Genomic DNA, 56,111 nt, shown 5'->3' on the forward strand with positions numbered 1-56,111 from the left:
ATGGCGTGTGAAGCTCGAACGCCAGCATTTTTCTTCCTGATGAGGCCTTAATTCTCAACATAATAATGATTAATGCCATGCCAACGCGGTCTTTTATTTATTAAAATATATGGCCAGGTTTATTGCATAATTTTTTGTGAATTCTTTAAACGTGAGAGTGCCCAAAAAACTACGAAAAAACTAATTTATTTGGAGATGTTTATATGCACGTAAATATTGGATTTATTCAGTTAGATAGATGCTAAAATTCAGTTAAATGTGTGGTTTAGACGATCAAAGTTTTGTACATCTTAACTAAGCTGTAAAATGCCTAATTAGACTGTATCATACATCCAAATTAAGCTGACATCGAAATTAAGATGTACAGCTTAATTAAGAGGATTTCCCTGACTGTGTATATTTATACAGACAATACTTTCTCCACAGATGAATTCTGTTGTTTACATTTTCAGCGGTAAGCTCTTTCAGCTTTGGCATTTGTGTGGCAGGAAAAAAGATGGGGGCGTTAGGCGAAGCAAAGTTATATCAGTCCCATTTCTTCACGCAAGACATTCTTAGGACTTGGATTCAAATAAATCAAAAGGCATCAATCTTTGATAATAGTTTGTAACTTCAATGATGTTTCTGTGAGAAAAAAGCCACAGGGAAACACCACTCTTTCACCAAATCCTAGCATTATTTTTCTTGCCACGCAAATGACATAGCCAACAAAAAGAGCTTACCACTAAAAAGCAAACAAATGAAGTCACGCTGGAATTCATCTAGCTATAAGAGAGAGGAGCAGCTATAACTGCTTGAACAAAGGACCATGTCTGAGCTACATTTTACATTTAAAATGCAGCTCAGACATTGTTTATATCAGTCATCCATTGGCCCACCACTATTCGTAGTCGACGTTGAGTTGTTTTGTTTTCTTTTGGAGCCAAATTTTTCCGCCATTTTTATCAGATTTCATGACCCAACTACTCCAACCCTAAAAAGTTTTGTACCCGATTTTTTATTGTAACCTACTCGCGGTTCCAATCTTGAAAAATAAACGGAGGGGGGTGATAAAAATTTCTGGCGAAATGTCCATTATCTAAACTAATTAAAGATAATCAAGATCAATCCTCCTGCAACCGATCACCATTATTTCTCTTATCTAACGTAGATAAAAATATAAATGTTTTCAACAAAGTCCCGCTAAAAATTAGAGGCAATAAGTTAATGGTGTCGCTCTTGATCTGAAAATGCCTACCATTATTGACCCCAGAGCTCTTTGAGATGAACCTCAGAGCTACTTTTGAGGTTTTAAGTTTATAAAGGGGTACGAGAATAACATACTACTTAATTAGAAAATTATTCATTGAATGCGTATTTAACGAAAAGAGCATTGTAGAATGTCTTTTGCAAGCAATACAATGGCGTTTACTGACCTTGATTTGCTGTAAAATATATTTAGAAAAATAATCACAATTGCGCTAAATTTGTGTTCATAATTAGAGACAATAAATTAATTTAATTTTGAAAAACATAGTTTTTCACGTTAATCGATTAAAAAATAACGGTATGCACCAGGTTTGAAGCAAAATAAGAGAGTATGAAGGTGTATTAACGCCAACTTCTAAATTATTTTATTGTATTCAGACGTTTGTAGACAATCGCGTTCTTGGACATTTTCTTTTTTAGATTAATAATTTCCTCACTACTCTGATGACGCGGATCATTTTCTTCGAAAGGAATCTTTTTAAAGACACATCACTTATCAGAGTATCAATGACACAAACAAATAACGTAATCTCGTTCTCAGTGCCTGTTTTCTCTTTTTTCATCGGGACGGCGAGACGAACATGGCCCTGGAGGAGGCTGGTTCTATACAAAACTTGATTGGTGGAGATGTATCACATACTTATTGCGTCACCTAAAAACATTTTGAAAAGAAAGGACCAATTAGGAACCTAAAAAATGACATGCAGTTCGCAGCCTCGTCCCCAGGACCTCTTTTCGCTTTTTTGATATCTTTGCGCCGTCCCAGATAGCTATCATCTTAGATCATGTTTTTCTTTATGGACTTACTGGGTATGAATGAAAATTAAAAGAGGTGACTTTAAGAGAGTATTAGTCCAATACATCTACTGAAAATTTTAACGTTGGCTTACATTTATGTTCAACCTTATCTCCAGAATTTATGTACGTAAGCGATGCAAGCTTTTACATTAGCCAATGTTTAAGACTGCTGTTTATTTTGTTTCAATTGTTTTGTACATCAAACGTAGATAAATCATAATTTTTGGCTAGGAAAGGAATCAATCTGTTTCGCATATTGATCAGACAGGTGAGAAAGTCAATCTCTATCCGCATTGTTTGAGTATATTTCTAACTGCATGCTCATCTTGAGGTCCCAGGGGTGGCACCAGTAGGGGGGCTGGGGGGGGGGCTTCAGCCTCCCACTTTTTTCCGAAATAATATTTTTTTATTTTCTGCAAATAAGTGTCTCTATCACTGCATGAAAACTGATGTTACCCAGCCATAGAACATGCAGGCTATCTCACTAAATAATGCGATTTTTTATGTAGTGCCGCCCCTGCGCCCCGATTATAAAAAGGTAACAGGCGCTGGGGAGAAATTCAAATGTTGCATCCTTTAATTTTGGGTTACTCAAACTGCTGAGGTACTCTGGTTATAAATTCACTACAAAAATCTAGAACTTTTGTGGATTGCTACTAATTATCGCGAAATTGGCGAAAGTAACTTGCCGTTAGGAATCTTATTTTGAGCATTTATGCAACTTTATGTCTTAGATACATTTTTACGTCTTATAACATACACAATTCTATGTCTTATATACCAATTTACCGTTTCTATACAATTACAATAATTTAATATTATATAGCATTCCCTACATTTTATACAGTTGTTCTACTTATCCTTTCAACAAATCTATTAAATGAAATTCAACAACTTGCACTTGACATTTCATTTTTTCATCATGTGTTTATATAATCCACAATCTTCTCCAAGTTTCTTCTGGGAAGTTAGCCAAAAGCATTATATCTTCATCGTCAATATCCAATATAAATTGTCGACAACTTTAGCAATGTTTCCGTTATCAAACTGGCTTCTGTAACATCTGTAAACTCCTAAACGAAGGTTTCTCCTATCCTTGATGAGTACATTTCGAGCATTCCACAAAGAAGTTTATTTAAGAATTGACCTCTATGTAAAGGCAATGCAAACGCCCCCCCGGGTTTCAATAATGTGGTTATTTGAAACCATAGTAAATGTCTTGTACATCAAACAAAGACACGCCACTAAATCACCATCTTTAAAGGCACCGCCCCAAGCACGGTTTCCTTCCTTTCCTTTTATTTCTTGTGTTATAACAGTTTGCCTGTCTGTGGTCAAATTTACTTTGAAACCTGAAAGAGTAAATAAACTTATGAATAAAGGAGACTATAAATAGAGGCAAAAAAGCCATTTTGATAAATTATCTACTTAAATATCCTGCTAACACATGGAAATGAAATGTTAGATCAAAATGTATGATAAATTTTAAATTTTTTGGCCCACTAAGCTTATTTCAGCAATACGTTAGGTAATGCGGTCTTATTTGGTTAAAAGACGAAGTGTATTTTAACACCAAAATCTACCAGATCACTAGAATCCCACTTCCAATTGTGTTCATCAACCATCATGAAAACCATTTTCTGAGTCATTTTTGGATTTGGAACAGCTGAAGTTCATAATCACCATAGCTGATTGGTTGCCTGTTCTGTTTCACAAGTTGCTAAAAATTCTAATGGTTTTCGTGTGCATTATATGTATATTTTCTCACAACAAGCCAGCGTGCTGTTAGCTGACTCGTTTGTCGTAAGCTGGATTTTACAGCAAACATGTTATGGAGTATAATGAAGATTCTTTGCAGAGAATAAACGTTTCTTGCCAGCTGGTCTTCTATTTGCTGTGAATGCAACTTTCCAGATCTGAAACGCCGCCCCTTTTTTATACCTGTTACTTTTATGTTTTTTGCGCATGCGCACTTGTTGTGCGTAATCGAAATTCATCCAGAAGAATCCTTGGATTAATAAAGCCACATTTAAAAAGTATTGTGTATGTCAGCCTAACGTTAATTCTTGTATCTCAATACAATTGTTCCTGTTTAGAATTGCATACGAGAATGTTGGTTAGTAATACTCACATCCCCATTTTTTTGCCTTTTTGATTTGAGAGAAGACGTGAACTCTCAATTTTAAACTGTGCTAAATCTTTTATATTTTACAGAAAGCAGTCTCGAATGTGCTCTATGCACTTTGAAAATGGCCAACCAACATCTGATAATTCCTATCCAACCTTAAATTGGGGATACGATGCCAGTAGAAAAATAAAATCAATTGTGCCTTCTCGTCGTAAATTGAGTTACAGAGAAACACAAAGAGAAATGAGCAGTACATCAGAAAGAACTCTCTAATTTATATAAAATATTTTGAATATTTAAAACCACTAATGATCTTAACGGATAAGAGTTAAAACTATAGTCTAACAGGTTATGACTAACCACGCAGTACCGAACCTAAATTTTCTACGACGACTACAGGCCACATATTGTTGGACTACGCATGGAGTGTGAAACTTACGTCAAGATTTTGACGCCATATGCCCCTAAAGTGAGATGAGAAGGGTTGCGGGCCATAACTATTTGATTTTTTACCTGACTGAGTGACTGATTAGTTAAAATGAATCAGTCAAAATCTGTAAGCTATAATTTGTAACCATCTCAGTCTATATGGTAGCGACGTTACAGCTTTGACGTCAACATTGCCATAGGCAAAATGGAGAGGGCTGTGAACCGTGCGTTTTCGCCGTAAAAAAAATAGAATCCGAACGGGGTTTTTAACGCGCTCCGTTTGTCTGCAACACCGGTATCGTCTTATTCCGCGGATCATTGAAATCATTTGCTTGGCTTACATTTTTCGTCAAATTTACACTCAGTCACACGATTTATCTGACTTACCCTGGATCAGCGCCTGGCTTTTTGTTCATTACCTAAAGGTATTTACGTACAAGAAAGCGGTTAAAACAGCCTGTGGTATACTTGCAAGAAGTATTGTCCCTAGTCACCCATGCAGGAGAACTCTATTGTTAAGAGCTTTGTTAAAATGTGGGGGAATATCTCGTCTTCTGTCACTTCCAACTCTGACAAAGCACGGTTTTCAGTTGCTGGTTAATCTTTTTATCAGGTTCAACTTCAGCATGCACTCGTATGCACCAGCAATAGGAATATCTCTGTTCATCACATCCTAAACAGTTTGACACGTCTTTTCTGTCGTTTTGGGACGCACATTATGTTGGTTTGTTTTACAGTTGAATCCATATTTTTTGCATGCCTTTGTCTAAGCTAAAACAACATCATCATTATATAATGCACGCATGATAACGTTCATCTGGCCTTCTTAAAGTCATTTACCAGTCCTTACAATAATGAAAATATCGCCTCTGATATTTACTATCGCTTGCAAAGTAACAATGAGAAGGATAGGGCAAGTCGAAAACGATCGATATGTATTGCTCCCATTAAACGACCAGATCGCGAACTTCACACTAAATATTCACGGATGTAAGACGGAACTCAACATTTACGTTACACATTTTTATAAAATTGCTTACATTATTATTTACATTACGTACCTTGTCGGAGAAAACAACCGGGGTTAGCTTACTCGGGGAAAATTACTAGTTGAGCCACTTCAGTCACCAGCCCTCAAATTTACTCATTTTTCCCGTTTTCCCTTATATTCATGTTTATCGTACACGATCGAAAGTTCACGACAACTCAAATTTGCCTCCTTAAATAGCCTCCTTAAAACCAACGTAACTATCATAAAGAGATGGGAACTCTGATCTAATTCTTGAAACAATGCAAGATGGGATAACACGCCGTGTTTTTCTCCCTATGTTAACATGTACCCATAAGGTGAACTGGCGGTAAGCAGCATACCGAATGTTCTACAATAAAAAAAACAAGTGTTTAGGTGTAATAATATTCGTGTTATGAAATATGAAAATAACGTACTAGCAATTTACAAATTGGATACATGCCCTTTGTTTGTTAGAAGGGTACTCTCTCTGTCGTGCATGCGAACCAAGCTGTCCAAAGTGCGTCTTTTAAAAGGACGATGTATTTGAAGTTTTTATGTTCAGTACTAAATGATAACTTATAGTCCTTTTTTACATCACGATGAATTGGGTAATAATATCATCCTCGTTGTTCCCTGGGTGCTAATGATATTATAATTACCTTCCAACTCTTTCATCTGAGAAATTTCCAACTTCTTGCAACATTTACACTCACATTCTAGCAGCATCCTCTCACAATTCTCGCAAGAACACCACTGATCAATCGGCTGTTCGATCCGATTATGCTGGGATTCTTCATCAAAATAATCGTCGCCACTGTCATAAAAAATGCTTGATTCGTTTTCTCATCTTATTCTTATTCTTATTTTGATTCCTCGGCATATTTTTCCGTCTGAAAAATCAGAACTTGCATTATGTAATTCGCCATTATAAATGCAGCATTTTCAAAGCAGCGTAGCCATGTGATTAAAAGAGTTGAATTTTAGTAAAATGTTTTGTCTTATTTTAGAGATAACAGAGAAGAACGGAATTAAAGGTGGGAGGTCCTCTTTAAGTCTCAGTTCTATAGCTTAGCTAGCTAGTTACTTTAGGGTAATTGTTTGTTTTTAATCCGTCATGTTTAAAAGTGACTTCCAAAATAATTATGCAAGTATTTAAAAACAATACAGTAAAATTTAAGTGGCTAATATTTTTACACTAGCTCGCAGATGCTAGGGTATTCAAATACAGCTGTTCGTCCCAAAATGGAAATTTTTGCCTCTCTGAGCACCGACACGGGATTAGTCGTGTGTTTGAATCTCATCTTAGTAACTATTCTTACTTTTTTTCTTTTTACTGTCTCGCCTGCGAGGATGTGTTTCCAACTCGTAACTAACTAACTAACCAAGTCAATTGCAAAAAATTCATACCTAAACTCTCTAAGTACTTAAAAGTCATCGGCCAAAATTGGTATTTGTTTTCGACAAAATTTGGCAAAGTTAACAAAAAAAATATGCTGAACATGATAGTGACATCAAAATGTTAACTTTCAACCATGAATGATAGGCTGTATTTTTTCTTTTTTTTAGTAATATGGTTTTTTTTTAACTAAAGCTATTTCCTTTTTCGAACAATTAAGATGGTATACTATTTTTCTTTATTTTTCTTTTTCTCACTGAGTGACTTTCTTATACCCCGTTTTTTTGGTTTTTTTTGTTGTTGTTTTTTTTTGCTTTTGTTTGGGGGAGTTTACTGAATTACTGAATTTCAAAAATTATACTGGTTCAGATTATTCTAGGATGTGTGGTGGGTGCCTACTTAAGCTAGATAGCATCCTCACCATAAATTTATAGTTTTTTTTCTCAACTAACTAGCTATGTACTATAGTATCCTTCTTTTCTTTCTTAGGCAAATACAATTAATTTCCTATTGTCTGGTATTAAGTTACCACAAGGTATCACAGGTAGCAATCGTTTGTGTAGCTTTAGGTTCTTTAGTAATGACGGTCGGTTTGTTTTAAAAACTCCTGAGGATAGTAATGGTTAATAGGTACCATTTCTTAACCAGATGCATCAGATGTCCGGTGTACTGCCACGTCATTAAAATAATCAAAGCTTAGTGAATGCTATTGCCAATATTCCTTAACAGTTTAAATGACTTTAAAAACAGCTGATTGGACGCCTGATATCATCTTTTCTTGTTCGTAAAAAATACTTTTCGGCAAATAACGAATTTTTAATGAACGAAACACTTCTAAGTAGGTTTTAAAAATATTTTCGTTTTATTTAACGATGTCTTTTATTAGTCTTTTATCGTCGGTATTCAGAAAGAAATTCTGTTCTCCATGGTCTGGTTCAGAATTAAAACCTCAGCTCCGATGTCGCCATCGCAGCCATAATAACCTAATGTACTTCGCATGAAAAATAAAACAAAAAAGGAAAAAGCACACAAAAATATGTACACAGAAATTTCACATGCTTTCACTATCTTTTCTTGTAACTTCTGAACGACGCTAACTCATTTTCTATGTTCAGGTTTGTGTACAAAGATTGTTGGAACAGCCATTAAGACCAGCTTAGGGGGGTGTTTTCTGAAACCTGCATTACAAACGACTAATTCATACATTTGCAATATACACTGTGGTCAGTATCACAACCTTCTTACCAGTCCTTAAAATAATGAAAATAACTGGACTAACACAAAGAAAAAACGTTGTATGCTATGCTTACCTTTCATTAGTTGATTTCTTAAATCGATTGACTTATCAAAGCAGTTGGTTTGGAAGTGCTCCTCGTATAAATAAGAGTTTTTGGAAAATCAGTTCTTTTCATGTTTGCTATCGAAATAGCAGCGGTAGATTTATCACGCGGGATTTGGAAATATGATAACGGATTCCTTTTTCTGTGGTTTTGACAGCCTATGCCAGCACAAGACGTATCCATTCTTAAAATTTTACCTTTCTAGGAAACTCTTCGTTATATTGCAATAAAATTTTGTAAATTTTTTACTTTCGAATTAATTTTTTATTCGACGAAAATAGGAACCTGCTTGCGCGCATAAACACATTTTCTTTATAAAATTGATTGTTTAATCCTGCAAAAGCGGTCTGCTTCATAGCCGGCTCTACGTCAGTTGTTTACATTTTTCTCGCATTCGCTGAGCTAGACCGTTATGCAGAAGAAGGCCACTATTACTGTCAAAGGCAGCACGTTTGGTAAAAATGGAAAAAAGAATACAATATTTCTACGTTATACTAATAAATTGCAAAAGAATTATTGGATTCTTTAATAAGTCAGCATTATCTACGATATGAGAAAAAGTTTTTTTTAAGGTGGGAGGTAACCTTTAAAAGACAAAAAATTCTAGCTTTAGTCAAATAAAATTGCGAGAAATCGCTTAAACATTTAGAAAGAACAATGCAGTTACCGCATAACAATTTTTAATAAGTTTGAACATTTAAAAATATCCCAACAAACTCAAATTTGTTGAAAACATCAGTCAAATGCTGCTGCCAGTTTGATTCATCGCCATTTAACCGATGAAATTTAGTTAAAACGTTGTTTACAGTTGCCTGGTTGTATTTTCTGAACAAGAAAGAATGGTATCTTATTCGTGTTGAGCATGGAAAACGCCATCCACGCCTTAAAATCTTGATAGATTATTTCCGCCCCTAGCACTTTCCTTCTGTTACAAAAACATTAAAAATAGTATACAATTGTATACTGTAACATGGTTTTAAGCACTCGAGTGAGTAGCCTAATGCCCTTAAAGTTCAAACGCGAACTTTCAGGATACACATGAAGCGCACATGTACACTCCAAACACACAGTAGGTAGAAGTTAGTAGATTAAACATTTACTATAAGAATACACAAGGTATCAGCTACATTTTAATTTTTTTTAACTACAACTTTTAATTCTTTAGGTTTAATCGAAAATAACGTTGAACTACAATGTTCGAGATGACTTTCGAAATCGAAATAGTAAATGAAATAAATTAAATCCTTAATTTTAATCATCAGCCTCACTATAATATAATTAAAAGGGTGTAGCTTTCTTTATTAGTTTAGTTGATACAACCACGGATCAACAAAATTGTTGCGCAATTGCCCTGAAAGAATTAGCCAATCAGAAAGTTGCAGTTGCATTCCTACGGTTGGTCATTCCTGTCTCTCTTTTCAGCGATAGCGCACAAAAAAAAGAAGGGTTAAAAAAGCAGGACAGACATCGAAGCGCGAGAGCAGAAAAGAGTGACGTGTATCCTGTCTAGTGCTCGTTCGCTTTGATGAAATCGATTGAAAACAAAATACACACTTCAATGATATAATGACTGGCTTTGACTTTTCATCATCATCATCATCATTCTCGGCTTAACGTCCGTTTTCCATGCTAGTATTGGTTGGACGGGGTATATTAATGACACTCTTCCATTCTGATCTAGACTGTGTTAGATCTAAACTTAACTTCCTCTGTATCAAGTCTGTCCTTATAACCTCCTGCCAAGTCTTTCTCGGTCTGCCTCTGGGCTTTGCCCCAGGATATATATAGCATATAATAGCATGTTACACTGTATTACTGTGTTCTTATATTTGGCAAAATGCAAGAATAAATTTAGGCAAGGTCCACTTTTACAATTCTGTGATAGCTAATTTTGGTACAAGAAAAATTTTTGCACATATTTTGCACAATTCTGCAAAATTGGCAACCGAAAATATTTGACGAAAACAGTTAAAGTCACTAAATTTGTTTAAAAAGTTAGTTTCTATTAAATTTGTTTATTTTAACCACTATATTATTTTATTTAATATTTCGCAGCGGTCGAAACTTTACCGATTAAAATTATTCCAATGCAAATTTGAGGCGTAGCAATTTTTAAGGCTAAGTTGGCGTTTGATGCACTGTTTTATGTTTTTTGAAGTTGAGTGATATTAGAAATGAGTTTTTATGATCCTATTTTTAGCATCTTGGCACTTGCCCACCTTCCTATATATCTGATTACTGCATGAATAAGGCTACGATATATATGAAATTTTGGAATTGTTTTTTAATATTATAGCTAGCTAGGTATCTGTTTAATGAGCATGAAACTATTAGTTTAGAAAAAAACCCATTGTTTTCTTTACTTGTGTTTAATGAGCTACATTATTTTGGCTGTACTAGTAGCTATATAAATCTTGAATGACATAACTAGCAATTCCTCTTTCATCAGCACTGTGATATTTTTAAGACAATATTAAAACTTGTGATGTAACTAGCTTCCAAAATAAGGTTTCTTTCTCTTGTGTACGCCACAACTTGAACCTGATGAGTATACCCCACGATCTTATGTCAATACTGAGTATCCTTCCTTTAAATAATTGTAAAATCAATATATTGATCTAGTATAAAAAGTAAAAATACAAAGAAACAAGTGACTAATTCTCTGCGTACTGCATGTTTTTCTTAGGGAATATAAAAATTTGTCCCTAGAAGCACTTTGCTAGTGCCCAGACCTGCGCGGTATGAAGCTCCGTAATACCTTCTCTTAAACAAAAACACAAAGCCAGCTATATCATAGTCAATAGAAGAAAAACTTTTTTTCTTCTATAGACTATACACGGTCGTTTAAAACCGCAATTTTAAGGAAAAAAAGTGTGCGCATGCGCCAAAAATTTTTTTAAAAAAAGCGCCTACGGCATAAGATTATGACGTCATCGATATTGACCTCACTCTCTATTATCTTGTTTTAGTTTTTAAGGGAAATTAGAAGCACGTGCGATGGTGGCCATTATGAATCACTTTTTTTCCTGCCGTAAATGACCGTGTATAGCTATATTTTGTAAATATAATATAAATAGCCCATTGAATAATTATCCGACAAAAAAAATTAATCTTGTTTCCATGTGAACCGACACTTTCGTTGTTTTATGAAAATAATAAATGCAACGACAATTTTGGTTTGCGTAAGTTAAAATTGTCGTTGCATTTTCGGAGGAACGACAAATTGAAGACGAGCACGAGTTATCGTTTCATTATTCCCTGACTCACGTGCATAGAACAGCACAAATAATATAAAGTTGATAGTATAAAAAGAAAGAAATGTAAGAAATCGTGTACCATAATACATTTAAATACGAAAAAACTTACATGAGTAGTGATGGAAATCTTAACGTTGAAGAAATACAAGAACGAAGAAGAGTTGTGCGACAGCAACTTTTATCTCCCAAAATATTTACTTATGCGTTACGAAAACGCAAAATATTGGAATATTCAAAAAATGATGAAGTTTTTCAAGACATTATTGTCACCAACAATTTTTCGAGAAGAGTGGTGGTGCCTCCAGCGGATAAGTTAACCTTCAAGGACCCGATTTTGGAAGAGAACATTACGATGAACTAAAATTATGATTACCAGCTTGTATTTAAGATTTTATGGGAAGGTTAGGGGAAATAGCAAAGCACGTTTTTTTTTTGTTATGTGGTGTCATTCGTAAAGAGTGAGCCAATGACACAAATTATTAGGATTTACGTACAGGGCACTTGGGTTACACTCATAAGCGCAAGAAATGCACACATAAATTTTGGTACTTATTACAAAAATACCACTGGGTTTATTTACAAAAGAGAACAGCCTCGACGTTGTTTGATGTTGTTCTTACAGGTAGCATAGCTACCCTATATAGCTACATTAAGGATTAAACTAGCATTTATTAGTTAATACTCAGTAAAATAGGTCAAGTTTAAATAAAACTCATTGTTCATCAAGTTACCCGACATGGGTAATATGAAAGATTTCTTCATAAAAAAATTTTAAGATAAACTTTTGCGATTTTGTCATTTATTAGTTTTCAAATTTCTCGCTGGAAATTTTTAAGGTTTAAAACCCATGTCACACAGTAACTTTTTCGTCCTTATCATAATGTGATGTACACAAGCTATGAAACAACTTTTGCAGGAAAATAAAAACACATATAGAGAAAAAGGTTGTTATAAAAATAATAAATTAATTTCAAACCGATTAGTCCCTGCAGCCATTTTGGTGTCAGCAGTATGAAAAACTATGCTAAAACCATAATAAGTAAAAGTCCTATTACTTCAGTAAAAATTGAAATAATGACTTGAAACTTAGTATTGTTGAGTCAGCTCTATGTTAAAATTTGTCTTTATGTTTTGTCTGCCATGTTTGTTCTGTAATTTATTTAACTATTGTGTTGTCAAGTGTAGTTACCCAAGTGTATTTAGTGTAAACATTTAATCACCTGTTTGTGTCCTTGTGTTAATTAAATGTCAATTTGTGCAATGTTATAAAATTTAATTGTAAAGTATACTCTATAGGGAATTTATATTTATTTATTTAAAAGCAGATTTTTCAGTTCACTTGTTCACTTGAAGTCACTGAGGTGATCACATCTTTTTCAATGTCAAGAAAAGTTTAAATAATCTTTCACAAATTCAATTTTTTTTCAGCAAGTCTATTTAAATTCTAATCAAGTTTATTTTTCAAAGCTCTTACACTTGGCAAGCTGGTAAGCATTATATAGTTTATAATATTTGTTATATTTCCTTAGTCATTTTTTTGAATATTCACTACATACATTTTTCTTATATATTGTAGTTTGAACACGTCGTTACAAGCATCAAGAGTGTGAGCGAAACTTGTCTTTTTTTTTGGTTAACCCTACATTCAAACAGCAGGCGATTGTTTGTTAATGAGGCGTAGTGAAAGGATCGCCGATAAAGTTCGTATTGACTACAAATCATTACATGCTACTGGAGCTATAAATCAAATTTCTTCTGAAGTTCAAGATACTCCAGTAGATGGAAAAATTGTAGTAATGGCATCCGAAGACACTAGTATCAGCAAAAACTCAGACCCAGTTATTCAACTATCAATCGATGAATCAATACTAGCTGATGACATTGACGATTTTGTGGATGAAAACCAGTCAGGATATTATGGCGAATCAATTGAAGATATAGATTCGAATATCAAGCAAATGGAAAATTTACGCACCCAGTATAGGCGAAAACACAGGGAGCTATCAGCAAACTTAAAGGAACTTTACGAAGGAACGTATGGTAAATCATATACTCTCAAAATCGAAAGCATGAAGAGTTTCGTTATGATGAAGAGAGAGCGTCGACAGAGATTACGAGAAAGACAAAATCTTGGCGACATAGAATCATCAGAAAGAAAAATGAAATTCCTTGTCAATGAAATCATTCAGTTAATTTCGTATTTACAGGAATCTTTCACATCATCCCTGTCCACCTTGGATGATAAGGAAATCAAAAAGAGAAAAGAGGATTTGCCGGAGCAGTTAAGTCAGATGGAAACATTAAGAAAATCCTTTAAAGAAATGATCGAAACCGCGAAAGGGAAGGATGAAGGTAATTTAGATGATCTAAATAAAAGGTATGACAAACTTGTTGATCTCAAAAACTGTTACATCAAAACCCTTGATCAGGAATATCAGGATAGGGAACTTTCAAAAGTGGAGAAGTTTAACTCATCAACTTTGAATATAAAATTACCTATATTTAAAGGTTATGGCAGTGTTTGTGATATATATACATTTCAAACTGACTTCGTAAGTAAGTACAAGTATTATATGTTTTTAGACCAGTTTGATGAAATGAACCCAAAAATTTTTTTGCTACTATTATAGTTCTTGAGTTCCTGAATTTAGCCATTTTTGGAGACGCCGATAAACTGTTTTTGACAGCATATCATTTTGACAAGCCATGTGTACAGATAACATTCAAAGTGATTCTCAGGATTTAAAATAATTCAAACAGATAAAATGTGTCCCAGGTTTAGGACTAAATACCTTATCCAGCTCGTATAAATACAAAGTTGTTAGAAGTTATTTTTTTGTCCACCTAGATCTGCAACACGTTTACTTGCACTAATCGCTCAGCCTGGTGCCACTCACAATTAATTTTTGAATCTCTACAGGAACTTATTATGCAAAATGAAAAATGCTAAACAACTGTTTGCTTTGCAGAAGTAACAATAGGCTTCATCATAAGTCCTGTGAATGTTGGTTTATGAAAAATGTATTATTCCTTTAATGCTAAGCACTCCACTGGCTTTGTAACACATTACAGTAAGTGTCCTCAGTGTGACACAGTTTACCCTTTACTAAGTCTTAACCTGGACAGAGACTTTACGTCTTCCGGCTCCAAGCAAATATTACTTCTGGCTATACTTTCCAAAATTTTGTTATTTCATTAAAAGAAACCTGAAAATACACAAAAATTTATTTATGAAAAATAGGTTTCTGTTCGATAAAAGAAACCTGAAGATTTGCAGAAATTTACTTATGAAATATAGGTTTCTGTTTGTCGTGACAACATATTTAACCAACATGCAATGCCTTGCACATCTAACTGTTCACTGTTATGGGAGGTCCAAATTGCTAGCAGGTAGCTTTATTCAAAAATGACAGAATGCCTTGAAAAATCTTTTGTGTAGCTAGCTGCATAAAATAATATATTTAGCTCTTGTACTTTATCACTTAATTATTTAATAACAAATGTGCCCCTGGAGTGCTGGCATGGTACTAGGTAGGTAGCTTAAAATCACAAAATAAATATTATCCACATGTTACCATCCCTCATCATCAGACATCAGAAAGGCGTTTCTATTCTTTACTTCTCATTGTGGGGTACCTCAAATTCTTGTAAATCCAATGAAAAAAAATTACTTAAGACTTCCCCTTCTTTCCCTTGCACCACTCATGGCATTTCTCAGCATGTCTTCAGTTCGAAGCCACGATTCCTTAGCTTCCAACTGCGTCTCGTTCACAAGTTTCAGCGCTAGCCAATGAGATAGACAACGTCGAAAAACCCTGGGTAATTTTGAAAAAATGTGGTTCTTCCTTATGATTTTCAGATTTTTGCTGCTGGTATCAGCATATTTTAGCCCTCGAGTGCCACACCTCCGTATATATAGGAGTTAATTATCTTTAAATAGAACTTTTCTGTCATTTTATTTTTGTAATTTTAGCGTTTAGAGGGAAAATTACTGCTTCTTTAAATATGATGTTTTTTTTTTATCAAGATTCCAACATCGTTCCCAGAAGGCTTTTTGCTCGCCGTCATATATGCAAAAAGATACAACATGTCCTGGGATCGAGGTTGCCCAGAATCAAGACTACACACAAATAACTGCGCCTGCGCGATTCTTGTGCGTTATCAATATTTTGTCAAGGCTTGGTCACAATGCTAAACTGCGTTATTTTGGCTGTGAGCTTTTCAGAACGAAGGTGAATTTTGGCGACCTGGTAAAGCTCTCACAAGATAGACCATTTCGAGGATTATGCGCCATTATGGATTTGGGAACTCGGTGGTGCAAGTTGATAAATAAAAAGATAAAATAAAAAGGACGTGAGAACCCGTGTAGTTTTCCACGGGCTAACGACTAGTAATTTAAAAAAAGCATCACGCTTGTGTTGATCTTTCGTGATAAACGTACTAGAACGCTATTAGAATCAAATTACAGATAAAAATTAATGTTTAGAATAAGAATAACATAATAACATGATAACATGATAAGGATGCAAATAAAACATGTTGACTAGCTAAGCGTGACGCGTGCAAAAGTTAGAATTCAAGCTTATAAACAAAAATAGGGGACGTTGGCGTTCCGTTAACTGCTTGAATAATGCAAATAAATACGTGGGTTTATAAATTATATTTTTATAAGTTTTTTACCATTCTCGACCCCAGAGCTCTTTGAGATAAACTCAAAATTCGAGGTTTTAATCTCAAAGAGCTCTGGGGAGGAGAATGGTTTTTTACCTGTGTTTCCTGTTTATCAAAAGACTGAGCAGAGAATAAAAAGACGGAGACCCACTAGAAAAGACCAAGTGACGTAACAGTGGTTTTAAGTCTTATTCGTTTTCTTTGGGATATAAACTATTTATGACTAGACAATTTGGCAATGTGTAGCTAGATCAATTGACGGATTTTTAATATCATCACAAAAGAAATACGTTAGTTTGATGCGACAAGGAAGCATGCATTGATAACATACTGTCTAGGCTTTTATGCAATTTTATGTGCCCTATGAACTTCATAGCCGAAATAACTTTGACTATGCCATATTATTGTATTCGATAAAGATCACTAATCACTCGATTTATGTACGATAACTTCTGTGTTATATTTTGTAGTTGGTAAAACATCACTAATCACTCGATTTATGTACGATAACTTCGACAACACCTATCAGTAAGTCAAAGTATTTATGCTTATCCTAAGACGAACTCAATATTAGACTGTATTCTTCTTTTGAAAAAATGTTGTTAAACTTGGTAAAGATGACAATTTACAGTTCGCCTACACTGTGATTTTAACATGTTAGAAGTGACTCACAAATGGAACTGTGTGTCAAACGATGATAGGGTGGAGATTGAAAAGTAGGGGGAGGGGGTGATTTGGTGTGTGTATCGTTAAGTGGAAATATATCCTTATTTGCAAATTCATACAAACAAAAAGAAAAAACAGTGATCAATGATGCACGTGTGTACGCAGCCTTGTTTTCACAGTGATCAGATGCTTAAAAAAGGTTTAACATGGTTTCTATACTCGTGTTGATTTGTTTTACAAACATTGTAAAGAGGATTGAAGAGAGTTTCGTTTTCTCAGATAGAAAATATGAAAATATTTACGTAAAAAAGTTTATCTACTAAAGGGGGATTTTCACGAAGCGAATTGAACGGCGGATTCGACGGCGAATTCGATGGTGAATTCGCTTTTTAATTTTCACGACAAAATAAATTAGGCGCCAAATTCATTGTTTACATTAGTTAACCGCGTTCTGATTGGTCAAAAACTAGCAGCGAAAACTTTAGCTGGGGAAAAGTAGGAACTGTTTCTACTTTTCAGCGAAGCGAATATTTCGATGCAAAATCAAAATAAACACAACTGCGCATGCTCAGATACAATTCGCCGTCGAATTCGCCGTTCAATTCGCTTCGTGAAAATCCCCCTTAAGTGAAACTACTAAAAGATTTCTATGCTTTGCAATATTAACATACAAGATTTCAGTTGAAGAGCAAGGAGAATGAATAAGAAGAGCTTCGAGTTGTAAAAATTGGGGCGTATGGACAAATTAACAAACAAATGGTCATATCATTCGTCTAAAAATTTCTCTGACCCTCAAAACCACATGTTCTTGGTGTTATGACCTTGGGAAAGTTGTTGATAAATTCAGGTATACAAAGATTCTCAAAACTGTCGTCGTTGCATTGTTGATAGCGGGGATTCATCAAGCTGGCCTTATTCTACAAATTGGTTAAATAATGTTGAATTGCTCACGACTTGCTCACCTGCTCTGATATCACCATAGAGAATTCAGAAGTTCGCAAACACTCCAAAAAAAAAACAGTCACTTTTCTTCTTCTAAGCGTCAACCACTGTCATTGCATTCTGTTTTCACTATTGAACTTGTTGTGGAAATGTTTAGTGATCACAGGAAACTCCGATTGTTCAGTTTCAGAGAGTGGTGCTGTAAAAATACCCAGAGGGGACAAACATTTCTAATTCTTATTTTAAATTAGCGACATGAAATTTCCAAGTGATCGAACAGCACTGTTACTAGGCAACAGAGATTTTGCAAGGTTGAGATGTTAAATCACTTGACTCTAATATTTCATACTTTGAAATATTATTTTGAGAATAGGAAGTACTTTGAAGTGATTTCACGTTTGCGCGTTTCGCAGGAGCGCATGTGTGACTGTGCGAGTTTTCCCTATTTGGGTTTTGGGGGAGACGGATTTCATAAGCCATTTTAAAACAGCTAATTCGCACGACATCCGTATATTCTTTGCCAGTCCAAACCTCTATAAAAGGTATAGGAGTTTGTTAGTAAGGCTACTACAATCTTTTTCTTGGTTCTATCATTTTCAACAACTCTAGCTAAACCTGAGCATATCATATATCTCTAGATTCTACATTATAAACATGGAGGAAGACAATTTTTTGAGAGATATTTTGCTGAACAATTTAACAGCAAAAACGTCGAAGAATAATTACATTTTAAAAACGTTAGAAAGAAAGTTCCTGAAACTCACTCTTCTCATAAAAACACAGACAAAAAAAAGTAATATTATCAATTTGACAAATGAAGTTTTTAAGATGAAAAGCAAGCATGAAGAAGGAACTTAGAAACATAAATGATTTGCCAGCTGTATTCGAAATCAGATTTGTGTTTGGATGATTTACTGTACGACAACTAAAAAGCCCATGGAATGTGTTATACATTTCGCTCAAGAGTTTTGTTCTAATACTGCTAGAATTCTTTAGTAGTAGCTCGCTGGTAAACTTTGTGGTGTTTGTGAATAACGAAAGATGCCTCACTTTGTAATTATCTTGCCTCACTTTGTAATTTCAGAGCTGCACCACTTTGTAATACCGCCCCACTTTGTAATTTATCGTTGCCCCACTTTGTAATAATTGCCCACTCTGTAATTTTTGGTTTATTTTGCTCTAGGCTGTGCATATCTTTGTATCTCTTTATCTTTTATCCAGGCGATTTAAAGATTCCGCCTTTTATAATGGGTAGTATTAAATTTAGTTTTTGATGGAAGTAGCTATACATCTTGGGACTATTTGACGACGAGGTTGACGGCGCATATACGACCATGCTTGAACATAATTTGCACATATCTCTCGGAGTTGTTCACAATTTATTAACTTCGTGTGATTCCGCTCGTGAGGATAATTTTTTATTTTAAACAAGTGGAAACAGTGTTATTTATTTTTATTAATTCGTTTAATTCATTATTTATTTATTTAACGCCCAGTTCTCAGTTGAAAAATAATAAGGACGAGTAGTGAGTTGTGAAGCGACAAGTTCTTGCTCTTGTCTAATTGTCGTTAGATGGTATGTACAATTTCTCATTTTACGTATATGCGTACTGGAAAAGAAAGAAAGCTAGTTTGTGTAGAGTTTATATTTAGTTTTAGCAGTGACGTTTTAGCTGAAGTTTTACACAGGTAGCCCTAAAAGATTTGCTATAAAAAAATAATAGATTTCAGAACACGCTCCTTGTTAACATCTAGAAAAATCAGTAACGTAAAAAAAACAACAATTTTTCCGGCTTTTACTCCATGAAGATAATTATTGGCTGCTGTTAGAATTACAGGTTGCCCATAGAATAAAGTTGGCTATTACTATAGCCTGCATCATGGCTAAATATAGGATCACATTAAAAGTCAGATATATTTTAATGGACTGCGATAGCGACGTTTTTAATAATTAATGTGGGATGACCAAAACAATGGTGTTTCTTTTGTTAAATTTAAAGTCGCAATTTTATACTATATATTGAAAATGGTTTCTATAGAACACATTACAATACTTTCTAAAACACTTTCTAAGATTTCGGATAACATCCGAGATCTTATTAAAACGGGCGGTCTTTTTCTTTTCCTCCTCCATCTTCTTCGACCGCTTGCCGTAACGACTTTTAAAGTCCAACCTGACCCTGCGACCCAGGGCTACTCCGGCTGTGTGCGTATCTTAATATTCGTTAAATTAGGAAAAGAATGAAGACTGCGTTACGAATTTGATCACAAATATTGTTATAGACTTATTTTAATGTTATTTGATAAGCTATGCTAGGTACTCCTTAAAATTTTTGTTTCCAGTTATGTTTTTAACGAGGCGGATTTTGTTCAACTAAACCGAGCTCTAGAGGGGTTAAGGTACGAGTTGTTTCTTCTGAGGGACCGAGTTTAAGGACGCCGTATTTGTTATACTCTGGCTTTTTCACTAAGCTGCGAATCAAAATTTTTTGAAGAAAAGAAAGAGGAATATTTGGTTGGGTTAGTAAAATTATTTAACTGCCTAAATTTCAGTTCTATCAACGTTTAAGGTAATCTCTTCATTGCGTCTATGTCTTCACATATTAAGATGAAAATATCATCACTTTTTCTAGCCATGTATAAATCTGAAGCAAACCAATCTCAAAGTTTTAGCTACATAACGTAGATTTCAAGGCAGCATCCTGCTAAAGCTGTAGCCATCCTTATTTATTCTTATTATTTTAAAGTTTGGTATATTATTATTTATTTTTATGTTGGGGTTAGCTCTTTAGCTACTTTTGGCTGAAGAGTAAAAGTAGCTAAATGCAGTTTTTGGCTAGCTACAAGAAAATTCTTAATCAATATTTCCTATGCTAAATGCAGTTGGTAGGTAGCGATACCTTTTATTCAAAATAGAATTGCTGAGTGCTTTTTTTAGCTGGATAGGGTAACGCCAGGCTGTTTTCTCATGTTCTTAATTTGAACCGAAGTATCAATAGTTTTTTTGAAAAGGGTATTACGCACGCCTAAACGCATTGACGACACAATTTAACTGTACTAAGCGCTTTTCTGAGTTTCTATTTATCCGAAGCCAGGGTATATATATTATGTCTATATGAATATGTGACATTGTTTGCCTTTACTAATCCTGAGTCCGGAGTAATATTTATTTTTGAAATGTTAGCGGGAACGTTCTCTGAAAAATAAAAAAGGTTGGCCAACGGTCTTTGCTATAACAGAGTCGGAAAAAGTCGTAAACTGTGTTTTTATTTCAGCTAAAGCTGGAAAAAGTTATGTTTTTAAACGTATGATGAACATTTTTATTTCTTTCTCGCCTACTTTTATCTTTTTTTATTTTTAAACTTGTAGGATCCAACTTTATGGTCAATTCTTAGATATCTTAAACTTGATAAATATTTTAGTCATGTCGCAGGTATAATAAAGCATTTCCAAAATATCGCTACACCACAAGCAAGTACCCACAGAATGTAATATTTTTAAACACGTGTAATTCTCATTGCATAATTAATGCATGCTTATTGCATAATTAATGCATGCTTATTGCATAATTAATGCATGCTTATTGCATAATTATACTCTTTTCCTGTCAATGCACTAGTCAACTAACGATTTCTCTATCATCTCTGACTCTACTACCAAACTGAACCGAAATTCGCATTTTTTGTCTTCGATTCTTCCGTATAAATTTCTTCGCGTGACATTTTCTTCCCTTAAATATATCAAGGCAAACACAGATATACCTCTGTTATAAATAATCAACTGTACAGAAATAAAAAGTATTCCCTATAATTTTTGTTTTTGGAAAATGCATGCATAAAAGAACATTTATTTTCTCATTCGATAAATTTAAAACGACTCAATCTCAAGAATTGGCTGAATTTGATGTTAAAAATCTTCTTTAACAATAAACATTTTCCCAGCCATATTTATTGAATCAAACTGAAACATCAGAAATTGTTGAATAAAATAAATGATATGAACACGTGTTTCAGTATATTCCAGTTTTAGTAACGTACGTCATTTCAGGTCATTTATTCCGGTCCACTAGATGCACTTTGACCAACTAAACCAGAATCCTTTGCCATTCCGTAAAATATACCCTTGGTAGATAGCAAATTCGTAGGTGAATCGAATTCGGCAATGTTTCCTTCGCTCAAAACCAAAATTCTAAAATATAACAGTGGTTCAAATCTCAGTAACACATGAACAATTTTGATCTACGAAAAAAGATCTGGGCAAAATAGTTGAATAAGATTCAGTACGAAGAATTGCATACGGCGAAGGTATGAACGCTGATTTAAAAAATCTTGCAGCTTAAATTCAAGGGGTATTGATACGAATTTTTTTTCAAAGTTTTAATATATCATTTAAAGCAAAAGGGATAATACAAATATTACGTCATGAACAATCGAGTTCATTCTGGGCTTAGAATAAACTCGCTTGTTCATGACATGATTATATTTACATTATTCAATAACAACGACTGAACAGATAAGTGGTAAAAATTTTAGAAAAAAAAGGATAAATCCGACAAAATATTTTCATTTTAAACATACAAAAAAGCTCAGAGAGTGCAAACACTCGTCTTACTAATGCAGTATTTAGTTAATTACCTGTCGTAATCCAAAATGGTGTTCAATCGATGCGCTATAGTCAAAATGGTGCAGTCACTAAATTCTTTCCTGATCGTCTCTTGAATTAAAGCATCGGTTTCCATGTCAACTGCAGCTGTGGCTTCGTCGAGGACGAGGATTTTAGTTTTGCGAAGCAAAGCTCGCGCAAGACAAACAAGCTGACGTTGACCAACACTTTAAAATAATAATAAAAAAAAATAATAGAGAAAATAATAGTAGCTAAATACTTTTAAATTATATCCTCAATCTGCTGACGCGTCTACTTAGATACATCACTATACGTGGACCTTTGAAGTGCGAATAAAAAGTCGACAAACTCCTCCTGTTTAGGGTCCACAACAACTCGTCAACAATACTCGACGCATGCGCACTATATATATAGTCACACTATATACACACTATATAAAATTTGGGTACAAATACCGATGAATTTGGTAAATTTAGCTTAGCTATCTTATCTCTTGACTGAAAATATCCCTACCTCAAATTTTCACCTCCTTCAGCCACTTCATGTGACAAACCATCAGAACATTCACTCACAAACGTACTCAAATGTGCAACATTTAAAACATTCCACAAATCAGCGTCAGTAAACTGCTCGAATGGATCCAAATTAAAACGAAGAGAACCCGAAAACAAAACAGGATCCTGTAATATAAAATAAAAATATAAATATAAAACAAAATAAAGCTTTTATTTTTTCTGCTTCATCATAAGTTATCTCCCGAGGTGACAGAATATCTATCCATGTAGAAACTTTTGAACGCCATTGTTAACAGTGGTAAAGCAGACTATCTGAATAATTTGAGTGAAGTCAAAAACGTTATCAACATGGTTTTCCCCAAGTCATTTAAAACACCTAAAATTTCAAGATTTTCTTAGTGTCAGCGTGACGCTTCAAGCCAACCGATTACAAGTTAAAACTGCTCTCTATCCTCCGTACCTGAGGTATAATAGTTAATTTTGATCGCAAATCCTTCAGACCAATACTTGAGATATCTATCCCATCAATGGATATACTACCGCTAGCAGATTCAATGATTCGAAACAAAGCGAGCGCTGTGGAAGATTTGCCAGCACCAGTCCGACCAACTACACCTATCTAAATATTAAGAATATTTAGACGCTTTAGCAAATCTAAAAGTAATTGCTCAAAACGAACAAACGATTTAGCATATCTACAAGTAATTGCTCAAAACGAACAAACGATTAAGCAAGCAATCGAATGAACAAGATCTTCTAAAATTTCACATCCTTACTTTCTCAGTTGGACCAATATTGAAACTTAATCTTTTTAGAACTAAATCCAATTCAGGTCTATATCGAACAGAATAATCTTGAAAGGTCACTGTACCAGTCTGAGGCCATTCATCCTTTGGTCGGTTTTCAGGAACTACAGCGGCAGCCTGATAAGAAAGCGTAAGATTTCATGTGAGCAAATAATTTACTGTGTTTTTAGTATGTTTGCAACATTAGGGGAGAAAATTATTTTCGGAAGAAAGTTTCAAAAGTGGCGAAAAATTAATTGTAATAAAAGAAAAATTAGTACTGTACCTAATATAGCTTTCAAGATTCGAGGTATTCTCAAATAAACAACAAAGAACAGTTTAGGTTCTACAGGGAACCGAAGTAGGATGAAATGAAAACTTCCGCATTAAAAATTGTTACGGGTACAAGAAAACTTTAGCCTACTTAACGAACAGAGGAGGTTCTTTCTCAGTCCAAAACATCCATTTCTAGGATTTCCAAACTGCGTAAGAACACTGTCATATTAACTTTCATTCTACTCCTTACTATTTTAGAATCTCGTTGCTAAATTACTATACCGGTTGTAATATCTTCTACAACATCTGTATAAAAAACAACTTTTATACCTCAGTGGGACATTCTATGTATTCCTTCACTCTTTCCACTGATATAATGTTGGTTTCAATTTCACTGGTCATACGGACTAGCCAATTTAACGTTTGAGTGACCTAGAACAAAAGACACGTAAAGTTCTACAAGAAAAATTATTTTGCTTTATTTTACCTGTGTTTCATGGTCCTTTTCTACGCAGTGTAAATTCGATGCATAACAAATCCGATAATAGGTTGTTGTCTAGGAGAGTTTGAACACAATTGTACCAGCGTAAAAATGTTTTATGAGGTAAGTAAAGCCAAGGTGTGACTTAATTTTGTGAAAAAAACAAAAACAAGAAAAATACTGAGTCATTAACCTGTAACGCGTAAGAGATTGACAATCCAACCATTCCTGCAGAAATTTTGTTTCGTTGAACTATACAAAACATAGCAGCAAAAAAAGTGATCATATTCCCACAAAACTCTAGTCGCATAGCAAGCCATCTAAAGAAAGGGAAAAGTTGATCAAGAAGTGGAACTTTAAAAATATTTTACTGATTTTAAGGCAAATAGTATTTCCTAAATAACAAAAGCAGTGACTTCGAAAGGGAAAAAACATTCCTGCTTACCTAAAAAAACTTTAAGTAAAAGGTCAACACACAGAATTGTTACATTTATTTTTTTTTGAATATTTTTAACAAGTATAATCATGATTTACTGAAACAAACATCCAGATTATTTTCTCAATTTTTTGGTCGCCGCGAAAATTGCTATCACTCTTTTCTGAAATTTTCCTGATATTTCCCTCATGTTTCATACTTATTCAAAATTTAGATTACCCTAAAAACTTAAATCTAATAAGTGTACGAATAAATTATTTTCATCATCTGTGCTCGGTTTGATGTCTGTTTTCTTAGCTAGCATGGGTTGTTGGACAGGGTACATAGACAGTAGAAAATGAATGTTCCTTCTTTAAGAACAGAATTGAAATTCAATCATTGACGACTGTTTAGGGGTAAAATTCCGACATATCCCGACAGAATCAAAACGTTTGCATTCCTGACTTTTTCCCGACGTTTTGACAATATTCTCGAAATTCCTTAAAAATTCCAAACTTCTCTGAATGGACACCCTGCATTGCCTTTAAACACATCGAAGTTCAATACGGGAAAAAGCTATCATTATTACCAAAGACAAATTATTTGGGAGTTATTTCTTTTTGCCAAGTTATTTAGCATTTTTTGATCTTGTCTTTAGTAACACCAAGACGTATGATATACGCAAACAACCTCGCGAACAAAGTTTACAAAAAGCTGTTTATCAAATTGTGATTTCTCTTACGAAGTTAGACTCGACATATTGTGCTATTCAGATAGGCAATAATATTTGTTAATTTTCAAAATTGATATGTGAGATCTTCTTGAACGGAAAATTCCTCGAAATTTCAATTTTGGATCAGTCTGGGACGATCTGACCGACAGGAAGAAGAAAGACCACAAGCCCTACCTAAAATTTTGCGAAATTAAGTAATTCAGTAATGGAAACACCTTTAATTTACCAGTTAGTTAAATAAAGCTTTTGAACACTTATCTTTTTAAAAAATAAACAAGATGCAGGGGCTGCTTAAACCATCTCACTATTAAAAATGCACAACCATGAAATATCCACAATGCAACCCAATTCTACAATTTCTAATACAACCTATCATTCATGGTTGAAAGTTGCACGATTGAAACGTTTATGAGCTTAAACGGCATTTAGGTGACACAAAATCAAAATTTTGATGCCACCATCATGTTCGGCTTACTTTTTTTGTTAACTATGCCAAATTTTGTCGAAACTAAAGTAGTTTTAATTTTTAGACCAATTTTGGCCTAAAATGACATTTAAGTGACAAAAAATTGAAATTATGATGTCACTATTATGTTCAGCATACTTTTTTTTTGTTAAGTGTGCCATATTTTGTCGAAAACAAATACCAATTTTGGACTGAAACGTCATTTAGATGACATCGAAGTACTTAGAGAGTTTAGGTACGAAGTTTGAATCTGTGACGTTGCAATTGATCATTTCGGTCATAGTTAGTTACGAGTTGGAAAGTTATCCTTGCAGGTAAGATAGTGGAAAGTAAAAAAAAAAAAAAAAAGTTACCAAGATGATATTCGAACACACGACTACTCCCGTGCCGGTGCTCAGAGAGGCAAAAATTCCTATTTTTGTAGGACACATTTGCGTTTTAATACAAGCTCACCAGCTTGTAACAATATATTTCAAAACAACAGTGCATGGTACAACCCCGTTTACAGTGATTGCAATGTCGTGATGACGTCATTGATTAGCAATGTCGTGATGACGTTAATGATTAGCAATGTCGTCATAACTTACCTGTTCGATGTAACGCTGGGGTAATATGTAGCTTGATTGTCATCAATTTTACTTTCATTATCAACTACAAACTCTTCATCCTTTCCATATGCTCTTATCGTGCTCGCACCGTTGATGCTTTCAAAGAAGTGATTGTATATGGGAGAGCGCTTTACAGATTCGATGCGTTTTAACTGACGAGATGAAGCCACATAAAAACGCTGAAAAAGAAAGCAACAAAAAATTTGAAAAACGAGTTAATTAATCAGATTAGAACAACAGACCTCTTTATAATTAAAAAAGTTTTTCATTTGCAAAAAATCTTCTTGAAGAAAACATTTATTGACCAACATGAGAAATAATAAATCACAGAAAAAACAGAAATTTACAACTTTTCATATAAACTATTCCACACTTACCTGAGTGAGAACATAAAGCAACGCGATTGGCACCAACACCGCCACAAATATAGGAGTTGAGTAGGAGATGACAAAAATTGTTCCAAGCATCGTCATAAACGTAGTTATGAAAGATTTTGTGCTTCGTGGGATGATCTCGTCAATAATGTTGATATCCTTTGAGAACCGATTAACAATCCTACCCATGGGCGTGGTCTCAAAGAATGACATCGGGCATCGCATGACATTCCAAAGCAAAGAGTTATGTAAATTCTTAGATGCTAGAATTGAGCCAAATGCTAGAGCATATGCCTGAACGAAAACTGCCAAACCTTGACCTAGACCTAACCCACCGTATACACCTAAATAAAAATCCCGCTCCGAATTGGTGATATTTGTCTGAGTGCTCCACTCAGCCAGCCATATGCGGGAGCCAATTAAAAGAGCTTCTGATACTATGCCGAACAACACAACGAATATAGAGATGACAACACCAATAGATTTCGCATAGGATACAAATACTGAACTTTTTACCTGAAAAGCAAATGAATTGACCTACAACACTAAAGTTTAGTGAAAATAAATTAACTGCAATCATAGATCAGATAAATACATATAAAACTGAGTAAACAACCAAAAACAGTACATACACGCCCTGTCTCTGAAGTTTCCTCTTGAATAATGGAACCAAAAAGTTGTTGGTCTTGCCGATCTAATTCTTCACGCCTCAGCAAAAGTTCTTGTACAGCCGTTTCCTCGGTGGCTATGCCATCAATACCATCAAATAGTGAATAGGTACTGGCAGTAATAGCTTTGCTTTTTAACAACTTCTCGCTGCTTGACGAATCTTTTATCTTAACATCCGGAACATCCAAGACTGGAATATATAAAAAAGCACAAAAGTTGTTTGCTACAAAGGTTTCTATAAAAATATTGTGACAACCACGTGACCAAAGAGTTATAGTACTTACTGTCTTTGCTGGCTTGTTTCACCGGACTATCCACGACAATATTATCTAAAAAATACAAGAGTAGAAATAATTTCTGTTTATAGACTATACTGATTACTTTTAATTACTTTCAAACAGGAAACAGAAAGTGAATCTAAAGGCAAACTTTTTATTTACACACCTTGTACTTCCTCGTTGTCACCTTCACTATGATAGGTTCGTAGAAACTCAGCAAAATCACCATCATTTCTTACAAGCTCATCATACGTACCAACCTAATCAAATCAAAACAAATAAAAACAAGAAGCCCTGTGAGTTAAAGATTTCCGCCATTAGCAATAATCTGAAAAAGTACTGAGCTTTGAAGAGGAATGAGTAATATGGGGGAACAAAATCATTGAATATTCTAAAATTTTAAAATTAAATATTTGATTATTATTTTAACTGTAAATCATAGAAACTTCATTTCTCCATAGAAACAATTTTTTAAAAAAAATAATAAACCTGAAAATTGATGAACAATAAAACAAAATGAAAACACCTTGGAAAATATCTTTTAAGACGGCAGCAATTTTTTTCTAAATAATCAGTTACGAAAAGTTATTTTCAGACTAAATTTTTTCCTTTATAGTCACGATTTTATGGATTATATTACATACATTATCTTTCACCAAAAATATTCAGCCTCAACAATTCCTCTTTAAATTAAAATTCATAAGTAATTAATAAGTTCTGCTGAATATAGCTTTAGTCTACGTGCTTGCAAAAGAAAAGGAAATGACGTAATTATTAAAGGGAAACGTTAATAACATCAAAGATGGCGCATTATAAGACGATCTTCATTATGTTAAATTGCACGAGCTTTAACTTTCGAGAGCATATAAACTTTGAATTGGGTGAAAACTCATTTTAGCCTCGTTCTCAAAAAAAAAAAAAACTATGTCAAAACGACGATTTAGACTTTAGCCTGGATGAGTTTGGGGCGTCCAGCCTAGCTGCGCTGTCTCTATCTATCTCCTCAGGCGATTTTAAAGATTCCGCCTTCACTGGCGGAAATCAATGACCCAGGGCAACCAACGAAAACTGGATTATGGTGGTGAGAAAACAAACAGGAAGATCGATGACTGTAAAACACCAGGATAAGCTTAAAAAAGTGGCTACTATGAAGTACATTTCCAATACAATAGAATTTCAGAAAATTCCTTAAAAAATTCATCCAATATATTCCATTATATATCTTAAGACTATCAAACAATTTCTCACCATTGTTAGTGGCAAAAAAGAATCTATTATTTTAATATCTAATGTTCCAATGTGTATGTCCCTAAGAACTCTTTCCTTTAGCATGGAGGCCACAAAAGCAAAAACAAGCTTTTCAATTCTCAACAAGTTTTAGAGCTAAGGATTTACTTGATGTATAAAATACGCACCAGATTACAAACTGAGATAAATACAAACTCAAACCTCAGATATGTGATGCTTCTTCAACACAACGATTTGATCAACTTGGGGTAAAAAACTCAAATTATGAGTCACCAGTAGGCGTGTCTAAAGAAACAGATTAACAGTGTGAAAATTGCTGTTTAACTCATTGACAAATACAGGGGTGCAACAAATTGTACTGTTAATGAGGTTGCACAAGTATATTTGTTTAACAAATTTTAGTGTATGTAAATAGTGTTTTCTGGATCAGACTGTACAAGGGGAACAGAGGTCAAATTTTTTTTTTGTTTTTTTTCAGTTGAAATGAAAAGTATGATGGGACGAAAACAGAAATGTGTTTTTTATTACCTATTTTCACTCTAATCCTGAAGAAGAGCAATTTAAAATTATAATGGTTATGATGTCATAGTTATTTTAGGTTTTCTGTACTATACTCATATTTTGTATGTAGAAAAGGTAGCAGGTTTTCGGTGACTTTTATATGTTGAAAAATCCCTGAGGATTTTGAATGACGGACAGACGCATACGGGTATTATAATTTAATATTATCTGCTGTTGTAAAAGCATGCAAGGTGAAAACCGAACAATGTTACACACAGATGAAGATACACTACACATGAAATACTTGAGAATCGGATGTACAATTTAAAATAAGGGCAAACTCTGTATTGTTTGGCAAAGACTATTTATTTCATCACCTCTGTAGCAATAAGAGTAGCACTTAAAGTACAAAAATTGGGAATTTGGTGTTACTTTTATCATTCGTGCTTAAAGTCATGACTTTAAGCATGAATTCAAAGTCAAAAAAACATTGGTCCTTCAGGGTTCAGAGTGGCTTATCAGAATATTTTCCCCTGAAATTTCAATGAATGTAGATGTTCTTCCCTGGGAGAACTCAAGAAAAAGACCCTTTTTTCCCTGAGTCTATACACAAGGATACTATTTTTCCCTGAGCTGTCCGAACTGCGAAAGAATGTTAAACTTTACTGGAACTTACAAAACATATCATCTCTTTAATGCAGTAACTTTCCAAAATGATATCTTACAAAGTAAGAAAGTAAAAGAGTAAACAAAATGTAACAAACAAAAATAAATTCATATGGTCATTTAAGTCAGTTAAGCCTTTTCTTTTTAGCTTCAAGTAATTGCAATTATATAAGATTAAAAAAATTCTCTGAGTTTTCCCTGACCTAGAAAAAAGTTTCCTGAGTTTTCCAGGTTTTCCCTGGGTTTTTTCAAAAAGGGTATTTTCTCCAGGGTTTCCAGGGTCACACTGAACCCTGTCCTTCAATCTGATAATAAATTCTTTCATGCATGGATTTCAGGGTTTTTGAATTTGAGGTTCAGAACAAGAAAATTCAATGTCAGATTGAAATTTAGTGTATACATTTAATTTGTGGGTTATCACTAAAATAAAATAAAATATTAAACCTTATTCTTCAGCAAACCATTAGGACCAATGACGTTTTCAAAAATATGTTTTCCAACATGTGCGTCCACGGCAGACAGTGGATCGTCAAGTAAGTATATATCTGAATTGTTATACACAGCTCGAGCTAGGGATACTCTCTGCTTTTGACCACCACTTAAGTTGATACCTTTCTCACCAATTTCAGTCATATCACCTATAGGTAGCACATCTAAATCTGATTTTAAGGAGCAAGCTTCTATGATGTTTTGATATTTCTGCGTGTTAAATCTTTTTCCAAATAAAACATTTTCACGTAATGTTTGGTTTTGTATCCATGCTTGTTGAGCAACATACGCAATATTACCTTGCACGCAAACTTCTCCATTTATTTTGCGAATCTCACCCAATATAGCAGATAACAATGAAGTTTTTCCTGTTCCCACCTGTCCTACAATTGCTGTTAAACTACCACGGGGAACATTTAAACTCAATTCGGTTAAAACAGGTTTCTCTGGCTCAGTCCAGGTAAATGAACCCTCTCTAATAGTGATAGCATTTTCACATTCATTACTCGGTTCAATTCTAGTTATATCTGTTGTGTCTAGTTCTTCTCCTTTTAAAAACTTTGATATCCGCTTTACTGCCACAATATACTGTGCTATATTTGAAATCACCATAGGCAAAATAAACAAAGGAAATCTGATAATGTTGAATAAAGCTATGGAGACAAACGCCTTTTCAGCTGTCAAATCGTTTCCAATTAAAACATACACAGCAAAAGTGGCACAAGAAACAAAAAAGGGAGTACAAGAAAGTGTAAAAGAATAATTTGCTTTTAAGTACATAGCTTTCTTTAACTGCTTTAGTTCATCATTTCTATAACCCATCACTTTGGATATAAAGCTTTCCTCCCAAGCATAAAGTTTAAGGACCTTGATTCCAGCTAAAACTTCATTCATAAGCTTGCTACGAGCATCCTTGTGCAACATTTGTTTTGTATGCATTTTCTTTTCAATTGAAGAAACCCAAATATTCAATGGCATTAATAACAACAAAACTGCAAAGCCAGCAATAACAGACACACCCATTAGATTGTAGAGAAATCCAAGAGCCACTAAAATTTGAAATGGTCCTGACCAAATCAAGTTTAAATAGATCATCAATTCATTTGCCTTCTGTGCATCCACCGACATCAAGTTCACCATGCTACCTGCTGTAAATTCTTGACGACCAGCATTGCTTAATTTCAGCATCTAAAAAATATCTACTTACAGGCATCTTGAAAATCAAAAACAAACAAAAAATACACAACAACAAGAATCACAAGTGGCAGAGCTCTTGTGAATTATAACAATCATACAACTTAAGGTAAAACCCACTAAATGTCGATATCCCGCAAAAGTTCTGCAAGTATTTTGCCTTTTGGTCAAAAAACTCAACTTTTCGTTTTGATGCTGGAAAATTCAAACCATTTAAAGATCAAAAAATATCCTTACACAAGGTAATTTTTTTTATTTTTATCAATATGTAAAAATTAATATTTCAACAATTCCTGACTTGATTAAAGACATCAATTTTTTTTTAATATTAAAAGTCCAATGTAACAAGAGCCTAAAGTCATGAAGGTATAAATTTTATACCTCCATGCTACAATTTACCTTTAAAAATTGTTTATACAAGACAAGCAAAATAAAAACGTCTTTAAAATATAAACCAACCTTTTTGTACACAGCAGACAATAAAGCTGATCTAACCAACATTCCAGTTGTAAATGCATTTTGAAAATATTGATGCAAAGCCAAAGATTGGAATGTCACTGTCACAAACAAAATCAAGGCGTATATGTATCCCCAAGTGTTGTCATCACCAGGCTGTTTGACAAAATTGATGAGTTTCCTAAGTAGTAATAGTAAAAAATGTTATTACTAAGGAAACTATATAACTTAACAAACTCTAATTACAAGTGAATAAGATTTTATATATTCTTTTCCATGAACATAACCTTAACACAATCTACGGTGTATTGCTTGTAAAAGCTGAGTCTCAGTTTTTTAAGGTTGTTTATACGAATTTATTTTTAAATGTTTTCAAAATAAACATTATTCTTTAAAATTCCTTATCTTCAATATCTTTAATACCCATTTTATTATTTCAAAAGGAAAGGGCAAGAAATTATAAAACGCTATTTTTCCAGTTATCAGCCAGCAAGTCTCAGTCAGTATAGTATTTTTGCTAAATACTACTGTTTGGACAGTAAACCTTTACATTACTTTCATATTAAGTTGTGCAGTTTTAGTGCCCCTTGTATGATGTCAAGAAGGAAAAAGCTTAAAAATAAATATTGTGTTGGCTTTCCACTGGAAATTCTTGACACAAAAAATCAAAGAGACAGAGACAAACAACCAAAGAAAAAGAAAATGGATATATATATAACGTTGAAATATAGAAAAATTAAACAATGTGAAACGCGCAATATCCAAATCCGATGTTGTTTAAAAAAATATGTAATAGCTTTTAAGTCTTATACATTTTGTAAACAACTTGATCAAACAGTGAAGAAAAAAATTCGTACCCTAATAAAAACGGACTCACAAACAGCAAACTATCATGTATCAATTTGAAAAATGCTGCAAGAGCATAAATTTTTCCAAAAGCTCGGACTAAACTTTTAGTGATGGATGGTTTATATTGGTGTCTCTTTATGAATTTTGGTTCTAGTTTGTCATCACCGCTTACAGAGGATGTTTGGTTAGCATTTTCCATTAGGCTTTCTTTTTCCTCGCTGTCTTTTTTCTTTTTTTCTTTGACCTTCTCAGTAATCATTGGGCTACTATAACAAAAGAACAGATTGCATTTTATAACTCACTAATGAATTTTTGCATTATTTAAAAACTTACTTTGTGCAAAACAGAATTACAGACACAAAATCTGAAATGTTTGTTTTATACTTGTTTCATACTCTAGTGTTATATCTTAAGAAAAGATTGGGGAAAAAAAGAATACAGAATTAACATTGCCTCGGATTTAAAAACGTAAATTCTGCATATTTCAAATATGGATAGCCATTCTCAATTTTTTTTTATTTTGCATCCTGTTTGTGTGCAATTTTCCTGTAATTTGACCATAAAATTCAATACAGATATAAGCAAAACTGAAGTAACTACTGTTGTATTCTTAAAGAGATCCTGAGGTACTTTTACTAGTTGGACTTACCTGAGAGTGATAAAACGTTCTCTATGAACGAATAATAATTCTAAGCTAAGCAATCAAACAAAAATTAAATACCTGTGTATAATTCTTATTTTAAAAGGATTTATTTTGGAAGGTAAGTTGTGCAATTTATTGATGGTACATGCTACACTGCACCGCATATAATTACTCAATAAGTATATGAATAAAAAATCAATATTTTACCATAAATTACCAAGTTATAAATCCTGTCTCTTTAGCATTGTAAATCTAATCAAAACTGCCTGGAGCTGACTTCCATCATCGCTACTCACAGTTAACATCTAGGCACTTTGGTTGACATTGTTTCATCATTTTTAAAGCTCTTATCATGGAAGCCCAGGACAGTTGAGAAGCAAAAGGCCTGAAGACGAGGCTGGCATTCTCACCTTTTTGTATATAATGATTTTTGCGCTACACAATATCACAAGAAAAAAAAATTTGTCTGACTGTATCATAGGATACATTAAGACAATTTCCATTAAAATGTTTTAAGCTTGCTTCAGCAGTTCTTTTCTGTTGATTTTTTTTATCAGCTACATTTTCATAACTAGGTAACGTAGGAGAGAATTAGTAGGTTTGTCATTCCATCATACCTATTTAAGTAAGCATAAGATAGGCCTAGTACAGTAGGCTCTAGATCCATAAAGTTCACAACCTGTTTCTTCAAATAATCCCTTTTCAATTCAAAACAAAAAAGTCATGCAAGCACCTGTTGCTAATATACTACACGTTTTGATTTATTGCTAAGCTATGTGAGTATAAGCATGTTCAATAATTTTTTTTAAAAAGAAATCGTTTGTACAGAGGTCGAAGTAATTTTGTTGCAAAGGCATTTATTAATTGGTTTTTGACTATGAAAATCATTATGTAGCTAAATTGGAGCTAGTTTTAAATCTTTTATCGAAGGAGCTGGTCAAGTGGCAAGAAAAACAAATACTTAAAAAAGCAATAGATGGAATTACATGAACTTTTAACAAAAAGTGGATCATTGCATATTTTTCACATAAGTCCAACTTGTAGAAGTGCGTCATGATTACTTTAATTCTGCAATGTTGATAAAAATGTGGGTATTTTAAATTTTTTTATTTCGTATTTTCCAAAATTCTCTGAGACTTATTTGCAACTATAATTCTGCATTTTTTAGTAAAAGAAAACAATTTTGTTCACAAAAAAATGTACAAAAATCAAAATTAAATAAAATAGCAAGTTACTTTTTCCATTTTTCAATCTCTTTCTTCCATTCAACATTAAACTTTTCATGTACTGTATGTGTCTGCTTTTGTTTCTGCAATTCCCAGACGTCTGTATCCACAAGTGGTCGCTTAAAACCAGTAACTATCAAACTAAAACAAACAATGTTTTTAAACAAACACAACAACAGTGTAATTAAATGAATAACTGGACACATAGCAAAGGGACAATTCCTTTTTAAAACATTACACAAGTCTTCGCACCAAACAACATTTATTAATACCCCAAATCTGTCACCCCTAAATGATTCTTTCTTTTGGAAAAAAATTACTACAAAATTTTGAATTATTTGCTTTTATTTCCTCACGCAGGCCTCTTTCTCTTGTGGGTGCAGAAGGCATAGCAATGCATGTAAATTACACAATGCACATTTTCGCAAATTTCTAAGTAGTCTTGTAGTACAGCAAATACAAAAAATAAGCAACCACTTAAATTCTGATAAAAAAATATACAGACAATCTCCTTTTTAGTTATTTGGGCCTTGCAGCTTTTCCCCACGACAAAAAAAAAACGTTTATCTAAATCAATTCAAATTATTGTGCTGTTTAAGAAAATATTTATTTTGGTCAAACTGTCAGATAAATCTCCTGAAAGTTTGCAAAGATAGCAAAAAGTTTTCATAAAAAAAAAAAACACACAAGTTTTATTCAAAAATATGGAAATTTTACTTATGTCAGTACTTTCCTGTGACATCATCGAAAGCTTCAAATTTGTTTTTCCGAGAGCGAAATAATGTTTTAAAAATATTACCACAATTTTTGCATAGTTTGCAGGTAAAAACACGAAAATTGGCTAGAAGTCCAATTCCCTGGTAAAAACTGAAAAAATCTGAAAAGTTTTCTAGTTAGACATAATTATACATACTTATTCATCCACCAAAATGTAATTCTTGAAAAAATGTTTGCAGAATCTTCAGGACATGGTAACTAATAGTGAATAAAACAAGTTATTTTTTATAGGTCTGGACTCATTCTACAAGATATTTTAACTAAACTAACTTTTAAATGACAACAACCAATGGAAATACATGAGTTAATGCTGTTATGGATGTAACTTTTTATCACATTGAAGTCTTTACTCTTTATACCAAATAATTGTAAATAGAATTTTCTGGACTTGTGACATTCTTATACTTGACAGACTTGCCTGAAGTATTTAGCGAGAATCAAATAGGACTAGCCTGAATTATGGCCAGATAATAGGCCCTGCTCGTTAGTTAAAGAAATTTTTTTATTTAATAGTACCAGATAAGAAAAATGACACAACATGTAAACATGTAATTTTAAATTATATGTGCAGGTATTTTATTTTTTGGAGATATTTCTACATAAGATATGCCAAGTTTTTAAGTTGTCTTGCAGTATTACAAAAAATAAGCATTCTAAAAAAAACAACCTTAAATTCTTTACTTAAAGGGAACCTGCAAATAAATTATCTCTAGAGTGATGATAAAATGTTTCCATAAAAAAAACTCCAAAAAAGAGAAAAAAAATTATATACAAAAATTCACCCTTTCAGTTTATTTTGTCGAACACTTCTTCCAGCAAAATTTTTGTTCATTGAAAAAAATATGGTTGCAAAGCTCTTATTCAGCTATAAAAAACTTAACACGTGGTTCCAAAAATATAGCATAATTTGTGTTACAATAGCTGTTTTGTGGATTTACCAGTTTCCATTTTGTTAGCTCACACTTGACAAAGTAAATTTTCATTAAATTAAAACAAGTGTAAATAAGTGGACCCTCATAGTATATACTTTTTTCCTTCAAACTAATTGTGATTTACAAGGTTTAATAGAGATTTACACCACAAAATGTTCAAATACCTTTGCTTTTGCTTCAGGTGCATTTGGAAAGTATTTTAAGTCAAAGAATTTATCAAAAACACATGGAACCAATTTAGTATGCTCCGAATCTCCATTTCCATTTACACTAAAGACAAAATAAACATAAGTCTAGAACATGAATTTGCAGGTCCCAATGTTAAGTTTGTGGTTATACAATGCAAATCTCCATGTAGAGGATTACTGGATGCTCCTCTTTTAAAAAGTAAGAAATAATCTTACATAGAACAACTTTATCTGTTTTTGCTTTCATTTTTAATAAAGAATTTTAACGCGTTGGAGAATGTGTTGTATTTAAGCCAACCTACTTTACATTAAGGCATGGTTACTTTAGTTCTAAAATCCAGAGATAGTAGGAGTCTATTGAGGTCAAGCTTCAACTCCTACACCAGACAGACAGTGTTAACAGTCTTCTATTTGAACAGCGTTTCAGTTATGTTTTTTGATTATTATAATATATACAGTGAAAATAAGAAATAATAAATTAATTAAAATCATTTACATACCATGATACTGATACATTACACAAAGGTGCAAAATAAACACTTGGTACATATCCTTCTTTCCCATGTGCAGATGATTTACAAACCAGCCACCAATCAAGCGTTTTACTAATTACTTCTAATGTCTCGCCTCGTTTAAACGAAAGTTGAACATTGACTTCTGGCGATGCGAAAGAAGGAAAATTTGCATCTTGAACTTCATCATTTAGTGGATTATAATCATACAATGCTACAATTTGTGAGGGTGGCACTGTTGGTCTCTTCTTGTTGTTCATAGTGTTATATTAGTGCTTTTTCTTTTTTTTATATGTTGTGTTTTGCTAAAATCAATTGTAGCGAAAATACAATTAAAATAAGATAATAGACGTGCATATTTTACATGGCTAGCCTCACAAATATTGAGGGGTGTACCTTGTTAATTTTTTCCAGGAGGGGCCATGGCTTAGATGGGGAGCCCTAGAGATAATTTTGAGCTATGCAAACCCAGTTATGATAGGCACTCTAATAGATAACTCCCTCCCTAAAAACATTGCCATAGATCATTATAAAACCGTCAAAATAGGATCAAAAAAATGCAAAAACCTGCCAGGATAACAGTTGTTTGGAAACTATGAATACACAATCTTACTAGTTCAAGTTAACCTTGAAAATTTTTGTGACATGTGGAGGTGTGAAAAGAATGTGTGAAAATAATTTTACATAATAAATTTATCACATTTTAATTGCATTGAGAGAACCAGTAGTTTCCATATTTGCTTCCAACTTCGTTATAGATTTTGTTTTTAGATTCACTTCAAAATATTTTCAAAATCATTTCCTAATCGTTTCCCATTCACTTCCATTGCATATCATTTTTGAGCTTAAAAATAAAATAAATTAGAAACTTCCAAATTATTTCTCGTTCTTTTTATGAAATAATCTTAGCGGTTTTAAAAAAATAATGAATATGATTTGAAGCCATCATATATACTTGTTTTAATTCATAGCGATGGTACAGACCGTCCCTAAATTAGTCCGATACTTTGTCTTTGAGGGAGTTTAAAAATTAAAAAAAATTTCTTTAATCAAATATCTCTTGATTAAACATGTACTATATAATAAAAAAATAACAAAAAAAATCTTGATGTATGAAAATTGATACATGAGAAAAAAACTTCAAGGGGCAAGTTGTTGTTTTTGGAAATGTATTTTTCTTGTTTTACTTTTAAAGATCTAAAAATATAAAAACAACTTTTCCAAACAAGCCGTCTCCCAAAAGCTAACCAACAAAACTTGACCTGAATAATTAAAAAATGACTCCCATTTTTACCACTGTTATAGATAATAGATAACATACAGAGAAAATATAACCCTGGGAATAAGGTTTGAAATAATAGCACTACAAACAAAATGACAGACCATTGCAGTAAGTGCAACGTGTGGCATGTGTCAGCGTCTCTTCGTCCACTGCTTAAATTTAATTATATGGTATTTACCTATTATAAATTACTTCCTACAATGAACGAAGATGTTTTGTTAATACTAGTCGGTAGCCTGTGAAAAAAACCCCCGGGTTCGCCCGTCCTTTTTATACCGCATTGCGTGCTTCTTGCTATTGCGCAGCTAAGCTACCATTTTGCGTGACAGACAGACAGACGTATACAGGTATTATAATACAGATATTTAGCACTTTTACACTACTTAAAGAACACTCACGGGAGTGATAAGAGTGAAATAAACCAGGAAAAAAATCGGAAAAAACGCACGCGCAAATTTTCTAAAATAAATTTATGCGTGCGATGCGTAGCACGCATGTTGTTTTCTTCGTGGAATTCCCTGCATTTTCGTTTTACTTTAAAATTTTCAGACATGCTGGTTGAACCATGCAGGCATGATACGGCGTGCAGAAATCTTATTATTCAGAATAATTTTCTTTTAACAGGGTTCGATGCAGCAGGGGATGCTAACACAGAATCTTTTGATAAAAAACGAAAGGCTTTTGTTAAAAAAATAAGAATGAACAAAAAAAATCTGCACACAGTTTTAACAGGGTTAACCCAAGGTTCATTTAAAACCACAAGCTGATGAAAAATAACGAGATTGTAAAAAGTTGGAGCTCGTAGAAACCGATTCTTTTTTTGTTTATGATATAATTTTTAGGAAATAACAACAACAAAAAAAATGGTATAAATAAAACACTGGGTTAATAATTCAGCTGTTTGGACATCTAAAGAAGGGTTACTGCAACCTTAAGCTCTCTATTATTTCTGGAACTTTTTAACTAGGGCAATCTTATTCTTTACCCTCTCCCTGCTAATAATATATGAAGTTTTTTTTCATAAGCTAGTTAATCTTGCTCTCATACAGTCTAATCGATATCCAAAACTGGGTATGTTTTGAATATATTCACTTTCAGATATAATGGGCGCAGCAACACAAGCAGCTAACTCGCCATCCATCAGTCAGGAAAAATCGGGCAAAACAGGAGAAAACATAATCAGGGAAAAAACAGGAAAATAGCCAGGTGTTTAGAGCGGTTTGATAATTTTGCAAATCTGTTATAATTGATTTTCTAAAAGCGTACCTTGGAGCAAAAAAGTGTATCTAATACGAATCCTACACTATGTTAAAGAAGACACTCTTGACTTTTAGAAACACATAGATAGTATACCTTCAAAACCATGAAAACAATCTATGAAATATAAGTAAAATGACGACTTTTGAAAAATATTACACTTGCTGTTAACCAACTTAAAAATTAATTTCTGTTTGATTGAAACAAGCTAGAAGCACGCAGAAAACTGAGAAAGAAGCATTAGAAAGTATCCTTTTTTGGTGATATATTTTGTAACAATGTTTATCCAGCCTACGATATTATATTAGAGGAATGTGTCAGAAAAAGAAGGTAAATTATGCTTTTTTCACAAAATCTGGACATATATCCACTTTTGGATATAATTGAAATATCCATTTTCGGATATCGATCAGACTGTCATAGCTATACCCAGATGGAGGGGTTTCTGGCAATTCAGCGGCCGCTGACCTTAGTTAGAGAGAAGTTTAAAGAGAAGTCATTAGCTACATGCTACACATACATGCTACACATACAGCAAGTATTTGTTGTAAAAATTTCGTACTTAACAATATTACAACTATTTTGTTCATAGAATAGGCTCCATAGGTCAAAACTATTAAGTTAGCTAGCTAGCTATATATGTAGCTAAAATGGAGATGCAATATCAAGCCTGTTGTTTACATGTTCAGGTATTAAAAACGTTTTTAGTGACAGCTTTGGAGGTGGTTAAGGGTTGTGAGTACAATAAATCTTTCTCAAAACTATTAATAATACAACAACAGGATTTTGCAGGAACACTTGCCATAATCGTTTCATCGTGACCTTGCCCGCGTTTTCACATGCGGCAAGCTTGTTAACTGCTCTCATGTAACACGTCCACGAAATAACGGGTACCGACTTTCATACAACGCAGTTCTTTTTTTCTTTCTTTTCAATCTATTTAAAGTCGATTATTCACATATTTACAATAGTTTCCAAAAAAAAAAAAGTAATTAAGAAAACTAATCTAAATCGACTAAATTTTTTATGTTTACAATTAAATAAAATCATTTTTTTTATATATATAAACAATAATAACAACAAAGTTCTATAAAGGGACCTTACATTCATCACAGTTACATTTAGATCCGTCCCACATTTTTATCATGCTTTTAAAAACTTTAAGGTTGTCACATCGTTTCAAATGTGACGGTAGGTTATTCCAAATCTTTGGTCCCAGGGCTAATAAGCTATTAGTTCCAAAAGTCGCGGTCCTTTTCCTTGAGACTACCAAATTATTTGTATTTTGTTCTCTGACTGTCCTACCATTATCATTTAAACAAAATATATCTTTCAAATAAAGAGGGCTGCTGTTATTTATAGTTTTAGAGATTTCTATACACAATGACCGTAAGCGATTTACATTCATGTGACTCTTGCTGGAATTTTTAAGTAAATTTTCGTATGTACTTACCGTATCATTATACAGAAATCTTAATGCTCGTATTTGTATCATTTCGACTTTAGATAAAGATTTAGAAGAAGAAAAATGCCATATAAGGGAACAATAATTGAAATTTGCGTAGATAAAACTTTTAACTAAAATATATTTTGCTTGAAAGGATAAGAAACTTCTAAATCGATTTAAAGGCATTTAGTTGAGCTGATGCTTTGCGACACAAATCACTAACGTGTCTGTCAAAATTTAATTTATTGTCTATAGTCACACCTAGTAATTTCACGTTATTTTCACTTTCAATAGTTTTATTTCCTATGTTAAATTTTAGACCTAAATTATCTGCCTTATTCTTTGTCAGAATTATCAAGTGAAACTTTTCAGGGTTTGCAATCATTTTATTCTCTTTTAACCAGGAGAGGGCAGTTTCAGCTTCGTTTTTTAAAGTATTTATCAAATTAGGAATAGAATTTGAGAAGTTGGATATTGTGTTATCATCAGCGTAATTATGTAGCTTATATTTTTCTAAAAAAAGAAACAAATCATTTATAAATATATTGAATATGATAGGTCCCAAAATAGAACCTTGTGGTACACCAGATAAGATAATTTGAAATAGACTATAGATCCCATTTATTCTCTATCAGTAAGATAAGATAGAATGAATTGAAGAGACTTATTGTCAAATCCATAATAAGCAGCTAATTTCGCAATTAGTAAGTCATGTGGTACACAGTCAAAAGCTTTTGAAAGATCCATCAAGATCGCACCCACCACATAATTCTTATCAAGTTTGCTCTTCCATTCCTCTATTAAGCGAATTAGTACTTGTTGGGTACTATAGCATTTCCTATAGGCGGAGAGAAAGGTCGACAATTTTGATTCCATATAGGTGGTTATTTGTTCTTTCATAACCCTTTCGTAAAATTTAGAAAAAACATTTAAAACACTGACAGGCCTGTAGTTTGATATTTTAGTTTTATCTTTTCCTCCCTTATCCAATGGCGTTACAGCAGCTCGCTTAGCTTTGCTTGGAAATTTGTTTGAAACTATGCTACTATTTATAGCATCTGTTAGTGGCGTTACTAGGTGCCTTTTTGCTAATTTTGTCAGCTTTGATGGTATTGTATCTTCACCTGTTGATACTTTGGTGTTTAAATCATTAAACAGTTTAGAAATTGTATTTTCATCAACTTCTTGGAATGTAAAGTTCTCATTGTTGTTAGAATCATTGATTTCCTTTATTTTAATGATACTTGGATGATTTTCAAAACTATCAACAATTTCTTCAATCATTTTTGACTTATCATTTACATTCTTATATTTTATAGAATTTGGTTTCATGCCACAAGAATTTTCTAAAATATTGATGTAGTAGTCGTTGAAAAGTTTGGTTAGCTGTTTTTTATCAGTAACTAAACTTTCATTTTGAACGATCGCTATATCTCCTTTGCTTATTCCACTTTTATTTGATATCAAGGATTTAACAGTTTCCCAAAACGTTTTTTTGGAAATAAAACCTGATTCTGTTACCCTTTTGAAATGGTTTTTGATAGCCTTTTTGCGTAAATTTACACACTTGTTTCTCTGTTTCTTGTACGTGATTTTGTTTTCAGAAGTAGGATTTTTATTGTATTTATTTTTGAACCTAGACCTTGTATATATTGCCTTTTTTAACTCTTTTGTCATAAATGGTGCCTCGTTTCCACGCAGAGTTTTTTGCTTCTGTGGGGCATGCTTTTCTATGATAGATGTGAAAACATTGATGAGGTTTTCATAATTCAGTTCAGGATCTTTACTATTACAAATAAAATTTGCGTTCTCAACATCACGTAAAAAGTTGGCTTCATTAAAATTTTTGCAACTTCTGTAAATAATTTTCTTGGATGCTAAGCGTGCTAAATGAGATTTTAAAAATGTTGTTACCATTTGATGATGATCACTTAATCCTGTTTCACATGTTAGTGTGTGTTGAAAACATCTGGGTCTATTTGTAAGAATGACATCTATAGCTGTTCCGTTAGGACTAGCAAAACAAGTTTTGTTTTTGACAAGATTTTCAAGACTAAAAATATCACAGAAATTATTTAAGGTTTCGAAACCAGAATCGTTCGAGTTATGGCAATCGATATTTATATCACCCATAATTATTATGTTTTCGACTTTAGATAGAGCTTTATTTAAAGCTATCTCTAATTCCTCAAAAAAGTTGTGTAAGTTTGAATAATGAGGTGGTCTATAAATACTGATAACTGTCCATTTTTTATTTCTTATCGTTAATTCTGAGCAAATGATTTCATTATTTGTTATACCCAAATCATTAACTTGTCTACAGGCTATTCCTTTCTTAACATATTCAATTAACTCTCCTCCATTTTTGTTCCTATCTTTTCTAGTTCTAATTTCATAGTTATCAATATAGAATTGTTCGTTTGGAAAACTCTCATCTAGTTTGGTTTCAGCAAATACAAAATAATCAGGTGAAAATTTTGTCAGAATTTCTCTTGCATCAATTATTTTGTTTCTGAGACTATTAATGTTTAAATAGCCTAAAAGAGGATTGGAAGGGTACTTAATTCGTAATTTATATATTTCATCTAAAGAACTTTGGTGAGAATTATGTGTCGGATTTTGATTATTTCTATTTTGACTCCCAACACATTCATCAGGAATATCAGATTTATTATCATCGCAAACTAGTCCAAGCCTATTGAATACCCCTGCTGATCTAAAAAATTATTTATAAAAGTTATAAAATTTCGTGCTAACATTATCTTACCATTCTCTCGTAAATGTATGCCATCTTTCCATAGGTGTTCTTCTCTGATATTGTTGTGTCTGATGTAGCCATACCCGTGTAGATCGGATCCTTCTTTTAATAGTTTGTTAATACTGTTTATTCTATCAGAGTCGACACGTCTGCTCGTAACCAAGGCAGAGATAAAAACTTTTTCTACTCCGTTACGCACACATTTTTTTCCGATGTCCAGGATCTGTTCGGCAATTTTGTTATCTGACGCTGCATTTAGATGACTTGATAAAAGATTGTTGATTCCTACATGGATAACAACAATATCAGGTTTTTCTTGTTCAAGTGTTGGGTGTACGTAATAATTTAGGTTTTCGACACTTGCTCCTGGGAATATCTTAAATCTCACATTTCCATTTTTTATTTGCTCATTAAATTCTTTCACTCGAATACCTTTTGGTATACTATCGGTCATTATCCGTATCTTCTTAGAATGGTGTACATTTTGATGCTCATGATTCGTATCTAATTGATCTCTTTCGGGAAACGGATTAATAACAGGGTTGGGTCTTCGTCTGTGTGTTACATTATTTTTAAAGATATTTGACGAACGAATATGGTTGTTGACATCTACGTGGTGCGTATTTTGACTCTCCTTCGTAAAATTACAATCTTGATCACCCCAACTTTGTTGATTAGAATCGTCATTATCTTCAACTCTTAGGTCGTTAAATCTGTTATGATGTAATTCTTCATTTCTATCAACTTTATTTGTAGAAAACCTTGAGGGACCTTTGATTACGTTGTTCCATTGATTATGCTGTTTAATCAGTTCCACATGTTTACACGATTCAACTGAATGATCACGTTGATTACTGTTTGGGAAGTTTGGGAACGAATAAAGCGGGCAATGACTTTATTTAGCACCCGGCTAAGCGGTCCCGACACTCGAATATAATTAGCACACCTCCATATATGGTTGCTCATATGGTGCAAAATTCAGTGAAACAACATTTATATGTTCAGTGAAGTAACATATGTATTCAGTCTCGCATTCAGTGGAGTAATTTGTATATTCAGTCAACTTTTATATATTCAGTCAATATTTTTTCATTCGGTTGATTTGTTCAGTGGAGTAATTTGCTATTTCAATTAAGTTGGGGTTGCGAGGGCAATGACTTCATTTAGCACCAGGGGAACTGTTCCCGACACACGACGTACAACATAATTAGCACCCCTTCATACTTTATCGACATAAAAAATGGACAGACGTTCATTCACACTACTCCAACCAAATGGACCCGACAAATGAACCCTCATTGTCCGATATTCTCTCTATCGCTACATTACAAATACATATTTTTCTGTCAATAATCCATAACCAACGTAATATTGCATAATACTGCATAATACTTTAATAATCCATAAAAAAATACATAATTTTTTTGTCGATGGCAATAACCAACGTAATATCGCATTATACTCATAATACCTTCATAAAACTCTCTGTCGCTACATAAAAAATATGTATTATTTTTGTCGATGGCCATACCAACGTAATAGCGCATAATGTTGCAAATTACCCTTATAATACTCTCTATCGCTACATAACAAATACATTACTTCTTTGTAGATAGGCCATAATCAACGTAAGATGCCACATTGTTCCGCACGACTGTAATAATACTCCTTGTCGCCTTAGCCAATATAAACAGGCGAATATCCTAATGCTCACCAGGCTGAGGAAAACGTTTTTGTATAAAATATACAAGATTTAATGTTGGTTACATATCCATGCACAAACAGAAACGATATTTTGCATAATATACTGTCGCAAAGAGACTTATAGAAAGTCGTAATATCAGCCAATCTGAGGGAACACACTGTACTATAGAATGGTCAAGCATTAACATGGCATAAACAGCCCTACACAAATAAAAATGATAATTTGGATAAATGGCGTTCCGCGAAAATACATATTCAAGTCCCAATATCAGCTAATCTAAGGAAACACGCTTTTCTATAAAATAGACAAGGTTTAAGTTCGGATACACATCCATACACAAACAGAAACGAGATTTTGCTCAAATACCCCTTTGCAAAAGGACATATTACCGGCCCTATTGTACGCTAAACAAAGAGATGGTTTTGTACTATTGGACAGGCGGTAGTTTTCTATGGTCATCGATAACCAATAGAAATGATATTTTGGACTAATACCCTCCCGCCAAATCACATATCAGAAATCATAAAGAATTCCAATCTGAGGCAAGCCATTATACTACACATTTAACAGGCCGTTATCCATACAGCCGTAGAAACAAGTATCCTCGGGCTACTTAAGGCCAGTCCTTTTTTATTTCAGGGTCATTTTCAACAACTCAAGTTGTAAAGATTGTGGCATAATTTATTGGCCACCATATCATTATATGAATAGTGAAACGCAGAATTCACCTTTTGTGAAAAATTTTGATGACGTCATATGCCATAAACGCGCTTTACCCGCCGTTTCTTTTAAGCGGTTTTCCGCATTAAAGGGTCTTTAATTTCGCGGGAAGTAGCATAAAAGTAAGTCTTGGCATGAAGTGTCTTTCGAATACTCTGTATCAAATTGAAATATTTACCCCCTGCGAAGATATGACGTAGTGAATTTCAAAAAATAGCTTTGGATTTACTAGAATGCGCGTTTTCGACATTTTGGCGATGTATATAAACTTACGACAGGGTTAACCTGTAAATAGACCACGTAAGACGCGCTTTTACACCCTTTGTCGCAGAAATTGTGGTTGTTCAATGACGCGGAAAACCGCTTAAAAAAGCGCGGGAAAAGCGCGTTTTTGGCATATGAAGTCATCAAAATTTCTCGGAAAAAGTGAATTCTGCGTTTTACTATTCATATAATGATATACTGGCCAATAAATTATGCTAGATTCTTTATAACTTGAGATATTGAAAATGACCCTCAAAAAAAAAAAAGGAATGGCCTTAAGTAGCCCGAGTCCATCCTGGAAATAACGTATCAAAAGTCCTAAAGTAGACCAGTCAATGCAAAGACATTACATAGTGAAAAAAACAACCATTGAGGTTGGGTATACATCCATTTACCAATAGAAATGATGTTTTGGCAAAATACTCCTCTGCGAAATGACACATAGTCCTACAGCATATCAACAAAGGGAAGACCTTACACTATAAACCAAAATAACATTGATGTTGGATAACAATCCGTACACAACTAGACAATATGTCTTGGCCAAATACCCTCCCGCGAAAGGACATATTAAAAGTCCTGAAGCACGCCAATCAAGAGAAGACTTTATACTTTAAACTAAACAAACACTGATGTTGGATACACGTCAATACACAAAGAGACACTATATTTTGGAATCTACCTTTGAAATATACCTTACCGCGATATAAAAAAATGAAAGTTCTAAAGCAGACTAATCAATATGCAGATTTTACACTGTAATTGAACAAATATTGAGGTTGGATACACATCCATACACCAATAGAAATGATATTTGGGCTAAATACCCTCCAAGAAAACGACACATCAAAAGTCCTAAAGTAGACTAATTAAAGGAAAGACTTTTCAATATAAACCAAACCAACACTATAGACACTATACTTTGGACGAATACCCTTCCGCGAAAAGATATATAAAAGTCCTAAGGCATGCCAATCAAGAGAAGACTTTATATTTTAAATTCAGTGAGGTTGGGTGCACATCCATGCACCAATAGAAACCATATTCTGGACAAATACCCCTCGCAAATGACACAGTAAAAGTCTTAAAGCTGTTAGATTTGAGGGAAGATATATAGTATGCGATAAAAAGGCGGTATTCTTCTATACCTATGCATATGCAATAGAGACGACATTTTGGAGTGATAGCTTGGCACAACCTTATTTAAAATTGACCTAATAGATCTGTTCAAATAAAGGCTCACTAAACCAGTAAGTGAATGGGTTTTACACTGTACCCTACACAAACACTAATGCTGGATATACATCCATACACAAATAGAAACAATATTATGGAGAAATACCCTCCCTGGAAATGACGCATCAACAGTCCTAAAGCATACCAATCAATGCAAAGGCTTTACACTATAAACTAATTTTGAGAAAATACCCTCCGCGAAAGCTAATTAGTAAGAAGCCTTTACACTATACATTGAACTGGCTGTAATGTTCTGTACTCGTCCATACACCAGTAGAAACGATATTTTCGACAAAAATTCTCCCGCGAAAAAACGTCCTAAAGCATGCCAATCAAGAAAATCAGTGGGATATACGATCGCGGTGAAGAGCGGTCATGCAGCAGTGACAAAGGACGATTTTACAATTTCTTTTAAAGTCAAACAACTCAGCAATTATTAAACTAGTCTTTAACCCGTGGAAGAATCCATGGGGTCGCCCGTCCTTCATATATCGCATTTCGTGTTTTCGTAACAGGACGCGTCTTAAGTGGCAGACAGACAGACGAAGGCTATTATTAAAGAGAAGAAAGACAACACAACCATTACTTCATTTCTGACAGAATATAAATGATTCCACAACAGATTGTGGATTTTTAACGCTTTTGTAATTAAAATGCATCGAACCCGTTGATGATAATTTCTGCTTCGTTGCTTAAACGGTGGTAAAGTTGAACGATCCAGGAAGTGTGCACTGGTTTTAAATCTGACAACTTTCAGGAATCTTTACATCCGCAGGATCAATGCCTTGTTTTAACTGAATTGCCAGTTGATTTGAAAACTTTTCATTGTACAAACTTTTTGGTATTTGTTTTTAGCTGTATATTAGCTGATTGAAGTTTTAATAAGAAATAACAAAAATCCAAAATAGGCAAAATTTTCATCGAACAAATTTTTTTCTCGGACAAAAAAATGACGAAAATTTCAGGTGTCCGGCGAAAAATTTTGTCCGACAAAGTTTTCGTCCGATAAATTAAAAACACAGAAAACAACCCGTCGTTACCCCGTACAGCTAAAAAATTTTTAGCAATTTTATTTTGCGGAATAAGTCTTCATAACAGTAAAAGAAGGTGTAGCTACTTACCTCCATTTTTTGTAGCTAGCTAAACTGTATCGCACATGCTTCTAGGCCTAATAGGCTTTTCAAAAAACCTGCATTGCATCTTTGGTTTACAGAACACAGAATACACTCTGCCAAAAGGGTAGGTTAAGCCACAAGTAACTGTGTTAACGGGCGTTGAACACCCGGATAAGTGATTAATAAGAACCGTCAACTGCGCCACACATTCAGATAAAGCGCTTTAGTACAGTTATATAGAATGTGGTAAATCAAATGAAGTGCACACAACTTTATGGTGTGTCCAGTGTTATGATTTTTCAACAAATAACTTTCCACAACTTAAGCTGAAATAAAAACACAGACTACAATTTGTTGTTACCCCGTCATAGCAAAAACGGCTGGCCAACCTTTTTTATTTTGTCGGATAATGTTACCTGTGAGTGTTTAAAAAAGTTTAAGCTGACCATTTAGTACAGGTAAACAATGTGACACATCCATACAGATGTAATACCAGTTTACCATGTCACACATGAGTATAGGCGTAACACTATTTTTCAAAAAACTTTATCGCAACTTCGGTTACAAAAATCCAGGAAACCCCTGTTGTTATCATGTTCAGTTAAAGAAATACTCAGCAATTTTATTTTGCACGATAAGTTTTTTATAACAGTAATTAAAGTGGTAGCTGCCTAACTTCATTTAGCAAAAGAATTTAGAATTGTGTTGGCAGCCAAACTGAATTTGGTTACTTTCACTTTTTGGCCAGAAGTAGCTAAGGAGCTAGCTAGATAAACACAACTTTAACATAAAAGTTTAAAATGCATATGGCGAACCAACTCAGTACCAATAATAACACTGTAAATCTTATCATTCCCAAGCAAACAAAAAAAGAGTAAAGGTAATCTTCGAGTCGGTGAGTTAGCGAGTCGCGAGTTTGCGAGTCGCGAGTTGGTAAGTTAGTGAGTTCAAAAAGAGTAAGGCTGCCGTTTTTTATGATGTTTTTTTTCCGGAAAAATTAATTTTTTGTTGTTAGCACGTTACCCGTTTTTTTGCTAAAATAATCAGAAATAGACCTATACTGATGCCTGATGGGATGTGAGCAGTTAATAGCTTTTAAAGCTTTCTTTTTCTGTGTGTTTGTGTAACATTAACTGTGTTATATAAAGTACTTGATTTTTTTGTTTATTGTTTTTTTGTTTAAAAAGCTCTTGATGAATTGTTACGTTGTTAAGGAGTTCAAATTCTTCCAGGTTATTTTCCGCATTTCTGGGCGTTTTTGATCCTTGAATGCTTCTCAATGTTGCTCTTATGAACGTAAAGCTGGTTTTTGTTTTTAAAACATTGGTTGCGACCGAATTTGAAATGGTTCGTTTTTCTGCAATCATATCAGCTCTAACCGCTTGTAGAAGGCTTTGCATTCTTTTGCCACAACCTCGTCCCCAGGCCCATTTTTCTCTTTCTGACAATCTAGGACGCCGTCTCGGATATCAAAAAAGCGAAAAATTACCCTGGGGACGAGGTTGTCTTTTGCCATTGTACCATTCGCACCGAACACCAGTGTTGTAAACGTACCATTCTCGATTTGCCAAACTCGTCCCCAGGGTCTTTTGCCCCCTGAGCCGTTATTACAACTTCATCAGCAAGACGAAATGCCCTGGGAACGAGGTTGACGATTTGCAACAACCGTTCGTTGTAATGTCGCTTCTTCTCTCTTTCGTTCATCTGAAAGCATCTCTTACTTGTTTCAACTTCTTTGGCGATCTCAGCGAACAGCTCCAATTGTAATTTTACATGAAAGACTTCGCGTGTCTTCTTTTAAGGCTGCAGGCGAAAAGAACAAATTTACGCAATGCTTCACATATTTTGCTCGTATGATAATTTCATTTTCAGTTTCTTCTCCCCAAATGAAAGCGTACTAACTGAAAATGGACCTGAAAAACTGGAAAATTTGCTATTTTAAGAAAATTCTCACTTTGTTTAAATTCAAGTGGGTAAAAGGTGATCCGTTTTTTCTCCGTTTCTCAGTTTCTTGCTATTCGAAACCATGAAGAGAAGAGATGAAAATTAAAAATTTATATACTTTTTACAACTCTATCTTGCGACTTTTTCACCACTTTTTCGAACTCGTTGCTTTCACATGATTGTCACTGAACACCTTTCGATGATCACGTCTGAAAATATAATGTGATGATGATATTATTACCTCTTAAAATTTAAAAGTCTACGGTGGAGAGCGACAAGGAGAGCATATGCATATGGCATTCGAAAAATTTTGCAACTCACCAGCTCACCGACTCACGCCTCGCCAACTCATTAACTTACGACTATAACATTAACTCCAAAAAAATCAGCTAGAGCGAAGGAAAGACAGAGAAAAGTTATGTAAATTCAAATTGTGGTTAAATTTTTTTAGTTTAGTCTTTATCAGTATGAACTGATAATTTAGGCAATAATGGCAAAAATTAGTTCTTTCCGTTCTGGTGTAATCTTCTATCTGTAAATGTGTAGGATGTGTCATCAATAGTTTGTAGCACGATGTTTCCTCCAAAAATGGATCTTTATAAGGTGGAAGTAATCAAAAATGCTACCTTGCCATTTGTGCATATTCATACCACAAAGCGATTTTGTGTCATCGATCAAAATCCCTCATCAATTTATGCTTCATCAATTCTTAGCGAAACATCTGCTTCCTTCAGGTCTAATACTTCTGATTCATTCACATGTCTATCCAATGACACTTGATTAATGACTTCGTTCACAGATTAAAAGTGGCGCATTGTTCTTGGAAATCCTAGCTCCTTCGTACATGATGTTGATTAGTTCGAGACAAAGACCGTTTTGTCATCTTTAATAGATTTAATGTTTCAAATAATTGAGGTTAAGACAGCGAGAAGCATACAACACTTTTAAAATCTTTTTGCGTCTCTAAGTCAATATTAAGGTATGGTTTGTTGGATTTCTTGCTGTTTTTCATTGGCCACACAGCCAACACATATCCATTGACAGTTTTTTGCAAGTTCTGCAGCAAAAGGAATAATGACACGAACACTATATATTCAACAGTAGCTTAATGAGATTAGCCGATCCCATAGCGTTTTCCGAAACAAAATTTGAAATTTAATATAGCCAACAGCTTACTTATTATTATTAGTAATGAAATTATTTACCCAGGATAGCCTCTTCAGTTCCTATTGGTACTGCTATCAACGAGGTTTCTGCAAAGGGGGTCCTAGCGCATTTAAAAGCTCCCATTTGCGCTACGAAAGTCGTGCAAGCACAGCAATCGCTCAACTAGACAACCGCCTAAGATATCAATCCTATTCTCAAGCTGAAAGCTAAGCAGAAAGGATAGATTCACACTTTTATAGTCTCTGGCATGACTCCACCGGGGTTTGAACCCAAGACTTCCCGCACTGTAAGCGAACGCTCTACTACAAGGCTATCAGTCGGTCAAATTGGTATTGGTTAACTTTACAATGTAAAGTTAACAAATAAATTTGTAAGCATTCAGGTTTTCAATACGAGGCAAAAAATGGAGTTTCCCAGTAGATTTTGGTCTTCCAGTCCAATGAAAAGATATTTGTGCCAATATATTGTATACCATGCAACCTAGTGCTAAAGCGTCTTACATCTTTCTTGACGAAGAGGCTGTTAGAAAAGATATAAGACGGCCTGGAACGAGTTTGTTTATAATGTTTACGGGAGTATATTTATTTAATGTAATCGTTATTTTCGTGTTTCTTTTTTATTTCTTAAAAGTACTGAAAGGATTGTATCTATTCTAAATTTATTACTTAAAAAAACTAGACGGTATTAACAATAATGACTTTTCATAGAATCGACTTCGACCTTACTTCCCGCACATTGCGTGTCAACTTAAATTAGGTTTGCACTAACATAAAATTATTTGAGCATTTGTTGGACAACAGTCGCCGCTACCACTTTAATGGAAACACATGTTGCACAACAAATGTGGCGTCTGGCCCTATGGTTATGGAGTTCGATTCGTAACCACAAAAGTCATGGTTCGGTCCACAGCGCAGTCATTTCTAGCATGTGTCTTTACCATAGTTTCGGGCCAACTCATGCTATGAGATGGAAATTAGGTTGGCACTGCTTGTGTATACTAAATTTATTCATTCAGAACACAGGAACCACATTGATAACAGTGACAGCAGTTTCCGTTGTCAATTTAATGGAAACAAAGTACAACAAAGCGACGAAGAGGTGTTGCACAACAACAAATGTTGTAGAGACCTCTATAAAAGTTCCACAAGCGCATCTCAGAACTCGCGGTCTTTACTGGAAACCGATATTTACGTCTGTTTGTGAACTATTGATTAAGATATTATTTTCGTTTTGCAGTTTTGAGAAGAGAATTATACACCAACTGTGATTTAAAGGTCGACCTTAAGCAAAAACATCGACAAAGACACAAATGGAGTACCATAGAAGCCGACCCCTGGTTCTTACTAACTCGACCTCGCTGGTTTTAGACCTTTACAATTTTCTTGCATTTGCAGTGCATCGGGACGTTTATGAACTATCACAGTCATTCCCAGTGCTTATATCGCTGCACGAAGCTCATCGAATAGTTCCTTATAGGGTAAATTTAAGAGAGTTTTAATATTCCCATGATATCAACTAGCGACGTACGTTTTAAGCTCTTGGCTCTTGTCAGGCAACATCAAACTACTTTTTAATTGTCATTCAATACGCAATAAAAACACAACACAATAAGAATTTTACTATAACAAATGGAATACAAAACTAACACAGAGTTAGAACTAGAGACATTAAGCATGCAAAGATAACATTACATAGATTAATAAAAATAGTCAGTAATTAAAATTCATTTGTCAGATGGAGTTTTTAGGGTTCCTCTAGGTACCAGGGAAAAAATATATCACTCAAACAGACGCTAATTTGATGTCATAAACCTCACGATTAAAACTTTGCATGCAAGTAGTACTATCTGATGTGATAACAAAAATACAAAATCTAACATAAAATTTGGGTTCCAGGTCGTGTCAGATCACTAACAAAGCACCATAAAAAGGACTTGTTTTCATTTCATGAGCATCATGGCTGAAATTTCTCAGGTAAGTAGTACTTACACCTGCGAATACAAAAAATACAAATCTAACATCAAATTTTGGTTCCAAGTCCAAGTCAGACCCTCCACAAAGTAGGTATCAAAGGAGTGTTGTTTTCTTTCCAAAAGCCTCATGGCCGAAACTTTTCAAGTGAGTAGTACTAAAGCCTACGAACAATAAAAACATAAGTCTAACATCAAATTTGGGTTCCAAGTCCAAGTAAGACCTCCAAGGTTTGTCATAAAAGTGAAAAACATGAATTGGTCAGCTTTCTTAGTTATCATATCTTTTGTTTTGTTGCATGTTTGTACATTTCGAATTTTTCTTGTCTAGCCAGTTTTCCCTACTGTCTAGGAAATGTATTAATTGTGTGTTTTTCTCTTCATTCTCTCTCTGTCTCATTTTGCTCACTACATTTTTTCAACTGACTGAGCAAATATGAAAATAAATTTGTTGTGAACTTGAAAAAAATGGTAAGAAATTAGTTATGCTTTAACAGAGGCTTTCAATAAATTTTGGTTTGCAGGTTGCATGATAAATCTTTTTGAATCTTGACTACTGTGTTACCGGTTGATAATTTGGCAAGAAGTCATGTACCAGATTCTTTCGCATTTCCGCACTTCAAAGATATGTTATGGATGACTGAGGTATCTTTTTTCCAATCTGAGACACCGATATGGGTAGGATGGAATTGATTCTACTCCAAAGACTCTAAAGCTACAGAGATTTGTACCTGCCTCAGATCAAACTATCACCTACATCATGCGTTGTTGTGAAAGAAACGCTGAAAAGAGCTCTAACAATGGCTACAGGATGTGATAGAAAAAAAATCGCTGTAACCTATGATTTAGCAATTGCAAAGATGGCGTTAGAAATGCAGACGGAAGAAGCACCAACCTTTGATAATGTTTTTGTAGCATTAGGTGCCTCTCATAAAGAAATTTTTTGGTGTCATTGGAAAATACCTTGCAGAATCAGGAGGTCCATACTTGCTCAATAAATGTCATGTAATTGAAAAAGGATCCCTTACATCATTTTTATCTGGGAAAGGGTATGAAAGAAGCAGAAGGGTTCAGATTTTGCATTTTGAAGCATTCCAGCTGTCATTGGAAGAAGATAACTTCCAGTTACTGCAGATTTGAAAACATATCTCGTATCCAATAAATCTAAACGGAAGCTATTAGAAAGTGCTATCTCTGAAGAAGGTGAAAATTTGTTTTCGTACAGGTAATCTGGACCTCTACACTGTCTACCCCGGTTAGCAAGTTACTTCTTCACTTTCAACCATCACAATTATGCTCGTTGGCTTGTTACCATGATAATCTTCTAAAGAGAAAGGAAACACATCCAGAGGTTTATAAAGATTTTCAAAACGGTTGTTTTGCTTTGAAACGTACTTCAAAATCGTTTTCAAGGCTCCCAATAGATTTGACAATTGATAAGGCTGCAAATAAAGAT

General features: G+C 33.9%; 2 protein-coding genes across 2 annotated transcripts; one reads left to right on the forward strand and one right to left on the reverse strand.

Annotated features, from left to right (window-relative positions):
* Positions 1–13,018: 13,018 nt before the first annotated feature.
* LOC130636854 (uncharacterized) lies at positions 13,019–16,452 on the forward strand. Its single transcript, XM_057446704.1, has 4 exons — positions 13,019–13,095; positions 13,185–14,160; positions 15,589–15,858; positions 16,348–16,452. Exons 2-4 carry the CDS (start codon positions 13,279–13,281, stop codon positions 16,450–16,452), a joined length of 1,257 nt encoding a protein of 418 aa, XP_057302687.1. The 5' UTR covers positions 13,019–13,095; positions 13,185–13,278.
* A 5,318-nt stretch (positions 16,453–21,770) lies between these two features.
* On the reverse strand, positions 21,771–38,123 carry LOC130635871 (multidrug resistance-associated protein 1-like). Its single transcript, XM_057445387.1, has 20 exons — positions 37,780–38,123; positions 37,256–37,361; positions 36,296–36,357; positions 35,392–35,523; positions 33,522–33,779; positions 32,668–32,845; positions 30,970–32,202; positions 29,560–29,643; positions 28,277–28,370; positions 28,117–28,161; positions 27,796–28,022; positions 27,167–27,679; positions 26,769–26,968; positions 24,761–24,887; positions 24,417–24,518; positions 23,802–23,948; positions 23,486–23,644; positions 23,024–23,190; positions 22,522–22,716; positions 21,771–22,075 (listed from the first exon to the last, which is right to left on the reverse strand). The coding sequence occupies exons 1-20, from the start codon at positions 38,049–38,051 to the stop codon at positions 21,940–21,942; spliced, it is 4,437 nt and encodes a 1,478-aa protein (XP_057301370.1). The 5' UTR covers positions 38,052–38,123; the 3' UTR covers positions 21,771–21,939.
* Between the last annotated feature and the right edge of the window lie 17,988 nt (positions 38,124–56,111).

This window comes from Hydractinia symbiolongicarpus, chromosome 3 (genome assembly GCF_029227915.1).
Source record: "Hydractinia symbiolongicarpus strain clone_291-10 chromosome 3, HSymV2.1, whole genome shotgun sequence".
Classification (NCBI taxonomy): Eukaryota; Metazoa; Cnidaria; class Hydrozoa; order Anthoathecata; family Hydractiniidae; genus Hydractinia; species Hydractinia symbiolongicarpus.

Coding starts and splice junctions, on each gene's coding strand:
- LOC130636854 (XM_057446704.1), top strand. CDS start 13,279: ATGAGGCGTAGTGAAAGGATCGCCGATAAAGTTCGTATTGACTACAAA. Junction 14,161..15,588: donor ATACATTTCAAACTGACTTC/GTAAGTAAGTAC, acceptor TTTAGCGTTTAG/AGGGAAAATTACTGCTTCTT. Junction 15,859..16,347: donor AGGTGAATTTTGGCGACCTG/GTAAAGCTCTCA, acceptor TTAATCTCAAAG/AGCTCTGGGGAGGAGAATGG.
- LOC130635871 (XM_057445387.1), bottom strand. CDS start 38,051: ATGAACAACAAGAAGAGACCAACAGTGCCACCCTCACAAATTGTAGCA. Junction 27,680..27,795: donor AAACTTCAGAGACAGGGCGT/GTATGTACTGTT, acceptor TTTGCTTTTCAG/GTAAAAAGTTCAGTATTTGT. Junction 23,949..24,416: donor ACATAGAATGTCCCACTGAG/GTATAAAAGTTG, acceptor CTTTCTTATCAG/GCTGCCGCTGTAGTTCCTGA.